The sequence below is a fragment of the Rhinoraja longicauda genome, chromosome 33, assembly GCF_053455715.1.
Source record: "Rhinoraja longicauda isolate Sanriku21f chromosome 33, sRhiLon1.1, whole genome shotgun sequence".
Classification (NCBI taxonomy): domain Eukaryota; kingdom Metazoa; phylum Chordata; class Chondrichthyes; order Rajiformes; family Arhynchobatidae; genus Rhinoraja; species Rhinoraja longicauda.
In genome coordinates, this window is record NC_135985.1 from 363340 (window position 1) to 429672 (window position 66333).

Here is a 66333-nt window from a genome sequence, read left to right on the forward strand (position 1 = left end):
TTTGATTTAAAAGTTCACAGATGAACAACTTTTATGAAGAGAAATAAAAGCTTCTTCTCAGTTCTCTTGATTTAGTGCAATTTGGAGACAGAGGGTTGGTTGATGGACTGGAAATAAGGAGCTGGGGTAATTGCTTCTGCTCAGACAGATAGGTGGTGTAGTACACCTGGTCAGTACAGGTGTGGTACCCCTGGTCAGTGCAAGTGTAGTACTCCTGGTCAGTACAGGTGTGGTACCCCTGGTCAGTACAGGTGTGGTACCCCTGGTCAGTGCAGGTGTGGTACACCTGGTCAGTACAGGTGTGGTACCCCTGGTCAGTACAGGTGTAGTACCCCTGGTCAGTGCAGGTGTGGTACCCCTGGTCAGTACAGGTGTGGTACCCCTGGTCAGTACAGGTGTGGTACCCCTGGTCAGTACAAGTGTAGTACACCTGGTCAGTACAGGTGTGGTACCCCTGGTCAGTACAGGTGTAGTACCCCTGGTCAGTCCAGGTGTAGTACCCCTGGTCAGTACAGGTGTAGTACACCTGGTCAGTACAGGTGTGGTACCCCTGGTCAGTACAAGTGTAGTGCCCCTGGTCAGTGCAGGGCAGCTTTGACCTTGGGCTTTGCTGCCTACCTGGGTGTGGAAACACAAAGTCAGGAACGTGCAGATGGTGCAAGTAATGGATGAGGGAGGGCAAACATGTAACAGAGAGATCAAGCTGCTGAAGACGTGAATTGTTGCATTTTTGGAGAAAAGAAAATCAAGAAGAGGTATTCATTAAATGAGGATGAACAGAAAGCCCATCTACAGATTTGCATTGTGAGTCCATGGATAACACCCACATTATTTCAGCAGCCGAGCTCTGCAAACAGTAATGGTGACACTAATAGTAATTACACCACTACTCTCATCCTTCAGTTGTTGTCTCCGCAGCCTGCACTGAGGAAGATTTTCCTTAAACCTGTTTCCTTGGCAATTACCCATGGGTTCTTAATCTCACAATGCCCACAGCTTTCCCAGTCACATTATCGCAAGGTGAACAGGTGGGAGAATAATTTGTGTAGAAGTTTTGAACACCACCTTTGATTGACTTTCTGGAACTCTAGTAAATACTAAACATTATTTTTTTTAAATGAATGAACATCTAACCTATCAATGGTCAATGATCACTTAAAATGTTCTGGTAGGTTCTTGCACTCTCCTTTAGTTATTGGAAAGCTCCAAACTGGCATTGCTGGTGTCGTTGTAAATCCATAATCTGCCCACTCTGTCTGCTTCCAATGGGTGTTCCTCTGGACAAACTAACACCTGCACTATTTTAGCACCTGGCACGACTCACACCACAAGAGTGAATGCCACGAGAGAACCAATCAGCACCTGTAGACCCCAAATGAATTCAGCAAATTGAGTCAAACTTTGCAACAGAGATGGTAAAAAACTGCAGATGCTGGTTTAAATCGAAGGTAGACACAAAATGCTGGATTAACTCAGTGGGTCAGGCAGCATCTCCTGACCCGCTGAGTTACTCCAGCATTTTGTGTCCACCTTCGATTTAAACCAGCATCTGCAGTTGTTTTTCCTACACATTTTGCAGCAGAGATGGTCTGTCCTCAGTTCTGTACCAGGCAGCTTTAGAAATTTCTTCTACAATAGTGTTTTTCTTCTACAACAGGGCGAGTTCTCTAATTGGTTATCGTTTAGGCACAAATTGTATTCAACTATTTATTAATTTACAAAAGCATAATCCAAACATTGGTTTATTAGATTGTGGAGGTCACTGAGGCTCGTGAGGGACAATACAAGATCAATACCGGCCACATCTAAATTCACTGCATCCTGATCTCTACCTCAATCTATCTACATGCTCTAAACATTTAATTCCCTCACACCAGGTTGATTTCTGTGATATTCTGGATGAAAGCCGTGTTACTTTCAATGTCCAAGACCAAACTATGTTACTTTTACATCATAAAATCCTCACCAATTCCTTTCAGATAAACATTTTAAGCTGCTATTTTAAAAACCTGTCAGATATTTGATGGTGGCACGGTGGCGCAGTGGTAGAGTTGCTGCCTCACAGCACCAGAGACCTGGGTTCGATCCTGACTACTGGTGCTGTCTGTGCAGAGTTTGCACGTTCTCCTGGGGACCGCATGGGTTTCCCTCCGTGTGCTCGTTTCCTCCCATGTCCCAAAGATGTGTAGAACTAGTGTGAATGGCTGACCGATGGTCAGTATCGACAGTCAGTATCAATGGTCAGTACCGATGGTCAGTATCGACGGTCAGTATCGATGGTCAGTACGGAGTCAGTATCGACGGTCAGTATCGATGGTCAGTACGGACAGTCAGTATCGACGGTCATTATCGATGGTCATTATCAATGGTCAGTATCGATGGTCAGTATCATTGGTCATTATCGACGGTCAGTATCGATGGTCAGTACGGACTCGGTGCAACGAAAGACCTGTTTCCATGCTGTATCTCGAAACCAAAATATAAAGTTATGCTTGAATAATATGGACCTGTTCTGGATTCAACCTTTCAGACTTTCACCTTGCACAAATTTATCATCAAAGTTCCTTTTCCTCTCTCATTACAAGTACACATGGCAAATGGTGAATCCAGAATTCTTTGCATTTTGCATCTTGTTTCACCAAGCTCTCACTCAGTTTGTAAAGGGATGTGTGTTTGTGAGCTGAGCAGACCCATTAAGCATTGTAAAATGGCCACTTATTTGAAAGATCCCAATCAGCAAGAGGGGGATTTATTCTAATAAGAGTGGGATCAGAAGTTTAACCTGAACCATTGCAACAACATTCCTTGCACTCGGTGGAATTAACCCTGTCAAACTGTAGAGAGCGCAATCAATAACGTAGGAAAATGGATATTCACCCTAAGCTCCAATCTTGCAAGCAGTGCACCTGGACAATATTAGTTTCTGAAGAATGCGATTTAATTAGAGTATGGATCATTTACCATAATTAAATTCAAGAATTTACAATGTATTAACTTCCTAAGTAGCTTCATTGATGAAACGTTCAGTAAATTTCCAGTCAATCTGAATTTTACTTCTAAAGGTTTTTAATTTACAGACAGCAGCCTGCACTAACACCATCCCTATTGTGCTGATAGATATCCGACAGTCATTACCAGTTTTCATAAGGTCCAATTAGGCCCATTAGCCAAACATCAGTGGAGATGATGCGGTGGCAGGGCAGAGGTTGGAGGGGAGGTAGTGTGGCAATAAGTGGACAAGACACAATCAGCAGGGACCTGCAAAGAGACCTCTCTCTGAGAAACCTCCTCCAGTTACATTTCCCACAATTTATTTAAACCTACGGAAATATTTTGATAAAGTTCCGCATGGAAAATCTCTCATTAATTGGAAAGTCCCCAGGAGCCAAGCTGGATGAGCTGCTGATTAGAAGGCAGAAGAATGTCCATGTGAGTGGTCTTGGAGAACGGTTATTCCTGCAGTGTCCCCCCCCCCACACACACTCCCCCCACCCCCCCCACACACACTCCCCCCACACACACTACCCCCACACTGCCTGGTAAAGGACAACCGTGTAAGCTGCTTAAACTTGCTGACCACACAAAAACAAGAGCAGATTTTCCAGCCACTGAGCGTGAATAGGGAGATTCAACGAGGAATTCCTTCAAGACGAGGGTCAGGGGTCCTCTCCCCGACAGCAGCCTCCTGTCTCACACTCCGCCCAGCTAGCAGCAGGTAGTTCCGCTGGCACAGGAGGGGCCTGATCTGCTGATGGGCTGAGGCTGATTTACAACCTCATGGAGATAGGGTGGTCAGTCATACGGCCACAGTTCCAAATTAAAATCAGGGTTTACTAGCCTGAAGTTAATAAAGATATTGCTGCAAATATACAGCAGATTCATCAGCAGCACCACAGTCCCGGAATAGTTCATGGTTTCTTGTGCAAAGCTTGCATCAGACTTGGCCTTTCAGACTGACGATGTACGTTAATTCTGCACCTATTGTCTATTGCTCTCCTGCTGGGAAGCTGATGGTCTTGGATTAGCTGCCCGTTTAACAACCTGACTTCGCAAAATCGCTGGCCTGTGGAGTCTGATAAAAATCAAACAAGCAACAAAATTAACCTGCTCTTCCTGGTTTTCTAAAGCCTGGGACAGATTGAAATGTCCCCTGGGGATGAAGGAACCAATTCAAGACTTTGTTGGCTGAATTGACTGCAGGAAGCTGGCAGCAAGCGGGGAGTGACCCATTTGTCCATGTGGACACCGACACAGGAGGGTGGGGCTCTAATCAGGGAATTATCAGCTTGGCTGCTGATTAAAAACCATAACTTCAAAATGATAACCTCTGCATTGCCACCTAAATCTTGTGCAAGTTGTCATGATGTCAATAGATCAGACACTTGAAATGTGTGCCTCAAAGGTTGAGGTGGGAGAAATTAGGTAAAGGTATCAGGAAAAAGGGAGAGCTGCCACTTGAATTAGCTGAGCCCAGTGCTCCTGTGAACTGGATAACTAGGGGTGTCTCTCTGGCATCTGTCCATCTGTGGGAGGTGATGGTGCAGCTTGGTGTTGTCCTGCTTGGAGAGGGGAATTGTTCATCTGTGGTTCCATTGGCTTGTGTGACTGACTAGGCCTACCTGTGACAGGCAGGTGTGTACTACTAGGGGTGTACATTGGCTTTACATTAAGTTGTGTGTCCAGGTAGGTTGGGCTGAGTTCTGCTGATGAATGTACTTAGGAAGTTAGAGAGAAAAGAAAACGCAATAATGGTGGGTTCAAAATGAGTAACGATAACCAAACTCAATCAGGATGTGACAGTGCAAACAAACTCCGAGTGCACCTCTGATTAGAGATAGGACAGGGAATACAACATTGAAGGCTCTGTGAATATATGCAGCATTTGCAACAAGCTAGGTGAATTAATGGCACAAACGGAAATAAATGGGCACATTCTAATGACAATTATAAACAAAATGGTGCAGAAGGTTGCGAGATCCAAAACATCACCCATCCTTTTTCTCCAGAGATGCAGCCTGACCCACTAAGTTCCCCAGCACTTCATGCCCCATCTGCACTGGTCCCACCTGCCCACACCGACCAACATGCCCCATCTACACTAGTCCCACCTGCCCACACTGACCAACATGCCCCATCTACACTAGTCCCACCTGCCCACACCGACCAACGTGCCCCATCTGCACTAGTCCCACCTGCCCACGTTTGGCCCATATCCCTCTAAACCTTTCCTATCCATGTACCTGTCCAAATGTCTTTTAATGTCCTTTAAAAGATACACTTTTATGCGGCAACTGGTGCCCTTGACTTTAAAGAATGGAATAAAGGCAACAGAGGAAGAATCCTGGTGCAAAAAAAATCAAAAGTAAAATCAGTTTGGGTGGAGCCATGTAATTATAACATTGGTAGGAGTTACATGCAGGCCCTCAAATATGTCAGGAAAGTTGAGATGCTTGCAACAAAAGTAATACAATAATCATGGGAAAGGGTGCACATAGACAATCATAATACCAGCGGCACATTTACTGAGTGTAAAATAGATGTCTTATGATATTGAGGGACCGATAAAGGAACTGGCTATTTTCAGGTAACTGAGGTGCCTTAAGGGAACAGTGATCATAAAGTGATGGAATTTTATATAAAGATTGAAAGCAATTTAGTGCAATCTGAAACCAAGTCTTGTCTGAATAAAGTAAGCCAGAAGGATGAGGTGGTTACTGGCTCAGGCAAGTTGGAAAACTACGTTAAAAGCTGTTTCAGGAAAGTGGCAATGACTAACATGTAACGTTTTACACATCTAACATCAAACTGGAGCACAGGTATAGGAATAATGTTTCAACTATTCTCATCAAAATAAGTTAAAAGCAATTTAAAATCAAAGGTAAAGGCTTAGAATGTTGTTAAGAAAAACAATGAGAATTGGGAAAGTTCAGAATTTAGCAAAAGGGAAGTAGAATATAAGATATTTGCAAAATACATAAAAGATTGTAAGAGTTTCTCCACATACGTAGAGGAGATGATCAACAGATGTGGACCCTAAGACTGAGACAAGAGAAGTTTTACTTGTGAATACAGTAAGGCAAAGAAATTAAACACAAATTGTGTCTGCCTTCAGGGGAGAGGAGGACAAACACCTCCTCAACACAGTGGAGGATGAGAGGAAAGGAGGATTTCAAAGAATAGCAAATATCTACTAATGGAAAAATTAATGGGATTGAAAGGCAGTAAATACCCAGCTTCCCCAGGCTTAAGGATGTTCCTATGGATACAAGGTTATCATCTTCCAAAATTCCATGGACTCTAGAATGGTTCCCACGGGTGGATGTTGCTGGTAATGCCAACATGTGTTGACAATTCTTAATTACCCATAGACAAATAGACAATAGGTCCAGGAGTAGGCCATTCGGCCCTTCAAGCCATTCAATGTGATCATGGCTGAACATCTACAATCAGTACCCCATTCCTGCCTTCTCCCCATATCCCTTGATTCCGCTAGCCCTAACTCCAACTCTTTTAAATGCATCCAGTGAATCGACCTCCACTGCCTTCTGAGCAGAGAATTCCACAAATTCATAACTCTGTGTGAAAAAGATTTTCCTCATCTCATTTCTAAATGGCCTACCTCTTATTTGTAAAGTGCGGCCCCTGGTTCTGGACTCCCCCAACATGGAGAACATGTTTCTTGCATCTAGCGTGTCCAATCCCTTAATAATTTTCTATGTTTCTATAAGATCCCCACTCATCCTTCTAAATTCCAATGAATACAAGTCCAGTCGTTCCATTCTTTCATCGTATGATAGTACCGCCATCCAGGGAATTAACCTCGTGAGCCTACACTGCACTCCCTCAATAGTAAGGATGTCCTTCCTCAAATTAGGAGACCAAAACTGCACACAATACTCCAGGCGTGGTCTCACCAGGGCCCTGTACAACTGCAGAAGGACCTCTTTGCTCCTGCACTCAACTCCTTGGACTTAGAAGATATCCACAGGAGAGTGAACATGGCCTGCAGGGAGGAATGTGGATCAGGAAATGGCACATGAAAAGGCCAAAGAAACATGCCAACTAATTCTTCTCATGCTATGAGAACCAGCACCATTTATGCCCTGGAATCCCAAAATAACAAACGGTACCTTACCTGGGCTTCATGTGGCAAATGCCAGCTGCCACACCTTGGTACAGGTACATCACAGGCATGGTGGCAACTCTCAACAGTCCTTTACCTTGATGACTTTTTCTCGACCATTGAGAACAGAGCTTGGAGAGTTGGTCAAAGCCAGCCTCCACATGCTTATCCAAGGGTCTCCAACTTCCTTTCCTCAGCCTAGCTGAGTGCAGTGCTTGTTCATCAGCTGATGCACTGAAACGTCTGCCATCCCATCTCCCTGGTCACCGTTCAAGCCTGTCAGAGGCGGAATGGTGGGGATGCCAGTTGCCCCCTTGGGTGGCGATACAGATGGAAGGCTTCTCTCTTCCTTCTAGCCGCAACTCATTCATTGAGGTCCGAGCCCAGTCGGGTCTCCAGTCCCATGACTGCTCCCCCACCTGAGGTGGTCTCCTTGCCCATAAACGGTGAACCACAGGTCCTGACCAGAAACATTACCTACCCATGTTCTCCAGATGCTGCCTTACCCTCTGAGTTGCTCCAGCACTCTGTGAAACATCACCTATCCATGTTCTCCACAGATGCTGCCTGACCCGCTGAGTTACTCCAGCACTCTGTGAAACGTCACCTATCCATGTTCTCCAGAGATGCTGCCTGACCCACTGAGTTACTCCAGCACATTGTACCTATCCATGTTCTCCACAGATGCTGCCTGACCCGCTGAGTTACTCCAGCACTCTGTGTTTTTTGGTGAATCACAGGCCCTGGTGCTCAAGCTACAGGATGGAGATAAACCCATTGTGATCCAGACCTGCTCGTGTCATGATCAAATGTTCTCACTCTCAACAATGTGTGGCAACCTTGCTCTGCCACATTGCTCACCAAGGGATGACCACAATGTGTGGCAACCTTGCTCTGCCACATTGCTCACCAAGGGATGACCACAATGTGTGGCAACCTTGCTCTGCCACATTGCTCACCAAGGGATGACCACAATGTGTGGCAACCTTGCTCTGCCACATTGCTCACCAAGGGATGACCACAATGTGTGGCAACCTTGCTCTGCCACATTGCTCACCAAGGGATGACCACAATGTGTGGCAACCTTGCTCTGCCACATTGCTCACCAAGGGATGACCACAATGTGTGGCAACCTTGCTCTGCCACATTGCTCACCAAGGGATGACCACAATGTGTGGCAACCTTGCTCTGCCACATTGCTCACCAAGGGATGACCACAATGTGTGGCAACCTTGCTCTGCCACATTGCTCACCAAGGGATGACCACAATGTGTGGCAACCTTGCTCTGCCACATTGCTCACCAAGGGATGACCACAATGTGTGGCAACCTTGCTCTGCCACATTGCTCACCAAGGGATGACCACAATGTGTGGCAACCTTGCTCTGCCACATTGCTCACCAAGGGATGACCACAATGTGTGGCAACCTTGCTCTGCCACATTGCTCACCAAGGGATGACCACAATGTGTGGCAACCTTGCTCTGCCACATTGCTCACCAAGGGATGACCACAATGTGTGGCAACCTTGCTCTGCCACATTGCTCACCAAGGGATGACCACAATGTGTGGCAACCTTGCTCTGCCACATTGCTCACCAAGGGATGACCACAATGTGTGGCAACCTTGCTCTGCCACATTGCTCACCAAGGGATGACCACAATGTGTGGCAACCTTGCTCTGCCACATTGCTCACCAAGGGATGACCACAATGTGTGGCAACCTTGCTCTGCCACATTGCTCACCAAGGGATGACCACAATGTGTGGCAACCTTGCTCTGCCACATTGCTCACCAAGGGATGACCACAATGCTGAATGTGTTGCAACAATGCAGATTTGGAAACATTAGAGGGTTTTGTTTTTTCTCTGGATTGTCAGAGGCTGAGGGAAGACCTGATAGAAATATGTAAAACTATGAGGCACAGATAGGACGAACATTCAGGACCTTTTCCCCAGGGGTGGAAATGTTAAAGACTAGAGACCACAGCTTGAAGATGAGAGGGTGAAGGTTTAAGCAGGTGTGTGGGGCACAGAGAAGGGTGGGTGCTTAGAATATGCAGCCAGGGGCGATGGTGGACACAGATACATCAGTGGTATTCAAGGGGCTTTTGAATAGGCACATGGATATGCAGAGATTAGTGTGATGGTGTATGTTTGGCATGGACATTGTGGACACCTGTTCCTGTGCTGAGCTGTTCTATCTTCCAATAAACTGTGAACATCACTACAACCCAAGCAATTCTGCTCACTATCTCAAAACTGAATTCAATCTCGATCACACCATTCTCTGGCTCAGACTCACGGGGCAAACAGAGGCTTGGGGCAACACAGATGCTAGCAGGTTACTGAGAGGCATCTTACTGAGCTCAGATAATAGAAGCACACATTGTAGCAGAGTCAAAGTTATTACATATATTAAGGATGAACCAGAGGAGGAGAAGCAGGACAAAAATGTGGATGAAATTTATTTTTTTCTTTACGGGGAGAAAGTGAAACTTACATTCCTGAGCTCACAGTGCCCCATGATCATGTTATAGTCAAAGTGCTTCCAAGAAGTGAAGGCACAGTTGAAATGGAGATCATTCAGCAGGAACAGGGGATCTAACAGGTGTTAGGGGCTGGACACTGCACGCCAATGAGAGGCATCTCAATGTCAATGAAATTAATTATGCCAATTATTAAAGGCAGGGTTATTCAACATGAATATTACAGAAGTATATTTTTCCATGTTGACTAATAACTTGAAGCACTTCCTTTTGGAAACTAAAATAACCTCAGGTCTCAGAGTAGGCAAGTTTCACTTTGGCTGCTGATAATCACTGGGCTAGAGGTAAAAGAGCCATTAGGAGGCAGTGATCACAACATGATAAGTTTTACTCTGCAAATGGAAAGGCAGAAGGGAAAATCGGAAGTGTCGGTATTACAGTACAGCAAAGGGGATTACAGAGGCATGAGGCAGGAGCTGGCCAAAATTGATTGGAAGGAGGCCCTAGCAGGGAAGACGGTAGAACAGCAATGGCAGGTATTCCTGGGAATAATGCAGAGGTTGCAGGATCAATTTATTCCAAAGAGGTGGAAAGACTCTAAGGGGAGTAAGAGACACCTGTGGCTGACAAGGGAAGTCAGGGACAGCATAAAAATTAAGGAGAGGAAGTATAACATAGCAAAGAAGAGTGGGAAGACAGAGGATTGGGACTCTTTTAAAGAGCAACAAAAGTTAACTAAAAAGGCAATACGGGGAGAAAAGATGAGGTACGAGGGTAAACTAGCCAATAATATAAAGGAGGATAGCAAAAGTTTTTTTAGGTACGTGAAGAGGAAAAAAAGTCAAGGCAAATGTGGGTCCCTTGAAGACAGAAGCAGGGGAATTTATTATGGGGAACAAAGAAATGGCAGACGAGTTAAACCGTTACTTTGGATCTGTCTTCACTGAGGAAGATACGCACAATCTCCCAAATGTTCTAGGGGCCGGAGAACCTAGGGTGATGGAGGAACTGAAGGAAATCCACATTAGGCAGGAAATGGTTTTGGGTAGACTGATGGGACTGAAGGCTGATAAATCCCCAGGGCCTGATGGTCTGCATCCCAGAGTACTTAAGGAGGTGGCTCTAGAAATAGTGGAAGCATTGGAGATCATTTTTCAATGTTCTATAGATTCAGAATCAGTTCCTGTGGATTGGAGGATAGCAAATGTTATCCCACTTTTTAAGAAAGGAGGGAGAGAGAAAACGGGTAATTATAGACCAGTTAGTCTGACATCAGTGGTGGGGAAGATGCTGGAGTCAATTATAAAAGACGAAATTGCTGAGCATTTGGATAGCAGTAACGGGATCATTCCGAGTCAGCATGGATTTACGAAGGGGAAATCATGCTTGACAAATCTACTGGAATTTTTTGAGGATGTAACTAGGAAAATTGACAAGGGAGAGTCAGTGGATGTGGTGTACCTCGACTTTCAGAAAGCCTTCGACAAGGTCCCACATAGGAGATTAGTGGGCAAAATTAGGGCACATGGTATTGGGGGTAGGGTACTGACATGGATAGAAAATTGGTTGACAGACAGAAAGCAAAGAGTGGGGATAAATGGGTCCCTTTCGGAATGGCAGTCAGTGACCAGTGGGGTACCGCAAGGTTCGGTGCTGGGACCCCAGCTATTTACGATATACATTAATGACTTAGACGAAGGGATTAAAAGTACCATTAGCAAATTTGCAGATGATACTAAGTTGGGGGGTAGTGTGAATTGTGAGGAAGATGCAATAAGGCTGCAGGGTGACTTGGACAGGTTGTGTGAGTGGGCGGATACATGGCAGATGCAGTTTAATGTAGATAAGTGTGAGGTTATTCACTTTGGAAGTAAGAATAGAAAGGCAGATTATTATCTGAATGGTGTCAAGTTAGGAGGAGGGGGAGTTCAACGAGATCTGGGTGTCCTAGTGCATCAGTCAATGAAAGGAAGCATGCAGGTACAGCAGGCAGTGAAGAAAGCCAATGGAATGTTGGCCTTCGTAACAAGAGGAGTTGAGTATAGGAGCAAAGAGGTCCTTCTACAGTTGTACCGGGCCCTGGTGAGACCGCACCTGGAGTACTGTGTGCAGTTTTGGTCTCCAAATTTGAGGAAGGATATTCTTGCTATGGAGGGCGTGCAGCGTAGGTTCACTAGGTTAATTCCCGGAATGGCGGGGCTGTCGTATGTTGAAAGGCTGGAGCGATTGGGCTTGTATACACTGGAATTTAGAAGGATGAGGGGGGATCTTATTGAAACATATAAGATAATTAGGGGATTGGACACATTAGAGGCAGATAACATGTTCCCAATGTTGGGGGAGTCCAGAACAAGGGGCCACAGTTTAAGAATAAGGGGTAGGCCATTTAGAACGGAGATGAGGAAGAACTTTTTCAGTCAGAGGGTGGTGAAGGTGTGGAATTCTCTGCCTCAGAAGGCAGTGGAGGCCAGTTCGTTGGATGCTTTCAAGAGAGAGCTGGATAGAGCTCTTAAGGATAGCGGAGTGAGGGGGTATGGGGAGAAGGCAGGAACGGGGTACTGATTGAGAGTGATCAGCCATGATCGCATTGAATGGCGGTGCTGGCTCGAAGGGCTGAATGGCCTCCTCCTGCACCTATTGTCTATTGTCTCCTGTGCTGTAAAAACAACCAACTGCAGATGCTGGTTTACACAAAAGGGCACAGAGTGCTGGAGTAACTCAGCGGGTCAGGTAGCATCTGTGGAGAACATGGATAGGTGACGTTTCAAGTCAATCTAAAAGAGGGTCCTGACCCGAAATGCTACCTATCAATGTTCTCCAGAGATGCTGCCTGAGCCGGAGTTACTCCCTGACCCACTGAGTTACTCTGAGCCGTTGAGTTATCCACACTCTGTTATGTAGAGATGCTGCCTGACCCACTGAGTTACTCCCTGACCCACTGAGTTACTCCAGCACGCTGCGTTATGTACAGATGCTGAGTTACCCCACACTCTGCATTATGTAGAGATGCTGCCTGACCCACTGAGTTACTCCACACCTGTGCTATACTGATCTAATCCTGTAGTTCACATCTAGCGGTGAACATCGCCATCTACTGGCTACTCCTGACAACACCGTACAGTTTCATACCATGAGTTCTGCATGGGTGCAGGAGGTAACGGAGGGAGAGTTCGGGCATTGGGCCAGTGTAAGCCTGGAACATAAATGATACAGCGGGACAGCAAATATCCTGGACAATATAAGAGATGGTAACAAAATGTATATGCTGCAGAGAATAATGAAAATATACTGCAGAGCACAGCAGAATTTGTGCAAGATTCATGACGATATGGTGAAGTGTTGCTTAAAACAATAATTGTAAGACTTTGCATCTTGCAGCAGCTGTCCTCCATTCATATACACATGAATGGATTTTACTGTCAGAACAATACAAGGTTATTGCATGGTTAGTAATTTGGAACCAACAGAAAGACTAATGGACATGCTGCATGCAAACTGCATCCATCAGAAATTGTTGAATATCCCAGCCATGCAGTGCTTTGTCAAACGTTGTTGGTGAGACTCAAGAAGAAATTATTTCTTCCAACCACAATCCTCGCTTGCAACCTGTAATACTTCTGAGTAGCTTTCTGGTTTTGTTATCAACATTTAAACTAAATTAAGATGTACAAATTTGGAGTATTGTGCTCAGTTCTTGGCACTGTGTTATAGGAAAGATGTTGTCAAGCTGGAAAGGGTAGAGAAGATTTACGAGGATGCTGCCAGGACTAGAGGGTCTGAGTTATAGGTATAGGTAGAATAGACTGGGACTCTATTCCTTGGAGCATTGGAGGATGAGTGGTGATCTTATAGAGGTATACAAGATCATGAGAGGAATAGATCGGGTAGATGCACAAAGTCTCTTGACAAGAGTAGGCGAATCAAGAACCAGAGGACATAGGTTTAAGGTGAAGGGGAAAAGATTTAATAGGAATCTGAGGGGTAACTTTTTCACACAAAGGGTGGTGGGTGAATGGAACAAGCTGCCAGAGGAGGTAGTTGAGGCTGGGACTATCCCAACATTTAAGAAGCAGTTAGAAAGGTGCATGGATAGGACAGGTTCGGAGGGATATGGACCAACGGTTGACAGCTGGGACTAGTGTAGCTGGGACATGTTGGCTGGTGCGAGCAAGTTGGGCCAAAGGGCCTGTTTCCACTGTATCACTCTGCGACTCTGTGTCTCCAAACTGTGTCACTCTATGACTCTATGAAGGGCCTGTCTCCACGCTGTACCACTCTGTGTCTCCACACTGTATCACTCCATGACTCTAAAAGGCAGCAACAAAGGACCCTTCTGTTTCCATTTTGTTAGATGACAATTTCTAACCAATGAGCTTGAGCGAGACTGATAAGATTTAGATATGCAGCGCAGAAACAGGCCCTTCGGCCCACCGGGTCCGCACCACCCAGCGATCCCCGCACATTAACACTATCCTACACCCACTAGGGACAATTTTTCTTTTACATTTGCCCAGCCAATTAACCTACATACCTGCACGTCTTTGGAGTGTGGGAGGAAACCGAAGATCGCGGAGAAAACCCATGCAGGTCACGGGGAGAATGTACAAACTCCGTACAGTACAGCACCCGTAGTCAGGATCGAACCCGAGTCTCCGGCGCTGCATGCGCTGTAAGGCAGCACCTCTACCACTGCGCCCCCGTGCCAATAAGAACATAGACTTTAAAATGTTGGGAAACTTGCAGATAGAAACCAATTAATAAAGCAAAATATGTTCTCAATCTACCTTGGTGATTAATTCAAGGGTTCAGGGTGACATGTAACCTGAACAGATATCGTATTCACATTCAAAGTAGCTGAACACATACAATATAACATGAGTAACACTTAAATATTTTATTGAATCGTGTCCTTTAAATACTCCAAAAATGTATTAATCTGTTTACATTTAGAACACAAAACAATTACAAAAATTAGTGGTCCATTTCTTCAAACATTAAATAGTTCCGTTGGTACATTACCAGTTATAAAACTGTACAAAAAAATTCATCCAATGAATTCTTGAAGATTCGTTTCTCTTTGGTATTTCAAGTTACGAAGAAAACATACAAAAAAACACATTTTAAAAAAAAACTCTGACCCGATGCATCATAGCATTTGTCCACAAAAAAAAATTGTTCATACATTTCTGTATTTACTGAAGGATTGGATCCCAACCCATCGTCTAGAAACGATGCAGAATAACATTTGGTCATCAAAGCTGTTTAACTCCCCCAATTAGTTCTTTTTTTATATTCCAAAGGCCTCTTACTGAATCTCCTTTTGATTGTTACAGTTAAAGCAAAATAGTTTTGAGTTTTCAAGACAGTAGTTCTCCAATATACCTTGACATCTCAATAAACTCTTACTCCATGCATCTCGGGATCACCTTAAACTCCCTGTACAGCCCACCATTATAACATTTAGGATCAGCAGTGAACAAACTGCTCACGGAAGAAGAAAAAAGTTTTAGTGCCAACTGAAACAGGGGTCAAGGCAAAATATAGATTAGCCACCACCAAAACTCATTGGAGGATTATATGCAGTTAAATGCTCCTGAGTCCTTGTATTCCTATCAAATAGTGTTACCTGAAAAAAAGCCAGAAACAGCTCAAGCTTCAATTATAAATTTATTTCTTTAAGAAGGTGAGAAAATTAAAAATGATGATTTGTAGAATGCTGAGGCTCCAAGACTCATTCTAGTTATTTCTTTAGTTTGATGTATCATTGCAGTGAGAGCACTCCAGTGTTAGACCAGTGTTAGATGTACTGTATAAGGCATTTCATATTTGCAAAGTAAACACCAGTGTTTCGTACAACATCAGTGCCAGTGTTCCAACATGTAGACAGTTAATTATACTTTTACTAGTTGCGTTTTGCAAAGGCATCATTCAGTATCATACTCAATGAATCAATCAGTCACTGACTTCTTGAGTGGAACACATTACATTACATTGCCACTGATGTGAAAGCAAGCATTGGGTCTTTGAAACTTATTTACATTAGTAAATAAGAATGTTACAGGTTGGGACGTGCAAACATGCAGACACTATCTCCAGTCCTGTTTCCACTACTGATGGTAGTAACTTTGAACACTCCTAGTTTAACATCCCCACCTGCTATAGACACAAACCACAAAACCTGCAAATAAAAACTAGAATGAATCTCCCATGTCTCGGTGGCTAAAGCATATTCTCACCTTTACTTTTGATTCCTAGCGATCTTACCGAGTGTGAAAACCGAGTGGATCCCATTGCTTCTTGTGTATTTACTTCACTCAGGCTGGGGGGTGCATTGAGGACAGATAAAGATAAAGGATGGAAGGAGTGGTGCATCAGTGACCTCTGTTCCCAAGACCTTTGCTGAGAAACAGTCCAGTTCTTTCACCAGATTGAACTCCTTACTTCACAAGTGAACAACGTTCCCATAGGTGGGACCAAGGCAACAAGTCAACAACAAACAGGGACATTTGCTCAGTGCCAGCTGTCGTACTAGCATCAATGTTTTCAATATTCTGGCAGAATCAATTAGGATTTTCCAAAATTCTGTTCACATGAAGCTTGACTTTAGTCTGGCAGGCAGGGAGAAAACCTTGGTCTTATTGTCTCTCTGCTTACAAGCCCCAATGTTCCTGCTCATTCGTGTGTGTAGAGGCAAGGGACAAATATGGCAAAGAATTGATCAGGGCCATCAATCCTCGCGTCAGCCTTGGACTCCCAACCATTTACCATTGAACTGCTGAACATTCGAGACACCCGTCTGAGCCATTCCCTGCTACCCAGGGACATCCCAAGATACTGTTCCTGGTTTTGATTCTGGTTTCCATGAAGAACACTATTCCTCTCTATAAAATCAACAAGATAAACTAGAAGCAGGGTGTACATTTAAAAGTGTTTCATCACAGGCAATCAAATATTAAATTATAATTCTTTACAAGAGTTTATAATTTAATTTAGTTAGAAATCCAAGATCCAGGCTGTGTTCAGAATTTTAAATGAGAAACACTCACTTGTCCTGCTTAGAATTTGACTCAAGTGAAAAATATGGTAACATTTAATTTTAGACTGAACAACATGTATTAAAGAGCTGTATGGTTTAAGGATTTATTTTTCTGAAACAACCCTTGTAGGTACAAATATGACTGAGCAGACACACAGGTGATACTATTCACTGACACCTGTCTTTAGTTCTGAAACAACTCCAGGTGGTCATATGCTTGGGAAACCAAAAGAATGAATTGGATGCTTACATCATATCAGAGTAAAATTAAATATGAAAAATGATGGTAAGGCGATCCTACAATGTAGGCCAAGTTAATGAGTACCTGTCATCAACATAAGTGGTGGAGCCATTCCAGTGCATCATGACATGGGCAAAGATACAGGTACACTAGGTAACAGCACAAACTGATGAGAGGGCACTAAGGACAGAACAACACTGAGTGAAGACATATTTATTATATGAGAATCCGATTATGATACACTCACTTGTCATCTCCTCCATCCCCCAATATTCTACCGTATTCCGGCACGTGACCACATATGCTAAAGCAGCCCAGACTTTATAACAGAGAAGTGAAGAACATAAGCAGTTTTGGGATCAGTATAAAAGAAAAAAGGAATGGAAAGTATTGCAATAAAACTTCAAATTGCAATGGCACCTTTAATTTTTTTGCTTATGTAAAAACAATAATCTGTTATAGTAACAGAAGAAGACATACCATGGCAATGTGCATCTGTGGAAAGCACACATTGCAACAATTTGAGCTCAATTTTTAAAGAACAGAAAACAAATTATTGGAATAAAACATGTCAATACCAAGGTAGGGTTGAGGATAGAAGGGAAGGGCAAAGAGAATAAAGTGGTTGGATGATGAAGCAGATTATCTTGGTCAAGTGATACCTTTCATAACTTTTTCTTTAGCTTCCCAACTGCCTCAGTTATTGATGCAGCTTCAAGTTTTATTTTGAATGAGAAATGATCTGATGCATCATTCAATGCACTATTTCCTCGTTTGTTGATTTCCTTCTCAATTTCCCCTTTTTCTCAACAAATGTCATGTACATTATTAATGCAGATGCTGAATGACCTTTATTCCACTCTGCTTTAGATTTCAAATTTGATTTAGATCAATCTTGATAGAAACTTGCAGGTGCATCAAACATTTTGCAATACTTTTTTTAAAAAAATTTCATGACCACTATCATTCAAATGTCATCTGTTCCAGTTGAGTAAATTCTATCATCTCAGCATTAAAATAATAAGCATTTGTTGAAAAGGTGAAATTGGGAGGGAGGAAATAATGAAACGTAGCCAGCTTAAACAGTTAAGTATGTTAGTTTAGAACTTTTGTTCAGAAGTGATCAGAGGTTCTCCTGGAGTGGATCTATTATGACAAATAAGTTCTTAAATTCAGAGAGTTACGGACACCCGCATTGACTTTAAATTTCATCAAATTGGGAATTGCATAGAATGTTCTTGGGGCAAGGCCACGCCTACTACAATCCCTCAAGACCAACTTTTAACATTCAGATGTCATCAAACTTGTGCTTCAAATAGTCTTTCATGACTTTTGCAAGAGGGAGTGCCTCCAGTCCTTTCAAATTCTGCAAGCCTAAACATTGTCGGATTTTAATTCGGCACAGATCCTGTAAATTTCTAGGCTGCCCTAAAGGAGGAAGAAAATATAAGAAGCATTAATGTTTCATGACTATAACATTATATTTATATCAAGTACTGCTAGGCATACAATAGACACAAGTCAAGCAAACTTCAGTTAATAAGGGCTTTCTGAAAAAAAAAATTAAGATAAATTATTTGCTCTCAAGAATTTTCTTTTTGCTGGTGTGATGCTGAGGAAAGCTTGAAGCTTGAAGGTTGAGTCACGTTGGTCAGGATTATACATTCACTCAGCAGATGTTTAATAATCTCAAACCATTACATTAACAGCCAAGTCCTAGATCAAAATAATTAGACACAAAGCCTTGGGATTAAATTAAATTTAATGCTTGATTTTGTCTGCAGATTTTAAAAGCTCCATTTTCCACTGCAAATTTAGTCATCAGAAGTCAACTTGATCTCTTGATTATTTTAACTCCATATTAGGAAGGGTGGCACAAGTTAATTAATTCTGCAAGAATAGATAGACCGTAATAAAATGTCTTCAAAACAGTGATGTTACCCCTGATTGACTCTGTAATATGTCTACCTTATTAATACTTCTGCTAATGAGTTGTATTTTATCAGGTTGATTACAACCATATTGAAACAAATTCCTCAGTAGAAAATTAGTGGATGTACGATGTGTTTGAAAGAAGACTATTTACAGTATTGCAGGGGGTGAAGCCAATTACAAATGTGCAAAGACCAACTGGTAGACAATCAGAACTGTAAGTGGTTCTAATATCCATGTAAAGAGTAGCAGTACACAATGCTACATTTTCAGGAAAATGCACATGCTCGTTTCAAAAAGTTTGTGGTAAAGTTTCTGGTATGCTAATAATCCTTTGCTTTTAAAAGAATGCAAGACCAATGAGCAGGTTTAGAAATCTTATAATATTGTAACCAAGACATGGACAGTGCATCAACCTGATGATGTCTAAAGTGAAAATAAAGACACATGTCTGCCACTAGAGTGACAATGAAACATTGTTATAAACTCCATTGTGCTCCACATACTTCTGCAAGTTCAGTGATGTCAAACACTTAGTCTATGGTGGATGATTCACAAAACAATATTAGCCAGGAATGAGACACCAACATTGTGGTCCAGATCCTTGGGAATCTCTAACAAAAGCATTTGGACATGTTCATTTCATTTAATTCAACGTGGCAGAATAATACTGAACATGGTTCAATATCTAACTTTGATGGATCACTTTAAACAACTTTTCTGAAAACTGCCCCACAATTTAGAAGTGCCTTTATCCACACAGCCCTTTATATCCTTAACCTTCTGAAAAGATTTACGTGTCATGTTCCAGTAAAATCCAGATCATATTTCCTTACCAACTAAAAAGTATTCTCTTTGCCTGATTATTTGGCCAGTTACATTAAATCTATCGTCTATGGATGCCAATTCTCCAGCCAATGGACCTCAACAATAATGCCATCAAAACTCCTCAAAATGCAGGTTTAACTTTTTAAAATCTGTCCTTTTGTTCAACTTCCAAAACCTCTCCTCAGAGGTTTTATCAAAATATTACTGTGCCCTCTGGAAAAGCTAAAAAGGCTACCAATTGTCTTTTATTTTCTGGAAGAAATAATTTCAATGTTGTACATTCCCCACTTTGATCTTGAAACCTTTAAAAAATTGCAACCCTGTCCTCTTCAATGGGACTGCTGTGGATATGGCTGACAGCTGCAAGTGTCAAGGCATCAGCAGCAACAACCTGACCCCTTCACACTCATGCGCCGATCAACATTCTTAGGCATCAGAGAAGATTCAGCATATCCACAAGGATTTCCCTGAACTTCTACACAACAGAAGGTATTCTGACAGGATGCATCTCAGCCTGGTTTGGCAAATCCTCTGGTATTGACCACTTTAACCTGCAGAGTGTGAAGACAGTCCAGTCCATCACAGGCTTGTCATACCCTTCAATCCATTCCAGCTTCACACACACTGCATCAGTATCATCAAGGATGCCTTCTACCCGAGCCATTCCCCTTTCTCCTGTGTAGGAAGGAACTGCAGATGCTGGTTTAAACCGAAGACACAGTCTGAAGGAGGGTCTCGACTCGAAATATCACCCATTCCTTCTCTCCAGAGATGCTGCTTGTCCCATTGAACTACTCCAGCATTTTGTGTCTATCCCCTTTCTCTTCTACCTTCTAAGAGAAGGTCAAGAAGCTTGAAAGCTCAGATGCCCAGACTAAAGAACAGCTTTTTCCCAACTCCTATCCGACTCCTGTACCAATTATTTGTTGTACAACCTATTCACAGAGGTGTTGTACAGCCCATTCACAGAGGTGTTGTACAGCCCATTCACAGAGGTGTTGTACAGCCCATTCACAGAGGTGTTGTACAGCCCATTCACAGAGGTGTTGTACAGCCCATTCACAGAGGTGTTGTACAGCCCATTCAGAGGTGTTGTACAGCCCATTCACAGAGGTGTTGTACAGCCCATTCACAGAGGTGTTGTACAGCCTATTCACAGAGGTGTTGTACAGCCCATTCACAGAGGTGTTGTACAGCCCATTCACAGAGGTGTTGCCATACTCTTAAATCAATCCAATGGTTATCCATTATTGTACTATGGTATTTGTTTGCACTACTATGTGAACAAGGAATTTTATTCTACCCTGGTGACTGACAATAAATTAGTCTGTAAACTGTAATCTAAACTGTATTTAGTTTAACACTGATGATTTTCTAGACTTGGTGACATATTCCATCATGACATCTCTAGTCCCAAGAGCTGATCTTTCATGTGATATTGATGACCCCACACCTACTCACCATGACACTGCCGTAACTCTAAAGTAAATTTATTCATTTCACTCATTTATTCCATGTTTTTTTATTTTATGCAGTGTGTGTTAATTTTAAGTAGACAATACATTTATAACTATAAAAAACACCTTCATTATTTAAATTCCTACAGGAAAGATAACTCGGCCGGCCGTTGTGAGTCTGAAACACTCTCGCCCCTAACCACCTTTTCCCCATTGACACAATTGGTTGAATAGCATGATTTTATGTAACATAAGGTTGAGGAATGCAGCTGTTGCATTGTTGTTGAACTACCTGTAATAAAGCAATGTGTGAAGACGATGGCTGACACATTATTGACTTACGAAAGTAAGTGCGGTTGAGGTGTGGACGGATAATTACCTAGAATGAAAAAAACCTGAATGCTGGAACTATGATATGCAAATCACACTTAAAACAAATCTTCCAAGATCTCCTCCATGTTGGATCCTGTACGTAGTTGGGTGGTGATACCCTGAATGGATCAGGATGCTCCCTTTAGCTTCCAACATGGCTCTTTAATTAAACAGTTGTGCTGCTGAACTCCAGCAACTAAGAGAGCCAATTTCTCCAACTTCCCCAGTGAAAATAAATCTGACATTCTGCTGATATGCACCTCCCACCTGCGAGAATTCCAGTCCAACACAAGGAAATCTACCATTACTATTAATCCAACTATTTTTCACTGCTTATAACTGAGAATTAGACAATAGAAAATAGGCACAGGAGTAGGCCATTCGGCCCTTCGAGCCAGCACCGCCATTCAATGTGATCATGGCTGATCATTCTCAATCAGTACCCCGTTCCTGCCTTCTCCCCATACCCCCTGACTCCGCTATCCTTAAGAGCTCTATCTAGCTCTCTCTTGAATGCATTCAGAGAATTGGCCTCCACTGCCTTCTGAGGCAGAGAATTCCACGGATTTACAACTCTCTGACTGAAAAGGTTTTTCCTCATCTCAGTTCTAAATGGCCTACCCCTTATTCTTCAACTGTGCAAATTGAATTGTCAGACTTATTCCAACTTACGTAAAGCACCAGATGCCAAGAGAGAATGAGCATGGTAGTGGGACAGAATGAGGGGAGTGGAGGGGAGTGAGTGAAAAGTGCAAGGGCTGAGGGGGAGGAGGGGTTCCAAGAAAGACAACGAGTGGTGGAAATGGCTCACGGAACCAGTAACAGTCACAGAACCTCCTGTCATACTCTTTCTGTAATGGGAAATATAACATATTGCCACTATTAAATGATGAATCAGTTTTCCAGTTTCAGAAACTGTGCCTGTGGATCAAAAAAAGAAGTTATTTAACTTGGAGTTATTTAACTCAGCACTGACAACTATAAATTTCCAATCAGCTCCAAGGAAATTATCTGGGACAGAAAGGGAGAACATTTGGATCACATCAACAAAATATAGTCTGTGTATACTCATGAAGAATAGAATGTATCTGAATGTTTTGAGACCTTTCGCTGATACATTGGATAGAAGTACATAATAACACAGAGCAAACAATGTCACACGAAGTGAAAGCACAGTGTATTAGACGTATGGTAAACTACCTGGCACATGGGACTTTGGTATTTCCAGACTGACGGATATGAATCTAATTAATACCCAACATACTATTTATCACTTTTTTGTTTAAGATGTTACATCGCAGTAAAATAGAGTGAGCTCGATGCCACATCATCTCTATTTCCAAATACAGTAAAAATCCAATTATCTGTCATTCTTGGGATTTGGGCGAGATTAACGGGATTAGCAGGGTTCACAGACTAATCGATGTTACTCCTATCAAAAGCAAACACATTTTTATTTCACTGCTTTTGCATTCAGTACAGTGTAATAATTGCCAACGAACTACATGAATTTTAAGGTAACAGGAAACACACCCACTGTGGATCACCAGCTCACACAACAGATTACTGGGTGAGACAGACAGGTGATAAACCATCAGGATTTCCTGGACAAATGGATGCTGGATTATCAGAGTTGGACTGCAAAAGGAGAGTGGATTATCGGTGTTCTACTGTGATGTGGGTGAACAGTTATTTATGAGGGGGTTGACGGATGACGAATGATGCACTTTGGCTGCAGGTGGAATTCAATGTGAAGAAATGAAAGATCACAATTCCAAAAAGAAACGTTAATTGAGGAACAGTCAAGGATTCACTAACAGGATTCACTTAACAAGGTTAAAGGATCTGAACCAGCAATCATAGATGCTAATTCATGTATGACTTATCTCAAGTGTAATGCACAGGTGAGGAATGTGTTGCAGCGTGTCAGATCATGGCCAAGTTCGGCAGACAGTTTTAAACAGCAGCATGGATGTAATGTAATTGTAGGACTCGGGCTGCATAAGCTTGGAATTCAGAGGTAAAGGAATTATTTAATTAAAGTGATTAAACACTATAAGGTATTGACCATATAGGTAGGGAAGTTTATTATGAGGGAGGCCAATGAAATTATAAAATACAAGATGAGTTGAGATAGAGGATGAGGTAATTGAGCAAAGTTGCCTAATGTGGGGGCCAAGGGACGAAAGAATTGAGAATATCATGGAGAACCTCTCCGACACGGGCAGCCCAAGGAGTTCAGGAGCAAACAATTAAAGAATTTACTGCAGGATTAGGGTTCAAACAGTGAGATCTGGCAACAGGAGCTATAACAATCACAGGCGTTTCAGCAGGCAAGTTGTGTAAAGTATAACCTCAAAGGGAAGTATCGAGCAAGTAGTGAAGTGGCGTAACCAGTGAGCCAGGTTTCGATCCACACAAGTATACACGCAAAGGTTGGAGTAGGAAAAATCCTCACTTCCAACTACGTGTACTTCCTGGAAGTCTGAAGAAGGTTCTCGACCAGAAACGTCACCCATTCCTTCTCTCCAGAGATGCTGCCTGTCCCGCTGAGTTACTCCAGCATTTTGTGTCTATCTTCCTGGAAGATGCTGACCTATGGGATCTTCTACACTCTGGGATGTGAAATATTCAGAAAAGGAAATTACTCTCCAGTCAGCTCATAATTATCCTTTACAATAAGATTAACTAATTATCCACTGCAAGTTGGCTGTGACTGCAACTCAAAAATAATTCATCAAGTTTGAAGAACTTTACAACGTATTGAGAATTAAAAAAAGCATTTTACATTTGCCAGATCTTTCTTTTCATTATACTTTATACCATTATTTGAAAAGATGCTTTGTTTAGACTTTTATAATGAACTTCCAATCAGGATTTTGAAAAGACAAATTGTTTTTCCTTGATGTACTCCCAAAATTGCTGAAAAGTGCACTTAAAGCAAATGCTGGAAGCCAGTTTCCTAAGATTTGATTTTCAAACCCAAAACATTTTAAATAAGAATGACTTACTTGTAACTTCCTGCAAGAAATCCAGGCAGGGTCTGCTAGTTCCAGATAGACTTACAGAGACAGCTAGAGGGGTCTGTCCCTCATAGTTCCTGGTATTACAATCTGCACCATAGTTATGTAACATCCTTGCACAAAGCACATCATCTTTCAGCGCAGATAAATGCAATGGGGTTTGTCCGTCCTCCATCCGCCCGAGATTTGTGTCGGCCCCTCTTTGAAGGAACATTCGACAGTAAGAGTGGTTGCTTTTGATCACCGCGTATCGCAAGAGGAAACCATTCTGAATATCAATGTTGGCATTGTGGTCCAAAAGGATCTTGACACAGCTAGACCGCTCTCTGATAATGGCCAGCTGAAGAGGGGTTGTGCCTTTGTCGCTGAGAGGGTCAACCTCAGCTTTAAATTCCAGCAACAGTTTGACGAAGGAGTCTCTGCCATAATGGGCGGCCACATGGAGAGGGGTCCACCCGTCATTGCTTTTAGCATTAATAATATCAGGCCTGTGTTCAGATTCCAACATCAAGCGTGCTATCCTTGCGCGACCATGCATGGCTGCATAATGCAGAGCAGTGAAGCCTCCAATTAGATCTTTAACAGTGGGGTCAGCTGAAAAAAGATTAAAAACAATTTAAAGGAGAGTACTTAATCAATTTTAATATACAAAGTCTTAATTAATTGTATTGTAAAACTATGATATCTAAACTTTCAGAGGCCTGAGGCGATTCCAACAGATGAAAGAAACATGCTCTGAATATCTTGGTCCAGTGGCCTTTGCCCTCTGCAGGCAATCTTTAGCTGATTTTACTTGCCCAGGGAATGGTTTGAACTTATTTCACTGCCTATGACTAACACATCTGTCCTCCATTTAATCTTGAAGCGTCGAGTTAACTTGATACTGTGACAAGTTCATGTGACACTGAATATGGTAGGATTGTTTCATCTGTTGAACCACAGAGGTAACAATCATATCTTTGTGTTAGAACGATGCCTGTTCAATTTCCACACCAGATTCAAGCTCAATCTCGAGGCTGACATCTCCTTGTAATACTGAGATGCAGCTGCCCTGTTGGAGGTGCCGTTTCTCAACTGAGAGGTTGAACTTACAAGAAAGATCCATGACTAATTGAAGTGAAACATCTGGATGTTTAAAGAACATTTCTCTCTCAACCAACACCTAAAACAGATGAAGATGAACTTTTTGAGCTTGCTTCGCCATTATGATCTTCAGCCACAGTGCAGGAAAATGGCACAATCTCCAGAACCCCTGATCGTTTCATATCCTGAAATCTGTTTTGTTGTAAATGATTCAACACCTGTGAAGAAATTTATTTTAATCTCAAAATGGGTAAATGGCAGACCCCTTAATGATTAGCCAATTATCACATTATGTACACAGCCACAGGATGGCTTTATCAGCTACACAGCAATTGTCACAGAGAGGTTATGAAAGACCAGACATAAATGTATGCCCTTCACTCTTGATTAACAGAACTTCAAAAGCAAAGCTACAGGATAGCAACTAGGCATACAGTCCGCATATACGGTATTGACCATGTAGAAGCAAGACAGCATCGTACTGCAACTAGGCATACAGTCCGCATATACGGTATTTACCATGTAGAAGCAAGACAGCATCGTACTGCTTATGGCATTTCCATCAGATGCAAGTGATTGCCATTTCAAAATAGAACCGGATCAAGGTTTTTGCTGATAAAAAAGCTAGAGGGTCATAGTCAGTCATCTGGCATGGAAACAGGCCCTTCGGTCCAACTTGTCTATACCGACTAGACACTCCATCCACACTAGTCTCCCCTGCTGCATTTGGCCCATACCCCTCAAAACATTTCCTATTCACATACCTGTCAAAATGTCTTTAAATGTTGTTATAGCACCTGCCTCAACTACCACCTCAGGCAGCTCGTTCCATATATCTACCACCCTCTGTGTAAAAAAAGTTGCCCCTCAGGATTCTATTAAATCTTTTCCCTTGCACCTTAAACCCATGTCCCTTGGTTCTTGATTCCCCTATTCTGGGTAAAAGACTCAGTGCATTTACCTAATTTATTCTCCTTATGATCTTATACACCTCTATAAGATTAACCCTCATCCTCCTGAACTCCAAGCAATAAAGTCCTAGCCTGCCCAACCTCTCCATCTAGCTCAGACCTTCAAAGTCCTAGCCTGCCCAACCTCTCCATCTAGCTCAGACCTTCAAAGTCCTAGCCTGCCCAACCTCTCCATCTAGCTCAGACCTTCAAAGTCCTAGCCTGCCCAACCTCTCCATCTAGCTCAGACCTTCAAATCCTGGCAATATACTTGTAAATCTTCTCTGCACTCATAAAAACTACTGAATGATTTTAGTGGTGCACAAAGACCAGCACAGACTGGTGAAGCATCAAAATTAGGTTTCTACAGTATAGGTCCTGGATAATCTTGTTAAATATAAATGTAAACTGTTAAAAATCAAAAGACATTGTACAAGAAATAGCCGTGTTCTTTGTGCAGTCCTAGCCACAATGCTCGTTTTATCCTGCAACTTACAAATCAGCTGATAAATTTCATAGTAAGTGATTGAACTTTGAGTGTAATTGATTTGCTATGGTAAACCGGAATATCTTGATGGTGTAAGAAAGTGTTACGTGAATGCATGTCGTATGATAGTGATCTGGTACCAGTAGGTACGACATTCTCAATTTCCCAATCTTCTCGTAACACTGGATGACATGCAGCAGGCTGTCAGAATCATCCTATAGCTGCACCCGATCAATTCCCGGATTACTCTCTATACCTGCGCATTTCCCCAAGGCCACTGGATTGTGATCCATAGAGACATCTTCAGGAGGCAATTTTCATTCTATCTAGCCTATTGATGCCGAGCCCAAGAGTGACCACAATTGTTTAGTTAACTGATTTCAGCTAACTCACCGTCAATTAGAAATCAAACCGGTTATTTCTATCCTGAACATTATTAGTTGTGACACTAGGAACTGCAGATGCTGGAATCTTGCAGTCTCGTATAACTCAGCGGGTCAGGTAGCATCTCTGGAGGACAGGGATCGGCGATGTTTCGGGTCAGGACCTTTCTTCAAACTGAAGGAATTCTGTGTTCAACTATACGAGATATCATTTATCCAAAGCCTTTAACACTAAAGATATTTGTTTCATGTGATTTACTGAAACGAGTGCAGCTCCAATCATACACCGGACTCACTGTGTTTGTTTTTAAAGTAATTGTCCACAAAGTTTCATTCATGTACAACATAAAAATACTATGAACTACCAATAATGACACTGGCCCTGCATCCAATGCTGAAAGTTTAAAATGCCACAATATTTAAGTGGTAACTATTGATTTTTGGACTTGCGTGAAATTTGTTGAACTCTCATCAACTCTTCTATTCTTGTAGAAATCCCAACTATCTCCAGGGGAATGTCTGCATTACCTGAGGTGCTCAGGGCATTCACTTGTCTCTCACTCCACCGAATACTCTCATGTAAGCAAAAAATGAACAATAATCACTGAATGTGTAACACACCAGGAAACATTAACAAAAATGATTCAGAGCAATTTTAAAAAATAGGAAATTCCTTCTTGCAAAGGAATAAAATTGCATAATACTTTATTTCTCAAATGTCCTGACGTGTTTCTCATAGAAATAAAATAACATTGATAAAGCAGCATCCAATAAATTGATGAACCGTTTGCATGGGCCAAAATATTCAGTTAGTGTTATAGTTTCTTTAGTGTTTTTCGGAGAATGCAGACAGGACATACCTTTACCATCTCTCCTGAAAATGCAAGACCTGACCATTGAGGCATCTGCCTCAAGCAGATATCCAATTTATAGAACAAGACTCCAATCCACAAGTGTCTGACTTGGAAACTTCCAATTAGATGAAACTAGTTTGTTACCAACACATAGTATGCAAGTTAAAACAATTTTTTTATAAAGTCCCGAAAGTCCGGTTTGGTCACAATTTATATAAATTTACAGTCGCTACATCCGAAAGCCAAGACAAAAGCAGTTTTCTTTTATACTTAATATTATTTACTTTATTATTACTTGAAAGTTGTTTACAAATACATTGCAGAGATGTTGCAGTTATCAGTGCAAAATGATCAGCTTTAAAATGCAAGGCGTTCATTTCAGACCATGTAAACCATGATTATACTATTACAAATATCAAGAATAGCACCATATAGGAATTACTCTTTTTTTTAAAAAGGAATCTCAAAGTGACCATCCTCTTCACTGGGTAACTTTGCCACCTGTTGAGTTGTTAAAACCATCAAAATAACAAGGAAACAAATCAGTTAGGAATACTACATAACACTTCATGGTAACGCAACATGTTAGAAGGCTGAGACAAATCATAAAATGTCACTAAGTAATGCAGCGTTAATGATCTGCAGCATGTGAAGGGGAAAAGCCATTAAGTTATTTTATATTTCAAAAAGTAAACTTTATTCAGAATAAAAAATATACAAAACAGAAACAGTGCAGAAATCCTTAATACGTTGGTAAAAAGTACAAGGTTTCTGACTCAACGCTCACTGAAATTTATCAATAAAAATACTTAGCTCTTTCAGTCCACCTTTAAGTCAAACGGGTTCATATCCGCAATGTATCCCAAAGTAATCTGTTCACAGACAGACAGAGTGTTGGAGTAACTCAGCGGGATAGGCAGCATCTCTGGGGAACATGGATAGGTGAAGTTTCACAGAGTGCTGGAGTAACTCAGCGGGTCAGGCAGCATCTCTGGAGAACATGGATAGATGATGATTTAGAGTGCTGGAGTAACTCAGAGATTCAGGCAGCATCTCTGGGGAACATGGATAGTTGATGATTCAGAGTGCTGGAGTAACTCAGAGATTCAGGCAGCATCTCTGGAGAGCATGGATAGGTGAAGTTTCACAGAGTGCTGGAGTAACTCAGTGGGACAGGCAACATCTCTGGAGAAAAGGAACAAGTGACGTTTTGGGTCGAGACCCTTCTTCACACTACCACTGTACATCTGAAAGTTTAAGTAAGAGGAGCTGCATTTCAATCATGTGCTATAATCATTGCATATGGATCTGAAAAACAGGGTGGGAAACATTTTTTATGCATGGACGGTATTTCCCATCTCACTGCTGAAGTATTGTGCACTTTGTAGAGATCGCATTGTCATGGATTACAGTGGTGATTATGATTTCTCAGCTCATGAGGATTTGCATCTTTCTGCTGGAATAAGGAGGGATATTTCTTCCCTCTAACTATCTCGCTCTTGGCATCTTCAGTCTTTGCTTTGCTTGCTCTGGCCCAGCTGCGGTCACACCATGTAGCACACAGCAGCCACACCTCCTTAATGTGCTCTGCAGGGTGCCCCACGCTGATGAAGGCAACAACATCTACTGTGAGAAGCCTAATCATGCTGATGTACAGTAAAAAGGCTTTTGTAGCATACTAACCAGTCAGCGGAAAGACTGTACAGGATTACAATCAAGCCGTCCACAGTGTACAGATACAGGATAAAGGAAATAGCGTTTAGTGCAAGATAAAGTCCAGTGAAGTCCGATTAAAGATAGTCTGGGGGTCTCCAAATGAGGTAGATGGTAGCTTAGGACCACTCTCTAGATGGTGATAGGATGTCACAATTTCTTAGTTGTAAACAATAAGGTTGAACTGCAAATTATCATTTAATACTGATCTTTGCTTTGAAATAGAGGAGTAAGCATCTTAACTGGCAAATAATAGTTCAGACGCAAATATCTATCTTTCCCTCTCAATCCTCATTCTCCAACCTTCTTCCAGTCAAAGGTCACAGGGAGAAGGCAGGAAAATGGGATTGAGAGGGAAAGATAGATCAGCCATGATGAAATGGTGGAGAAGACACGATGGCCTAATTCTGCTCCTATGACTTATGAACATACGCCTGGTTTGTTATATTACAATTTTTAAAATATTAAAATCATTTATAATTCTGTTCCACTTAGAAATATGTGCAAGAAAACAGGGAATCTGGTTCAAGGAAATATGTAAATGTTTATTGATGACACCCAATTAGAATCAAAATAGATAACTATTGAGCGACTTTGTACAAGCTACAAAATCAGACTCACGATGGCCTGGTATGTCCTAGACAATGCAGAGAAGCAAAATTGTGGGAGCCCAATGGACAAAATCTGCCATTCAGAAATAGATAACTGTCCCCTACAAGCAGCACATGGAGGGAATTCTAATGGGACATTGTCAAGGATCCTCAGCAACAATTTCATGGCAGGTCAATGAGTTTGTTACTGGCTGATATCTGCCATGGTGGGGGTGGAGGGGGGAAAGTTGAGAAAAGTGGTGGCAGGAAATGGGAGACTGGAGAGGGGGCACAGTTCCATTCTCCAACTGCTATATTATAATTCCTCTTGGCAGTTCCAATCACTTCTCACGTATTATACACCCCAGACAAAACAGCTACCCCCGCCCCCGCCCCCCCCCCCCCCCGTCCCCCCAATTTCCTCCCTGGTTCACAAAGAGAGCCACGAAAGATCACAACTGAGCTCCAGATTGCAGGCTAGTAATGAGCGACAATATAGTGGTTCATGCAAAGAATACAGGGCCACATGCTTATGATTAACAAGGAAAAAGTATTCAATTGATTTAGTTGGAGTTGACAAAAGCAAAAGTTGACTACTGAAGTCTGTGCTATCTTGATGACAGATAAGAGCAAAGAGTGGGGATAAATGGGTCCCTTTCAGAATGGCAGGCAGTAACTAGTGGGGTACCGCAAGGCTCGGTGCAGGGACCGCAGCTATTTACAATATACATTAATGACTTGGATGAAGGGATTAAAAGAACCATTAGCAAATTTGCAGATGATACAAAGTAGTGTGAACTGTGAGGAAGATGCTATGAGGTTGCAGGGTGACTTGGACAGGTTGTGTGAGTGGGCAGATGCATGGCAGATGCAGTTTAATGTGGATAAGTGTGAGGTTATCCACTTTGGTGGTAAGAATAGGAAGGCAGAGTATTATCTGAATGGTGTCAAGTTAGGAAAAGGGGACGTACAACGAGATCTGGGTGTCCTAGTGCATCAGTCACTGAAAGGAAGCATGCAGGTACAGCAGGCAGTGAAGAAAGCCAATTGAATGTTGGCCTTCATAACAAGAGGAGTTGAGTATAGGAGCAAAGAGGTCCTTCTGCAGTTGTACAGGGCCTAGTGAGACCGCACCTGGAGTTCTGTGTGCAGTTTTGGTCTCCAAATTTGAGGAAGGATATTCTTGCTATTGAGGGCGTGCAGCGTAGGTTTACTAGGTTAATTCCCGGAATGGCAGGACTGTCATATGTTGAAAGACTGGAGCGACTAGGCTTGTATACACTGGAATTTAGAAGGATGAGAGGAGATCTTATCGAAACGTATAAGATTATTAAGGGGTTGGACACGTTAAGAGGCAGGAAACCTGTTCCCAATGTTGGGGGAGTCCAGAACAAGGGGCCACAGTTTAAGAATAAGGGGTAGGCCATTTAGAACTGAGATGAGGAAAAACTTTTTCAGTCAGAGAGTTGTGAATCTGTGGAATTCTCTGCCTCAGAAGGCAGTGGAGGCCAATTCTCTGAATGCATTCACGAGAGCTAGATAGAGCTCTTAAGGATAGCAGAGACATGGGGTATGGGGAGAAGGTAGGAACGGGGTACTGATTGAGAATGATCAGCCATGATCACATTGAATGGCGGTGCTGGCTCGAAGGGCCGAATGGCCTCCTCCTGCACCTGTTGTCTATAATAATGTCAGGATTAAAATTTTTATTAAATTCTTGATTCTTATTATCTCCTCCCACATTCCTAAGTCGTGCAGGTTTGTAAGCTAATTGGCCTCTGTAAATTCCCTCTGGTGTGCAGGGAGTGGATATGAATGTGGGATAACATAAAACTGAAGTGAATGGCTGATTGATCAGCATGGATTTGGTAGATCAAAGAGCCTATTTCCATGCTGTATCTTTCAATCAAAAACGAAAGTTGTCATGAGAATTGTTTTTGAATACTTAACAAGTGAAGACTTGTAACACTGTCAGGTGATGAACTATATTTGATTTGTTATTTAAAAAGGGAACTCCACAAGTATTTGAAAGAGCACAGGGTCTCACAGAAGCAAGCCCTTCGGCCCACCATGTCAATGCAAGCCAACAAGATCTTATTATATTAATCCCATTTACTAATACTTGGTCCGTGGCCTTTTATATCATGACTCATCCAGGTTTAACCACTGCGAGGGTATCTACCTCGACCATCTTCATGGGCAATGTTCCACATTGCAACCATCTTCTGGCTAGGAAAAGATTCTTGCTCAGATTTCTATATGTCTCGTTCCTATTCTTAAACCTATGCCCTCAGGTCTTGGACACCTCTGTCATACCCTCATAATTTTGTATATGCAAAGTCTTCAGGTGCCAGAGTGTGGAGGGGATGATAGTGTTGAACACTGAGCTATAGTTGATGAACGTGTGTATTCCTGACATCCAGCTGGTCCAGAGCAGAGTGGAGAAAAGCCAGTGCGATAACATCAGCGGTTGTGGTGATAGGCAAGTTGAAGCGGTCCAGGTCATTTCTGAGGCAGGAGTTGCTTGGCAGCACGAACGACCTTTCAAGGTACTTCATTACGGTGGATGCAAGTGCCAGCAGTCATGGATCCAGTAACTGTGCTCTTCTTGGGCACTGGTATCAGAGATGCCCTTTTGAAGCAGATGGGAACCTCAGACCACAGAAGTAAAGGGATGCGGATTATCTTGAATACTCCATTGTATAACAATTAAATCTGCACACTCTGCACTAAGCACAAGGCTTCCCAAAACCAACCATCTACCATATTTGATGGATAATCAAGTAATTGAAATTTACTTCCCACTCTAAATATCAAGAAGTTTAGCTGGGAAGAAAATTAATTTCCATCTTTCTCGCCCAATTTGTCAGCTGCCTCTCAACATCTTATCCATTCATCGGATAAGTATCAATGGCAAAGGCAAAGTTCATTGTTGATCGATCTCCCTGAACTGAACAGCGCTCGGCTGACCCGAGTCTCATGCAGGACAGGATCGCACAAGGGCAGCACATTGCTGAACCAGTAACATGTTTCAACACTCTGGTAATGTCTTGCTTACTGATACTGAGATTAGCTTTTTTTTTTAAACAATCCCTATTTAGTTACTTGAATTTAAATTTCCCAGCTGCATTGAAACATTGAAAACACAACTGCAACTCAGATACTGGCCAAACAATTTAGCAACAATACTATTGTGCTATTCCACTCCATTCTAAGGCCTTGTATTGCATCATTCAAATATTGTCACGCCAAAGCAAGTATTTTGCTACCATATCGTCCACAGAACTAAAATAAATCCAGACATGACAAAAGATGTTTGCATTGGCACCAAATCAAATGGACAGCTTGAGAAGGTGTACACTAAATACCAGTTAGACTAATGATACAATTATAATTTGGTATAAAATCACCCATATTACCTACAAATACCCCTCGATTAACGAAAGGGATACATTCCTGGGAGATTGATTTATTAGCAACATTTTTCAAAATTAAAAAGGCTGGATGAAATACAGGCCGAGATGTTTGATAAAGTGTATTCTTGAGTGGAGAGTGATGCACTGTTAGAGCAAGAAAATAGATGCATGAATTAAATGGCACTACGCAAGAATTCATTAATAGTACCTTCATAAATTGAGGAAGTTAGCTATATTTTTAATAAGACTTCAAATCCCCATACTTCCGTAACCCTCAATGCAATCCCTAATGTAAATGATAGGGTTGCTTAAAAAAAATTGCCAATATAACATGATAATAATTTCAAATAATCCAAAACAAAAACGTAATTCTTTGGTATCAACTTTTTGTAATAGAGTACATTTTTTAGAATACTCTTTGGTATAAACCAGCAACTACAGTTCATTGTTATAACAGACTTAATGTGCTTCATTCACTTACCTCCGTGCTCTAAGAAGACTCGAACACATCTTTCCTTGCCTCTGGCTGCAGAGAAGTGCAGTAGTGTCCATCCGTTAGCATCTCGACCATTGGGAGAATAGCCTTGCTCCAGCATCTTGCGCACTGTCTGAACATCGCCAGCTGCCACTGCATTTTGTATTTGCAGTTCTTGCTGCAGTTCTGGATTTCTTCTACAGTGGTGATGGAACATGCTAGTGAGTCACGCCAGCACTATAGATGCATGAGGTCAATGTCGTAACCTTCATCAAGCTTCAACAAGGATGCACAAATTAGTTCATTGTAATGACAAGCTTCATATCAACTTGAAAAATTAAATCCACTAACATCATTTACATTAAAATAGTGGAAAATCCATCGATCAAAACACAACAGTGCAAATGTTCCCAAACCTGTTTCAGGACTGCGGTTTTAACTCAATTCAGGCACTTGAAAAGATGTTGAAAAAGTGCCTTCAAGTGACATCAAATCTTAAAGTGCCAATAACATCTTAAAATGACATAAAATGCCAATGTCTCCATCTAAAGACTAATTTCAAACAGTCTCAATCTTCATGTTTGAAGAATTTTCCAGGATTTTACAACCCATACACCCTTCTTAAAAGTTACCAATTGAAGGCAGTCCATCAATAAATACCTCACTTCAAAACCAGCTGCATTTATAACTGGTTTCACACTTCACTCCTTTTCTCACAGCCTTTTGTCTTTGCATATCTGTTGACATGACACACTTGTATTTTTATCCACCCTTTTGCCAATCAAACCCTCTCCCCTCCACCTGCATTCACCTATCACTTTCCAGGCTTTGTAGTGCCCCATCTCTTTGCCAGCTTTCTCCAGCCTACTACAATTAGTTTAAGAAAGGTCCCGACCAGATATATCACCTATCCATGTCTTCCAGAGATGCTGCCTAACCCTCAATGTTTTCCCCGAGATAAATACCAGGCTTAAATACACAACAAACCTCTCAAACGCCCTTGTTATTATGACCCATTACCTGGAACCTACAGGCTATAATTATTGGGGTTTTTTGTGGAGAGGAGAAAAAGAATGCCTCTACAGTCGACTCAAAATTGTAACTTTTAGAATTGCAGTATATTTGCTAAACGATTTAACATCTATAATAATGGTGTAAACTTTTAAATCATACATTTAAAAATGGAATGTATTGATTGTTTTCTGATTCTGGTTCAGTACCTACACTAAAGTTTAGATTCCATAAAACTGCACTTGGAACAGACAGTCACTCACTCCTCTGAGGAAGTTAGCTAAAGGCATTCTCCACCTTGAGCAAGGCCTGGAGAATACACCCAGAACTTAGTGAATGAGATCCCAGAATGGATCATTGGAAAACCATAAACATTACAAAAGACTGAAAGTTGAATTACAGCCCTATAAATGTCTTCATTTTGAAAAAGAGATTGGCACTATATGACAAATATATTATTATAAAACTCAAGGCATAGTTAATTACAAATAGGTGTCACTGTTCTGAGATATTTATTCACAAAATGCTGGAGTAACTCAGCAGGTCAGGCAGCATCTCGGGAGAGAAGGAATGGGTGACGTTTCGGGTCAAGACCCTTCTTCAGACCCGAAACGTCACCCATTCCTTCTCTCCCGAGATGCTGCCTGACCTGCTGAGTTACTCCAGCATTTTGTGAATAAATACCTTCGATTTGTACTAGCATCTGCAGTTATTTTCTTATACTCACTGTTCTGAGACATACGTCACATTTAACAAATTTGTTAGATTTGAGGATTGCATAGCTAGTAAAATAGACTTTAGCAAATGATTTCGATTTTTTTTTAAAACTAACTGCTGGAGGAACTCTAGATCAAGCAGCATCTGAGGAGGGAAAGAAAAGGTTGAAATTTCAGCTCAAGACCCTGCATCACCATCCTTTCATCACAGATGCTGTTTGACCTGCTCCTTCAGTAGGTTGCTTTTTGGATCAATGTACTACTCAATTGTATCTTCTGCAAGTTTAAAAATTACAGCTATCAAAATTATTATTTTTTGTTGAATTGGCTATAACACTGATCCCTGGAAATGTCACTATTCATCTTGCTCCAAACCAGAAAGACAACAATTTTGTTGAGTGTTACTTAGTCAACTTCACATCCGTGTTATCAATATCCCTTTTATGCCACATGCTGCAATGTTGTGAAGGAGCCTGAAGGTAGAATGCTGGAGTAATTCAGCGGGACAGGCAGCATCTCTGGAGAGAAGGAATGGGTGACGTTTCGGGTCGAGACCCTTCTTCAGACTTTGTGAAGGAGCCTATTGTGTAGCATCTTATCAAAAGCCTTCTGGAAATCTACGAACACCACATCAACTGTATTATCCTCATCAGCGCTGTTACCTCATCAAATAACATTATCAAATTGGGTAAAATCAATTTGCCTTTTATAAATCCAAATGGCATGCCTTAACTAGTACATTTTCTTCCTTATTCGAAAATCTTGGTGAAGAGAAAACTTCAAATGGAAAAAATCATGAGGTTTTGGGTAAAGAACTGGCAAGTGGAATAAAGATTTTTTTCAAAGAGTTATCATACACATCCTATGATTCAATTTCTTCCTACTGCTCTGCTACACTTAATATTCGAACTATGTCAACAATTACATGAACTATTTTTGGTCAAAAACCTTTGCATAAAAAGCACACACAAGGCGTAACAAAATCAAAAATGCATCTGAAAATATAGTTCATACCCTGAAGTGAATGCAATGCTAGTGAACACTGGGACCACGGTTTAAAATACGAGGAATGGCTGTATATATTTGGTTTGTATTCTTTTAAAAATAGAACATTAAGGCATGACTGAGTTTAAGACTTTAAAAGAACCTGAAACGACAAATAAATTAGATGCACAGGTGGATTGTCCAGAATGAAGGGATATCATCAATTTAAAACTAAGCTAATTAACAGGTAAATCAGAAATTATATTTTCATATGATAAAGGAAATCTGAAATTTATTTCCTCTCAATAGAGTGCAGGAATCTGGACATTTGCAGCATTTAAACCTCAAAGCCAATATATATTTGTTAAGCAAGGATATTTAAAATTATTTTGTTTTATTTATTTTTCACTATTTATGCGCATCAATAGCTTTGCTGGCATTTACTGTCTATCTTAAACTACCCTCGAACTGGAAAGGCAGTTACGTCAACAACACAAACCAAACTCGAGTCATATAGAGATAAGAAACTGCAGGAGCTGGAATCTTGTGCAAAACACAATGGTGGAGGAACGCAGCTGGTCAGACAGTAGCTGGGGAAGAAATGGACATGCGGTGTTGTGGGTCGAGACCCTTTTTCAGACTGATGGGGACTGACCAGTCTGTAGAATGGTCCCGACCCGCAATGTTGCCTGTTCATTCTCTCCCAAGATGGTATCTGACCTGCTGAGTTCCTCTAGCACTGTGTTTTGCTGGAGTCATATATAGGCCCACCAGAGCCCTGCAGGGCAGAAGCCCCATATCCACCATATCAACGCAGACCACCCAGCAGCTGCTTACAATCATCCCATGCTCCAGCATTTGGTCCATAGCCTTCCATGCCTTATCAAATCAAGAACTTATCTAGATACTTAAATGTTTCTGCCTCCACACACAACCAGGCAGTATGTTCCAGATTTCAACCACCTTCTAGGTGAAATAAAACCTCTTCAGATCCTCTCTAAATCTCCTGCCTTCCCCTTACACCTGTGCCCTGAGGTTTGAGACACCATTGCAATGGGGAAAGGTTTCTTACTACGTATCCGATTTATGCCCCTCATGGTTTTCTTTACATCCGGACCCCACTCAGGTTCCTGTTCCAAAGAAAACCAACCCAACCACTCTATCCTCGCTAATTAAACACTCTATACCTGGTGACACTGTGGTCAACTTCATGCACATTCTCCTGGCTACTTACATCTTTCCTGCATGGTGACCAGAACCGCACACAACACTTCAGCAGTGGTTAACTAATGTTTTGTAAAGTTGTATATTTTCGATAGCCCAGCTAATGTGGGCAAGTATTCCATATGCCGTCTTCATTACCTTATCCACCTGCACTGCCACCTTCAGAGATGTCTGGATACACACACTGAGATTCCTCTACTTCTCTAGATTCCGAGGCTGAAGACAGTCGTGGACCAACAATGCTGATGCGTCAGCCAAAGCAGCATCCTGGAAGATCGAGGAAATTCAACATGTCTCTGACAAACTTCTGCAGATGTACCAGAAAGCATACTGTTGGGTTACATCACTGCTTGGTTTAGGAACAGCTCTGCGCAAGACCACAAAAATTGCAGTGTGGTACATGTAGCCCATTATCACTGACCAGACCTCCTGCTGTTAACTTCATCCACAATTCACACTACCTCAGAAAAGCAGCCAACATAATCAAAGACTCATCCCACCCCAGTCATGCCTTCTCCTTGCTCCCATCTGGCAGAAGGTACAGAAGCTTGAAAGCACCAGACTCAGGTACAGCTTCTTCCCCTGTATCAGGCTTCTGAACAGTCCTTCCACAAGCTAGGGTACAGTCTGATTCACCTCTACCCCATTGCAGACATTGGACGGAAAAGCGGAAGTGGCGGCGCCTAACGGCTGCGGCTCGCTAGCAGTCTGTTCGTCTTTTTTTCGTTTTTTTTTTGTGTGTCGGTGTTGGGATGGGTTTTTTTTTTTTGGTTGTGTATGTGTGGGGGGTGGTGGTGTGGGTGTGGGGTGGGGTGTGGGGTGGGGTGTGGGGTGTGGGGTGGGGTGTGGGGTGGGGGAAACCTTTCTCTTTTAGGTCTCTTCCTCATGGCGCGGGGTGCCGCTCGGCCGCGGGGCTTTTCATCGCTGGTGCGGCTCGGCCGCGGGACTTAGCTGCGCACGGCTCGGCCGCGGGACTTTACATCACCCGGTGCGGCTCGGCCGCGGGACTTTGCGTCGCCCGGTGCGGCTCGGCCGCGGGACTTTACATCGCTGGTGCGGCTTGGCCGCTGGACTTAACATCGCCCGGTGCGGCTTGGCCGCGGGGCCTTCCATCGCCCGGTGCGGCTCGGCCGCGGGACTTAGCTGCGCAAGGCTCGGTCGCGGGGCCTTCCATCGCCCGGTCGGCCACGAGACGTTTCAGCGCCCGGTGCGGCTCGGCCGCGGGGACTTCCATCCCCTTGCGGGGACTGTGCGGGTCGGTCGGGGACGAGCTGTCTGTCCGTGGGCGTGGGGAAGAGAGTGGAAGTTCTGTTGCCTCCATCACAGTGAGGGGGTGTTTGGAGTCACTGTGATGGACGTTTGTGTTGGGGTTATGTGTCTTGTGTTCTTTTTTGTGTATGACTGCTATGTAGTTTCGTTCGGTACCTCGGTACCGAATGACAAATAAAGCTCTGTTGAACTGATGCGTTACAATGTTGAGAACCATATTCTGTATTCTGTATCTTTCCATTTGCTCTATCTTTGTACTTGTGTTTGATTTGATTGTAATATGTACAGTATTATCTGATTCCATAGCATTCAAAACAAAACTTTTCACTGTACTTCAGTACATGACTATAATAAACATTAATCTAAACATAAAACCCTACCATTCATGGTGTAATCTTAACATATTTCCCACAATACATTATTTATCAGAATTAAATTCCATTTGTCATTGCTCTGCCCATCTTACTAACTGATCAACACAATACTGCAGCCCAAACTTCCCTCCTATCATCACTCTTATCTGCAAGTTTACTAATCATACTGCCTACATTCATAACCAAAGCTTTAATATATATAGCAGTAAAAGGTCCCAGATTGATTCTCATGCACTCCACTGGCCATGAATACCAGTACCAGCCTTATTTTTGTTTGAAAGTGCAGCTTTACCTGATTATTCAAAATTAGTTATTTTATCACTGGGAGTTATTTTATCACTGATTCTGAAGATAACCTTGCACTCAAAGAGGAACATGGGGCTGATTTAAAAAAAGACAAGTGAAACAAGTGAGTGAAGGGAGCATTGTCTGAGTATGACAGCAATGGTTAGAGAAGGGGTGAGGGTGAAGGACAGAGGGGGGGGGGGGTGAGGGTGAAGGACAGAGGGGGGGGGGTGAGGGTGAAGGACAGAGGGGGGGGGGTGAGGGTGAAGGACAGAGGGGGGGGGGGTGAGGGTGAAGGACAGAGGGGGGGGGGGGTGAGGGTGAAGGACAGAGGGGGGGGGGGTGAGGGTGAAGGACAGAGGGGGGGGGGTGAGGGTGAAGGACAGAGGGGGGGGGGTGAGGGTGAAGGACAGAGGGGGGGGGGGGGTGAGGGTGAAGGACAGAGGGGGGGGGGTGAGGGTGAAGGACAGAGGGGGGGGGGTGAGGGTGAAGGACAGAGGGGGGGGGGGTGAGGGTGAAGGACAGAGGGGGGGGGGGTAAGGCAGGGGGGCAGGGACTGACTGGGACATGGGCCAGGCCACCCAGGTGCGGCTGCCCTCCCTCTCCACGCTGCGGCGGATGAGCGGGACCCCCCGCCACCCACACACCAAGACCCCCACACTTACATTCCTGCAGTAGGCCGGCCTCTCCGCCGCGCCGCGCCGCACCATGTCCACAGTCCGCACCGGTGGCGCCGCTCCTCGCCCCCCCTGGCCGTGGCCCAGCGCGGCGCGGCGCGGCTGGCAGCGGGAGGCGAGGCGTGGCGGAGGGTGCGGTGCGCTGGCGGGGCCTGGGCTGGGCCCTAGCGGGCGGGCGGGCAGCAGGCGGCGGCGGCGGGCGAGCGGTACGCAATATCCTGGGGAACCTGTTGCTGCGGAGCCATGACAGGCCCGCCGCGCATGCGCCATCCGCCCGGCCCGCGCATGCGCCACCCGCCCGGCCCGCGCATGCGCCACCCGCCCGGCCCGCGCATGCGCCACCCGCCCGGCCCGCGCACGCGCAGTTCCCGGAGAGCGGCGGCGGGAAGGTGAGAGCCCGCGCCCGCGAGGGGGGGATGATGGGGGGGGGATGATGGGGGGTGATGGCGGGGGGATGATGAGGGGGGGTTAAGATGAGGGCGGGATGATGAAGGAGGGGGTGATGAGGGGGGGGATGGTGAGGGGGGGGATGATGAGGGGGGGGATGATGAGGGAGGGGGTGATGAGGGGGGGGATGGTGATGAGGGGGGGGATGATGAGGGGGGGGCGGATATGAGGGGGGGGATGATGAGGGGGGGGATGATGAGGGGGGGGATGATGAGGGGGGGGCGGATATGAGGGGGGGGATGATGAGGGGGGGGATGATGAGGGGGGTTAAGATGAGGGCGGGATGATGAAGGAGGGGGTGATGAGGGGGGGGCGGATATGAGGGGGTGAGGGATGGAAGGGAGTGGGGAGAGGAGACACAAGCAGGTGCAGATGCTGTGATCTGGAGGCAATCACAAAGTGCTGCAGGTACACGCACAGCACAGGTTTAGGGGAATGTGGACGAGTGGAGATGGGGCATATCAGTCAGTGGAGATAGTTATTAATGATTATGATATAGTTGGGATTACGGAGACATGGCTCCAGGGTGACCAAGGCTGGGAGCTCAACATCCAGGGATATTCTATATTCAGGCGGGATAGACAGAAAGGAAAAGGAGGTGGGGTAGCGTTACTGGTTAGAGAGGAGATTAAAGCAGTGGAAAGGAAGGACATTAGCTTGGAGGAAGTAGAATCGATATGGGTAGAGCTACGAAACACTAAGGGGCAGAAAACGCTGGTGGGAGTTGTGTACAGGCCACCTAACAGCAGTAAGGAGGTTGGGGATGGCATCAAGCAGGAAATTAGAAATGCATGCACTAAAGGCGCAGCAGTTATAATGGGTGACTTCAATCTACATATAGATTGGGTGAACCAAACTGGCAGGGGTGCTGAGGAAGAGGATTTCTTGGAATGTTTGAGAGATGGTTATCTAAACCAACATGTCGAGGAACCAACGAGAGAACAGGCCATTCTAGACTGGGTATTGAGTAATGAGGAAGGGTTAGTTAGCAGTCTTGTTGTGCGAGGCCCCTTGGGCAAGAGTGATCATAATATGGTAGAGTTCTTCATTAGGATGGAGAGTGACAAAGTCGATACAGAAACAAGTGTTCTGTACTTAAAGAAAGGTAACTTTGAGGGAATGAGGCGTGAATTGTCCAAGATAGACTGGCGATTGATGCTGAAAGGGTTGACGGTGGACATGCAATGGAAGGCATTTAAAGGTCGCATGGATGAACTACAACAAGTGTTCATCCCAGTTTGGCAAAAGAACAAACCAGGAAAGGTAGTGCATCCGTGGCTAACAAGGGAAATCAAGGATAGTATTAAAACAAAAGATGAAGCATACAGATTAGCCAGAAAAAGTAGCATACCAGAGGACTGGGAGAAATTCAGAGTCCAGTAGAGGAGGACAAAGGGCTTAATTAGGAAAGGGAAAATAGATTATGAGGGAAAACTGGCAAGGAACATAAAAACAGACTGCAAAAGCTTTTATAAATATGTCAAGAGAAAAAGATTAGTTAAGGCAAATGTAGGTCCCTTGCAGTCGGAAACAGGTGAATTGATCATAGGGAACAAGGAGATGGCAGACCAATTGAACAAATACTTTGGTTCTGTCTTCACTAAGGAAGACATAAACCGTCTGCCGGAAATAGCGGGGGACCGGGGGTCTAAAGAGATGGAGGAACTGAGGGAAATCCAGGTTAGTCGGGAAGTGGTGTTAGGTAAATTAAATGGATTAAAGGCAGATAAATCCCCAGGGCCAGATAGGCTGCATCCCAGAGTGCTTAAGGAAGTAGCCTCAGAAATAGTGGATGCATTAGTGATAATTTTTCAAAACTCTTTAGATTCTGGAGTAGTTCCTGAGGACTGGAGGGTAGCTAATGTAATCCCACTTTTTAAAAAGGGAGGGAGAGAGAAAACGGGGAATTATAGACCAGTTAGCCTAACATCGGTAGTGGGGAAAATGCTAGAGTCAGTTATTAAAGATGTGATAGCGTTACATTTGGAAAGTGGAGAAATCATCGGACAAAGTCAGCATGGATTTACCAAAGGCAAATCATGTCTTACGAATCTTATAGAATTTTTCGAGGATGTAACTAGTAGAGTGGATAAGGGAGAACCAGTCGATGTGTTATATCTGGACTTTCAGAAGGCCTTCGACAAGGTCCCACATAGGAGATTGGTGTACAAACTTAAAGCACACGGTATTGAGGGTTCAGTGTTGAGGTGGATAGAAAATTGGTTGGCGGACAGGAAGCAAAGAGTAGGAATAAACGGGTCCTTTTCGGAATGGCAGGCAGTGACTAGTGGGGTACCGCAAGGCTCAGTGCTGGGACCCCAGTTATTTACAGTGTATATTAATGATTTGGACGAGGGAATTGAATGCAACATCTCTAAGTTTGCGGATGACACGAAGCTGGGTGGCAGTGTTAGCTGCGAGGAGGATGCTAGGAGGCTGCAGAGTGACTTGGATAGATTAGGCGAGTGGGCAAATGCATGGCAGATGCAATATAATGTGGATAAATGTGAGGTTATCCACTTTGGCGGCAAGAACAGGAAAGCAGAGTATTACCTGAATGGTGACCGATTGGGAGAAGGGGAGATGCAACGTGACCTGGGTGTCATGGTGCACCAGTCATTGAAAGCAAGGATGCAGGTGCAGCAGGCAGTGAAGAAAGCGAATGGTATGTTGGCATTCATAGCAAGAGGATTTGAGTTTAGGAGCAGGGAGGTTCTGCTGCAGTTGTACAGGGCCTTGGTGAGACCGCACCTGGAGTATTGTGTGCAGTTTTGGTCTCCTAACCTGAGGAAAGACGTTCTTGCCTTAGAGGGAGTACAGAGAAGGTTCACCAGATTGATCCCTGGGATGGCGGGACTTACATATGAGGAAAGACTAGATAGACTGGGCTTGTACTCGCTGGAATTTAGAAGACTGAGGGGGGATCTTATAGAAACATATAAAATTCTTAAGGGGTTGGAGAGGCTAGATGCGGGAAAATTGTTCCCGATGTTGGGGGAGTCCAGAACCAGGGGTCACAGCTTTTAGGACCGAGATGAGAAAACATTTCTTCACACAGAGAGTGGTGAGTCTGTGGAATTCTCTGTCACAGAAGGTAGTTGAGGCCAGTTCATTGGCTATATTTAAGAGGGAGTTAGATGTGGCCCTTTTTGCTAAAGGGATCAGGGGGTATGGAGAGAAGGCAGGTACAGGCTACTGAGCTGAATGATCAGCCATGATCATATTGAATGGCGGTGCAGGCTCGAAGGGCCGAATGGCCTACTCCTGCACCTATTTTCTATGTTTCTATGTTTCTATGTTAGCATGGACTATATTTGTTTTACCTCTATCTTTGTATTGTCAAATGATGTAACAAACATACATATTATTTCAATCTCTGGGTTATCAAAAGTAAATCAGAAATAACAAGTCTAAGCAATGAACTCACATCATCAACACTTGTTTGTTTTGGTGTTACACTTCCTGAATTTTTTCTGTTCCTAGTTCCAGCTTGAATCCTATTTTGCGATGGTCCTCCAATGATAAAGAATGATGGAGAAATGCCTCATATACCTCCGTCAATTCTACAGTGAGATATTGGCTGGAGTGAAGCCTGGTAAAAGCAGTCATGAACAAGCAGCGTTCCTTTCTCCTGATGTGTCTGAGAAAGATTGCACCTTTTCCATAGAAATGAAGAAAAGTAACCCGGTATATCATTTCCATGGAGACTCAGTGTCGGTAGACAGTCTTGGCACGCTATTAGATCACCATTCATCAAAAACTGATGGTCAGAATGAAATGTTGTTGCTTCAAATGAACATGATTCACCTGCTGAGTTCCAAGCTGTATTCTGAGATACCAAGAGAAGATGTCAGAGAAACGTATTTGAAGACCATAACAATACTATTAGAAGAAATGGAAATTATACCTAAATTGGTGAGTGTTGATGGATACTTAATATTGATCTCTTTCTCTTTGTAGCACAGAAACAAGGCTTTTGGTCGAATTAATTAAAATAATGCTCCTTTATCCTGTGACTGTTTAGTTTCTCCTTAAATGCTATTTCAATCTTCATCACATCTTGTTTGATTTTCTAACCATCCTGAATAAAAGGCCTCATTTCTCCTGAACTCATAGGTTACTTTCTTATATTCACTGCCCCTAATTTTGGATTTGCCAACATCTCTAAAGCTATCTTATGAAACGCCTTGATCTTAACGATTTCCAGTGCATTATACTTGATACCTTTTCTTAAGGGTGACAGGCTGTTCAGTCTTTGAAGATAGCTACACCATCTCAGTTCTGCTTTTCAACCTTCCTGCACTTTCTCCTTGTAGTAGAGAGGCCAGAACACAGTACTTTTAAATATTATGTATTATGTTGTCATTACTTGAATAATTTATAATCTGAAATGCTGACTTTAGACAGTAGACAATAGACAATAGGTGCAGGAGTAGGCCATTCAGCCCTTCGAGCCAGCACCGCCATTCAATGCGATCATGGCTGATCACTCTCAATCAGTACCCCGTTCATGCCTTCTCCCCATACCCCCTCACTCCGCTATCCTTAAGAGCTCTATCCAGCTCTCTCTTGAAAGCATCCAACGAACTGGCCTCCACTGCCTTCTGAGGCAGAGAATTCCACACCTTCACCACTCTCTGACTGAAAAAGTTCTTCCTCATCTCCGTTCTAAATGGCCTACCCCTTATTCTTAAACTGTGGCCCCTTGTTCTGGACTCCCCCAACATTGGGAACATGTTTCCTGCCTCTATGTATAGTTTCCGAGTGTTTTGTTGGTCTAATCGCTGCGGTTTGGGGTATTCTTTAAACCTTGAACTTTGAATTGTATGTACCATACATTTAGCATAATATATAGCATATGCCCTTTTTTGGCCATGAATGCATTAATCTTCCAAGCTGCACTGCTTGTTGAGTGTGTATATGTGGAACTCTGACCATGATAACAATGCTCATTTGCTCAACCATGCTCCCTCCCTTTCCACCACCACTACTGCACAACTTAACAAAGATGCTCATTTTTAACCAAGATCACTCTTCCACCTCTATGATCTCATCATTCACAAATACCGAAATATGCAATCTAGTTATTGCATGGTAGTATAAGAAAATATCTGCAGATGCTGGTACAAATCGAAGGTATTTATTCACAAAATGCTGGAGTAACTCAGCAGGTCAGGCAGCATCTCGGGAGAGAAGGAATGGGTGACGTTTCGGGTCGAGACCCTTCTTCCACATATGCATGGTGTTATACCACAGCTTCTCTTGTATCTCTAACTTCACCATGTGTAGGAAGGAACTGCTGATGCTGGTTTAAACTGAAGATAGGCTCAAAAAGCTGGAGTAACTCAGCGGGACAGGCAACATCCCTGGAAAGAAGGAATGGGTGACATTTCGACCTGAAGAAGGGTCTTGACTCGAAAAGTCACCCATTCCTTCTCTGCAGAGATGTTGCCTGTCCCGCAGAGTTACTCCAGCTTTTTGTGCCTCTCTCTTCACCATCATATGCCTGAAGTTTGATCTTTATTAAAAAGCTGCTCCCTTTATTTACAATCATCAATCTAAATCCTTGCAAGAAGATTGGGCCCAGTTAAGGATCATAGACGCAAGAGAGATTTTAAATGAAAACCTTATTCCATTGAAAATTAATTAAGCATTGAATTAAGCATTAATCAAAAATGAAAACAGAACAAAATGTCAAAATAATGTAGAAAGAGTGAATTATTCTATAAATTTGCACAATTTTTATTATTGCATTCTTTGAATAATCTAAATGATACCTGATGTATTCTTTCCCTAGGCTCTCTTGTTTGGCTACCAAGATAAGTTGTTGTCTCATATGGCAATGAAATGTGTTGCATCTTTGATTCTGGTTCAGATTTTATTTACGGTGAGTACGAACAGAGTTTATAATGACAGGAGCATTTTCCTATAAGACATGGTTGATGTGGTGTTGCTCTGCGTGAATTGCATATCACCTTGATATACATGTAGGAAAATATCTGCAGATGCTGGTACAAATCGAAGGTATGAAGAAGGGTCTCGACCCGAAACGTCACCCATTCCTTCTCTCCTGAGATGCTGCCTGACCTGCTGAGTTACTCCAGCATTTTGTGAATAAATACCTTCGAAGGTATCACAAATATACATAGTTTCTATACATAGTTTCTTCTCCACAAGTAGAGGCTTTTAAATTTAATCTTCACATTGTTGTTGCAAAGATATCAAAAAATGAATCCTGTTAGGCTACCAGAATGAAAATGTTATTTTCAACAATATTTAGAATTAAAAAATCGTAGAAATTGATGGTACAGAAAGAAGCTAGTTAGTCCATCATGCCAACATTGGCTACAGATACAACTCACCTCCTGGATCATAGCTCTGTAGTGACAGTATTTCAAGTGTTCACTGTATATTTTACAAATGTAGTCAGGATTTCTGCTTCACCGTTCTTTCTGGCAATTAATGCTGGACTCTTAGAGTCATAGTCATACAGCATGGAAACGCCCCAATGACCACCATGCAACCTCGCGTGCCTCTCCTCCAGCCCCTCTGCTCAGCCCATGACTTGATCACGGAGTAGATGATTCTCACTGCTATCCTCAAGTCCCAGACCCCTTGGCGGGCTCTTAGGACCTCCTTGAGTATTTTCCGGAAGACTGGGTTATCGTGGATTGCATGGAGCAACAGGCAATCTGCTGGAGGATCACAGCAAGCCCAGGTGAGGAGACATTAATTGGCAAATGGAGTCAGATGGGAAGGGTGGAGATCTTTGCATATCTTTCATTCATTGGTCTTTATCTCCCCACATCACAGTCTATATCTCTTGTTTCTCTTATCCCTAACCAGTCTGAAGAAGGGTCTCGACCCAAAACGTCACCCATTCCTTCTCTCCAGTGATGCCTCCTGTCCCGCTGAGTTGCTCCAGATTTTTGTGTGTCTCCTCAGTATTTCCTTTGTTAGCTGTGCACTGACTATGGTCCTCTGCTCCCTACCATAGTCCCTTTATCTGTCATTTCTGTAATGTTCTCAGCTAGGGATCTTATACTAAGCCCTGGAGAACTGCATTACAAATAGCCCCTTAGTCATTATAGTTCCTGTTGACAACCATTGTTAGTCCAATGTGGCACTTTTCCTTGGAATTCGAAGTTTTACATTTTTAAATAGGTAGTTTTAGTTTTTTTTAAAAATCTTGTTGGACACAATAAAATCCACATATATCACATCAAATGTTCTAGCTTCATCAGCATACTTTATCTCCTCAAAAAAATCCAACATTCCATAAAATATCCACGCCAACTGGCTGATTAAATTGCCCGTCTAAGAGCTGATTAATGCCATCTCTCAGATGAATAAATCAGATTTACACAAGGTAGCTTCATGCTCAAGCAATAGTCATTTAATTGGCAAAGCTAGGGTAGGAGGGGGGTGGTTTGTCTAATGTCCAATAAACCAAATTCTTTACAAGTTAAAAGTTATAACTGTAAATAGTTTAATCATATTATTTGATTAGAATATTTCTCTAATGGTTACAAAAGCAAAGGTGACCTTTCAGAACCTTATTTTTCTGAAGAGCTGCAAGATAGTGCTTGATGCAATCAGTGAATGTTCAATGAGTCTTTGAGTGATCTGTTGAATGGCTTTGAAGAAACAATCATAGAGGACCTGGCAGGAATCCCAGGTGCTGCCGACAACTGCCTTGCTTATTGAACCTGGAGAGAAGGACCATGATTATCATCTAGAACTTGCCCACAGGACCTCAAGCAATTGCATACCAATTCCCTGAGGTGAATCTGAACCTAGCTAGACTGATTTTTAACAAAAATGTTTCCACATACCCAGAGTGTTTTTTGGATGAAGAACAAAAATTAGATAAAATTTTAAAGCCTCTAGTTTCAGAGTGAGGAAAAGATTTGAAGATCTCCTTGAACCAAACCTGTGTGATAATGAATCTGAAGAGTATAAGTGGTTAATTGTATTACTTTAAGTTTTTAATGCTGGTAAATATTAACAATAGGATTCATTTTTAATACTTATAGAAGCTGCCCATTGATAATTGGATGAACAGCTGCCTGGACATTCTGTCAAAAGAGCCTGGAAGTCAGCAATCAGCTCATTGGGCCCAAGCCATTACAGTCATCGTCAAAGACATTTTGAAGGGAAAATCTCAGGACAAGACGGGTTAGTAAATCCTTGTGGCAATACCCAAGATCAACTTCCAGTAAATTATATATGTTATGTTTACCAAACAAAACAAGCTGGTGTAGGAATTTATCAGGTCAGGCAGCATCTGTGAAGGGAATATTCAGATGACATTTCACCTTGGGGTCCTCCTTCAGATAGATTATTCTGACAGATACTGCCTGACCTGCTGAGATCCTCTGGTAGTTTGATTTTTTGCTCATGATTCTAGCATCTGCAGTCTCTTGTGCCACAGTATAATGAAGATTTAACATTAATTGTTTATTGTGAGTGATTTTATTCCAGACGTTCTGTTGCCCAGCAGAAAGTTTGTGTAGCAGTCAGCATGTAACAGGCAGCTCACAGTCTTGGTAAAAGAAAATCAGTGAGGCCTAAATGCTGATGGGATAATTTTCAATGCCAAACCTATTTCCTGGCAGATTACACAATAGTCTTGCTGCAGCTTCAGTGTAGGGTTGAAAAGGGTGTCACTGCATGAAAAGGGTGCCTGCATGGATGTCACAGCATGAAAAGGGTGCCTGCATGGATGTCAAAACCTATTACTTCAACACAGTGACGCAGCGGTAGAGTTGCTGCTTTACAGCGCTTGAAGTGCCGGAGACCCAGGTTCGATCCCGACTACGGGTGCTGTCTGTACGGAGTTTGTACGTTCTCCCTGTGACTGCATGGGTTTTCTCCGAGATCTTCGGTTTCCTCCAACACTCCAAAGACGTACAGGTTTGTTGGTTAATTGGCTTTGTATAAATGTAAATTGTCCCTAGTGCGTGAAGGATAGTGTTAATGTGCAGGGATCGCTAGTCGGTGCGGACTCGGTGGGCCGAAGGGCCTGTTCCAACGCTGCATCTCTAAACTAAATTAGTGTATGGGGATCGCTGGTCGGTGCGGACTCGGTGGGGAAGGGCCTGTTCTTCCAGTGCTGCATCTCTAAACTAAACTAAACTCTGAAAAGAAGCTGAGTTGCCAGTATTTTTCATCATCTTTAACAAGTAGCAGGATCTTGCATGTGTACTCCCCTTTAATCAGGCAAATAGATTTCAAACCAAAGAATAGCTTCACCAGGTAGCTTGTAGATTTGATGCATAGATATAACAAATCACTGTTCCCTTCCCAACATTGTTATTTTAATTTAGTTGCACCTGTACGGACCAAATGACAAAGCATCTTACTGACTGAAGCTTCAATGTTACCAACATTAACTGAATCAAACATAACAAATAAAAAATGGAATCTATAAATATATTATTGTTTGTTTATGAAAATGCTGATTGGATCACAATATACTGTACATGACAAAGTGCATGTCAGCTTCTGTGTCAGGTTGTGTCAAGTGTTTTACTTGCGGGCGTATCTTCAATATTTTGTCGTAATACGAGGTGACATTGTGATTGGCTTAATGATGATAACGATTGCCTCACATGTAATTTTAGCTCTCAGTAACTCTTTCATCTTGCTAATGTTCAGGGCTAGGTTGTTGTCCTGACACCATGACACAAGGTTCTTGATCTCGTTCCTGTATATTGTCCCATCGTTGTTGGTCTGGTTGATTCCAGTGGTGCCATGGGCAAACTTAAAGGTCAAGTTGGCGCTACGCTTGACCACTGTCATGGGTGTGCAGGGAGTCAAACACGCAACCCTCAGAATAAAAGGACGTACCTTTAAAATGGAGATGAGGAGGATTTGTTTAGCCAGAGGGTGGTGAATCAGCGAATTCATTGCCATGGATAGTGATAGATGCCAAGTCATTGGGACTTCTAAAACAAAGATTGATAGGTTCTTGATTAGTAAGGGTGTCAACACATATGGGGAGAAGGCAGGAGAATGGGGTTGAAAGGAAAAAATAGATTAGCCAAGATCAAATGGTGAAACATACTCGATGGGCTGAATGGCCTAATTCTGCTGCTATCCCATATGGTCTTAAGCATCAGTGTTGTCACAATGATACAAGGCTTTGGGAGTCCAGTTTTGGTGTCCTTATCTAAGAAAGAACATACTTGCCATGGAAGAAGTACAGATGGTTCTGGGGATGGTGGAACTGACCTATGAGGAGAGATGCTGCCTGACCCGCTGAGTTACTCCAGCATTTTGTGTCTACCTATGAGGAGAGATTGGATTGACTAGGTCTGAATTTATCAGACTTAAGAAAACTGAGAGGAGATGTGATTGGACTGTACAAACCCCTGACACAGCTCAGCAGGCTGTTTACAGGGAGAATATTTCTCCCGACTGGGAGATTGAAAACCACGACCATGGGCTCGGGCTCAGGCTCAGGATGAGACATTTAGAACTGACACTCAGAGGGTGGTGGCGCTGGGAGTCTTTGCCACAAAGGTTTGTGGAAACAAAGCCACTAAAAGTATTTAAGAAAGCAATTAGAAGTTTTCTGGACGCATGGTATCAAGGGGTAAGGAGAGAGCATGAGAATGCTACTGATATGGATGAACAGGTGTGAGTGCGTTGAATGATATAGCACAGGCTCAAGGACTCAATAGTCTACTCCTGCTCCAGTTTTAATGGTTTGTTTCAATGAATTGAAAAATGATGGCTTATGATTCTAAAACAGAAAATGGATGAATGAAAGGCTACTGTTAAAGTATATTGTAGATTAGTATAGGGATTGTGGAAACATTAAAATCAGATCAGAACAACTAGTTTCTAAATTTAATTTATTGCAGCAATTCCATTGTTTTTGTAATTTAGAGTCAATATTGTGTGTAAAAAGATCCTTATCACGTTGAAGTAATAATAATAATAATAATGCATTACATTTATATAGCGCTTTTCATATACTCAAAGACGCTTTACAGAGATTTAGAGAACATAGGGAAATGAATAAATAGATAAATAAGTAAATAAGTAAACGAACAGAGAAAGGAGACAGAAGGTGAGGTGACCTTCAGTGGTTGAAGGCAGTACTGAACAGGTGAGACTTCAGCGATGTTTTGAATGTGGTGAGTGTGGAGGAGTCTCTAACGGTTTGGGACCCTGAATATCTGAGCAGCTGGTCAGCCACCCAAATCCTATTTAATCATTACCCTATATCTCCCTTTGTATTTTCCATTCCCTGCTCCATGGATTGTTCAACTCCATGTGTGTATTTGTATCTCAATGTTGGTGTGTCTCCCCACTCCCAACATTTGCTGTGTGCATGCTGACTATACACAGTGACAATGCATGGTCTTCACTATAGTCTCTGAAATGTTTTCATTATCCTAGGTACTTTACAGAAGCTTCTCATCCCGATGGACTCAGTGCTCCATAACCTGTATCTCTTCACCTTTTCCTCGTGTTCTGGCAGCAGCCAAACAAGTGGAGATTTTACAGAACCTGATGATGGGAGTGTTGCCACAATCAGCCAGCTTGCTGTTGTACATCTGCTTGAAGTTATGGTTGGGATTCGAAACCATCTGGAGCTCAATCTGTCTTGCCTAAAGACATTATATCTGCACACCCCACTAGTACTTGATTTTGTCACTTCCTCTGCTCAATACTTCATTAAGAAGAAGCTGATTTTGCTGCTTAAAATGTGTATTCTTGGCCAGGCAAGTGATGATGCCTGCAATCCGTGCCATGCAGGTTCTCAGCAAGATAGCCACCTACACGAAGACTTACTGGGAGTATCTTGCACGTTGCTGCAGGCTGTGAGGTTGGGATGGTTAAGCCGGATTCCTGTGAATCCCAGGCCATGTCTTTTTGGAGGCAGTGAGATACTCGATGCAGAAAATACTACTCCTGGTCCAGACATGGTAATGTTGAGGACTGTAAGCCTTATTTTAATCAAAGCCATGGAAATTAATCTGAAGAATACAATGGACACAGTGAAAGCTAAAGGTAATAAATTACTTCTTATTCTTTAAATTACTTGGAAACTTTAAGTATATCATTTGCTGAGTTCGGATGTCTGACATTATTACAGAATAAATGAAAAAAAGGTCATTGTAATTTAGAGATAATATGAAGGCTTCAGGAAACTTGAGAGAATTGCAATTGGGGAAATTATTTTTAATCACTGAGTTGGATTTCACACTGCCACAGCAAACAATCAGTAGTCACTCAAGGTGTTAGTGCAGTAAATCAAATTTAATAGCTTAAAATAACACAAGATAAAATCACTGGTAGTCAACATGTTTACCTCTATTATAAAATCCTCATTGTTTACCAATCCCTCTCTGGCCACATCCCCATGTCTCTGGAACAACCTCCAGCATTACCATCCTTCCTCCATGACTTCCATGCTTTCCCAACTCTCGTCTTTTACCCATCCCTGGCTTTAATCACTTCACTTATACTTTTAGCTTTTAGTTGCCTGTGTTCTAGTTTGAATATTTCCCTTCTAAACCTCTCGGCTGAATGCACCCCCCAGGTTACAACATTGTTCAAGTTTCCATGAGCAGTGGTGATGCACTAGTACCTTTCAGCCAAGCTCATGGACATCCTATACAACATCCTGTGCAACATCCTATACAACATCCTATACAACATTGTTCAAGTTTCCATGAGCAGTGGTGATGCACTAGTACCTTGCAGATGATACAAAGCTGGGTGGCAGTGTGAACTGTGAGGAAGATGCTATGAGGTTGCAGGGTGACTTGGACAGGTTGTGTGAGTGGGCGGATGCATGGCAGATGCAGTTTAATGTGGATAAGTGTGAGGTTATCCACTTTGGTGGTAAGAATAGGAAGGCAGAGTATTATCTGAATGCAGCCAAGGAACAGGGGACGTACAACGAGATCTGGGTGTCCTAGTGCATCAGTCACTGAAAGGAAGCATGCAGGTACAGCAGGCAGTGAAGAATGCCAATGGAATGTTGGCCTTCATAACAAGAGGAGTTGAGTATAGGAGCAAAGAGGTCCTTCTGCAGTTGTACAGAGCCCTAGTGAGACCGCACCTGGAGTACTGTGTGCAGTTTTGGTCTCCAAATATGAGGAAGGATATTCTTGCTATTAAGGGTGTGCAGCGTAGGTTTACTAGCTTAATTCCCGGAATGGCGGGGCTATCATATGTTGAAAGATTGGAGCGACTAGGCTTGTATACACTGGAATTTAGGATGAGAGGAAATCTTATCGAAACGTATAAGATTTTTAAGGGGTTGGACATGTTAGAGGCAGGAAATGTGTTCCCAATGTTGGGGGAGTCCAGAACAAGGGGCCACAGTTTAAGAATAAGGGGTAGGCCATTTAGAACGGAGATGAGGAAAACCTTTTTCAGTCAGAGAGTTGTGAATCTGTGGAATTCTCTGCCTCAGAAGGCAGTGGAGGCCAATTCTCTGAATGCATTCAAGAGAGAGCTGGATAGAGCTCTTAAGGATAGCGGAGTCAGGGGGTATGGGGAGAAGGCAGGAACGGGGTATTGATTGAGAATGATCAGCCATGATCACATTGAATGGCAGTGCTGGCTCGAAGGGGCGAATGGCCTCCTGCACCTATTGTCTATTGTCAGCCAAGCTCATGGACATCCTATAGCAGCTCTCTGGGATTTTGGTTAGGCTGCAGTTGGAGTCTTGTGTGCAGTTATGGCTGCCTCATTACAAGAAGGATGTGGAGGCTTTGGAGAGTGCAGAGGAGGGTGACCAGAATGATGCCCGGATTAGAGGGTTGAGCAGGAAATTGATTTGACTTTAAACAAAGGGTTTCATTGTGATCTGATTAATGAGTTTGGAAATAGTGCACTCAAGGGCAGATCAACTATCCTCTTTAGTTTATCTGTGGTAAGCTTTGGGAATAGAATACCGGTTTGCTGTTAACAAACAATGAACAACACTGGTGAGGCAGTTGTTGGAACTGTGCAGAGCTCTGTGACGTATCCTCAGAATAGTAAATGGCAAATTAGTGTAAGCACGCTTGTGGGAAATTATTTTGGAAGGAAGGATGAGGAACTGCATACCATGGAAAGTTGCAGAATAAACGGGGAACGAATGATTAACTGTAGAGCTGAGATCTCTAAGAATATGAGAAGCAGGAGTTGGCTACATGTCCCTTGTAACTTGCTGCACCACTCAACACCTGTCCTGATCTACACTTTGATATCGTAGCCATCATAACCCTTGATTTCCCACAAGGTCTAAAAATGTGTCTGTATGATCATGGCAATACTCATTAACCCGTCTTTGTACAACTCTACAGTACAGAAGTCCAAAGGATCACAATTCTCTGTCATCTCATTTATAAATGACGACCCAATATTCTGTAACTAACTCTTCATATCTGCCACCATTGCCCATCAGAATCTTTAATGTTCCAATCAAATCATCACCCATTCTCCTAAACTTCATTGGATATAATTCCAGCCAATTCAACCTTTCCTCATATAATAACACCTTTATCCTCAGTATCAACCCGTGAAGTAGGGGCGGCACAGTGGCACAGCGGCAGAGTTGCTGCCAGAGACCCAGGGTTGTACCTTCTCCCCGTGACCTGCGTGGGTTTTCTCCGGGTGCTCCGGTTTCCTCCCACACTCCAAAGAAGTTCAGGTTTGCAGGGTAATTGGCTTCGGTAAAATTGTAAATTGTCCCTAGTGTGTGTAGGATAGTGTTAGTGTGCGGGGATCGCTGGTTGGCATAGACTCGGTGGGTCAGTTTCCGTGCTGCATCTGTCTAAACTCTAAGCTGCAAAAGTTTGCCTGACATACCTGCAACTGCAGTGTATTATATTACTGTACAAAGGTTGAAACCAGATACCCAAATCCTCACAACTATGGATCATCGAACCTTTTTCATTCTTTAATTTAGTATAGTCGCCCAAGAAGCACTACATTTATTTTACAGGTCTCTGTAATGTACATGGCAGGCTTTGAAGTCGTACTAAGTGTACCTCGATGTTTCCAGGCTGCCTGAAGAATGAACTCCAGTCCTGTCTGTCTCAGCTGATGCTGTTTCTGAGGATGCATCTCCAGGGCTGTGCCCAGTTCCAGCAACTGCCTCATCCATGTGCCTGGGTTTCCTTCATCTTCGTGGAGCAGGATGATGATCTAGTAGACGTTGCCAGTGCACTACTAACCATCTATACACACTGCCCAGGGTTGGTATCTCCTCTAGTGTTAACTGCACTGCAAACTCAAAAGTTATCAGTTTATTATTGCCCTCATTGGCAAATTCTTCATGCTGAAAGTTGTGTTGTGCTGAAGTGTATTGAGCTGGATGTCCTTCTGCTGTGGAATGCCAGGCACACACTACCTGCTGCTTGGATGTTGTGGTCACTGTAACTAACTGTAGAATGGCTCCTTCCCATGAGGGAGTGTCAGGCTGCACATTTGACTTTGACATTAAATACCAATCTTGTCAGAGACGACAATATTATGAAAACATGCCTGTTTGTAAATGTTTACCATCATCAGTCATTATTCCCTTATTGCAGTTGCCCAATTACTTTAGCCAAGTCCACGTGCTTCTCTACTAATGATTTCAAAACCTAAGAAAAAGGAGCCCCAGTAATCCCGACATGTTCCCCCCAGCTCAACCCAACCTCAAACCCAAATCATTGTTTGGACCTTAACGCCCTAGTTTTGGACAATTAACCCATGCAAATATTCAATGTGAAATTCTCTCACAGAAACATAGAAAAATAGGTGCAGGAGTAGGCCGTTCGGCTCATCGAGCCAGCACCGCCATTCAATATGGTCATGGCTGATCATCTAAAATCAGTACCCTGTTCCTGCTTTTCCCTCATATCCCACAATTTCTTTAGCCCTAAGAGCTAAATCTAACTCTCTCTTGAAAACATCCAGTGAATTGGCCTCCACTGCCTTCTGTGGCAGAGAATTCCACAGATTCACAGCTCTCTGGGTGAAGAAGTTTTTCCTCATCTCAGTCCTAAATGGCCTACCTCTTATTCCTAAACTGTGACCCCTGGTTCAGAATTCCCCCAACATCAAGAACATTTATCCTGCATCTAGCCTGTCCAATCCTTTAAGAATTTTATATGTTTCTATAAGATTCCCTCTCATCCTTCTAAATTCCAGTGAATACAAGCCCAGTCGATCCATTCTTTCATCATATGTCAGTCCCGCCATCCCGGGAATTAACCTGGTGAACCTACACTGCATTCCCTCAATAGCAATAATGTCCTTCCTCAAATTAGGAGACCAAAATTGCACACAATACTCCAGGTGCGGTCTCACCAGGGCCCCGTACAACTGCAGTAGGACCTCCTTGCTCCTAAATGCAAATCCTCTCGCAATGAAAGCCAACCTGCCATTTGCTTTCTTCACTGCCTGCTGTACCTGCATGCTTACTTTCAGTGACTGATGTACAAGCACACCCAGGTCTCGTCTCATGAGGGTTACTGTTCCCAGAGGTTTGAATCTGCTCACCATGTCTTCATTAGTTTGGACTATTTATAACTGCAGCAGTTGAATCGCCAAGGCTTCAAACCTGGTGTAAGCAGATCCAGTTGTAATGGAAAGGCTCTTTCCCCCCACCAAAATGCCGCTGTATGAAATAATGTTTGCTGCTTTGCACCTTGTTCTGTGCTGTCACGGTGCCAGTCACGGATATTTGTATGGTGCTGCAGTCTTGCATGTAATCTCCACCACCATTCTGCTGGCAGCCTCATTATTGCTGTTGAGTTCCAGCCTTGTACTCTCCCTTTTCACCCTGCCACTTATAATTTGCACAGCACAGTGTGGATATACTGTCTTGCAGCACCAGAGACCTGGGTTCGATCCTGACCTCCCGTGCAGTCTGTGTGGTGCTGAACGTTCTCCCTGTGATCACATGGGTTTCCTCCGGGTGCACCGGTTTCCTCACCCATCCCAAAGACATGCGGGTTTCTGGGTTAATTGGCCTTTGTAACTTGCCACTAGTGGGGGGGGGGGGGGGGGGGGAGTGGATGAGAAGGTGGGATAGCATCACATTAGTGGTAACGGGTGATCGGCGATCAGCATGGACTCTGTGGGCAGAATGGCCTATTTCCATGCTGTGTCTCTAAACAGCTGATAATTCCCATGTGAATCCACAGTAAGTGTAAGTGACTGTCTAATTGCAAGAGACATCACAAACGAACATGGACAATTTATTTTCATAGAAAGGGCCGCAATTCCTTTGCAACTCTGCTGTAGGAAGCTCTGAGTTTGTGAAAGTGGTTTATTCTTCCTTTCAAGGAAAACATTAGCCACAAACATCCATTACAACCTACAAACTTGCACAGCTATCTTAATTATACTTCCTCCCAACCTTACTCCTGCAAGGATCCATCCCATTCTCCCATTTCCTTTGTCTCCGTCACATTGGACCAGTGATGAGACTTTCCACACAGGTCTTCCTGAACCTTGGCTTCCCCTCCACCAGAGTTGCCAAACCCCTTGCTTGCACCTCTGCACTCTCCCCTTCTCTGAGACAGGATGGAGTTCCCCTGGTCCATGCTTTCCAACCCCTTAGCCACAGGTAACAGATTGACCGGTGCAGTTTCCATCAGCCTATCCTGACCTGCTGGGCATTTGCAATTTTTATTTCTGAGTTTAATAATGCGTTATCATCTCGTCATCTATTCAGAAAATCAGAACTAAACCCTTCTGATCTACAGTTGTTCTACCATTCAGACCAGGATTCCAATCACTGATGTTGATCATATCATGAGCTTCCAACTGAAATATGATTGGAAAGTTTGAAATATGCAGTAATTTATTTGAAGGATTTTATATCCTTTTTCTCTCTCCAGATTTGTGGAAACCCATGCTCAGGAAAATGCAGCAACTTCTCAAGAAGCCCATGGACAATGGTTCAATCCACATTGTATCTTCCTGCTGTTGTTGAAGAGTTTAGCATTTGATCATCAGGTCTTGCTGGATTTTCTGATTTCCTCTGAAACTTGTTTCCTGGAGTACTTGGTGAAATATTTGCATCTACTCCGGAGGGACTGGCAGTCCTTCTGTTGCATTTGTGCTCAGTTTGATACTTCCTCAGAACCACTTTGTCCACCACCTGATAACCAAGGTTGCAAGAACCATGATTTCGTTGCTGAGATTGAGCGAGACAGTGAAACTCTTCGCAAAGGCTCAAGAAACACATTTGTGAGCCCTCAAATACCACAACCTATTTCACCCAAGGAAGAGCCTGGCTCCAGCTGTGATCCTGACCTCGAGATAAACAGTAAAATGACCCAGTTACTGAGGCTGGTGGATTACAACAACTCGGACAATTCTGATAGTGATGATGAGGAGACCACCTGCTTGAATATTGGCAGTAAGGGTGATATTGAAATGAGTAACACAGGAACAGCCGATGAGACAGTGCAGCAGAAGGCAGAAACAATGGGGAACATCAAAGATGTAAATACATATAGTTGTGAGAATAATCCAGAAACGGAATTATCCTCGGAAGGAATGTTGAAGAAATTCATGGGCTGTTTGAGTGAGTTGAGGAAAACCATTGGGCGATTGCAGGGAAGGGCTCTGTTTCCATACAATGCAACGCCGCTGCTAAAACTGCTGTTGGATATTGAGACATGCAACCAAACCAATGCAAGCTCAGCATAACCATCAATGAAGGAACTATCACAGATGGTTCAGCAACAGTCTTTAAGCACTGCAAAAACTTGGCTTTTATATCATGAAACTGCACATTTGTCAAAAGGTTCTGTGGCGGCGCCTAACGGCAGCAGCTGACTAGCAGTCTGTCCGTCTTTTTTTTGTTGTGTGTCGGTGTTGGGATGGTTTTTATATATATTTTTTTGGTTGTGTATGTGTGGGAGGGGGTGGTGGTGTGGGTGGGTGGGGGTGGGTGTGGGGGGGGGGGGGACTTTTCTCTTCCTCACGGCGCGGGGTGCGGCTCGGCTGCGGGGCCTAACATCGCCCGCTGCGGCTCGGCCGCTGGACTTTACATCCCGGTGCGGCTTGGCCGCTGGACTTTACATCACCCGGTGCGGCTTGGCCGCTGGACTTTACATCCCGGTGCGGCTTGGCCGCTGGACTTAACAGTGCCCGGTGCAGCTCGGCTGCGGGGCTTAACATCGCCCGGTGCAGCTCGGCTGCGGGGCTTAACATCGCCCGGTGCAGCTCGGCTGCGGGGCTTTTCATCGCTGGTGCGGCTCGACTGCGGACTTGACATCGCCCGGTGCGGCTCGACCACGGGACTTAGCTGCGCAAGGCTTGGTCGCGGGACGTTTCAGCGCCCGGTGTGGGGACTGTGCGGGTCGGTCGGGGATGAGCTGTCTGTCCGTGGGCGTGGGGAAGAGAGTGGAAGATTTGTTGCCTCCATCACAGTGAGGGGGTGTTTGGAGTCACTGTGATGGACGTTTGTGTTGGGGTCATGTGTCTTGTGTTCTTTTTTTTTTCTATGACTGCTATGTAGTTTCGTTCGGTACTTCGGTACCGAACGACAAATAAAGCTCTGTTATACCTGTTATGTTATACCTGTTATACCTGTTATAATATCTGTACCATATTGCATTGTGTTTGTGTTTCAGCTATTTTTGGTGGTGAATAAATGAATTCACCCTTTAGTAAATTGTTTATGGTCTCAAAAAATAAATAATGTGTCATGGTGGCACAGCTGGTCAAATATCTCAAATCAATTCATGAGACATGAAGGCTCATACACATGCATGCTGACTATCCAAGACAGTGAAGAGTGTTTTATTGTCATGTCCCAGATAGAACAATGACATTCTTGCTGCAGCACAACACAATATGTAAACATAGTGCACTGTAAACAATATAATAAACAAGAGAGAAAAAACAGTTCAGTGTGAATGTAACACATACATGCACACATACTTACACACAAAAAACAAACAGTAGTGCATCATAATAATAATAATATGAGGTTGAGTGTTTAATAGCCTGATGGCTGTAGGGAAGAAGCTGTTCCTGAACCTGGATGATCAGTCCCTGCCTTCACTAATGCAGAAATATCCTGTCTCACAGAATCTCCAGTGACCACCCTTATAGAGGGTTATGGAGAGAAGGCAGGAGAATGGGGTTCTGTGGGAGAAAAAGATCAGCCATGGTCGAATGGCAGAGTAGATTTGATGGGCCAAATGGCCTAATTCTACTCCATCAATTATGACCTTATGAAAATGCCTTTTGAGAGCCCCTGTATACATTTCACTCGATTCCCTTTATGGTGATAACAAATACAAAATATTTAATTACTTTTTAACAATGTCCTTATACCCCTTGAAACCTCTTCCTCTCTCAGCTTCAAAGGCACTGATATCTTTGCTAATCTATTTTTATTATATCTGTAGAGGCTTTTACAGTATGCATCTGTATGTTTTGCTAAGTTACCTTTTCTATTTTCTTCAATGTTTTCATTGTCCTGATCTTATGCAGATTATAAATTCCTCTTAATCTAATGCCCTCTTTAAGTCTAATTAACTACAAATGGATTATTTCTACAACACTTTTTCAGTTTAGAATTGGAGATTAAAAGGGTTGGGAGAAGAGGCACAGAGAGTTTGAAAAGAGCAGGAAGAGACGATTAGAGAGTTGAAGAGGAACAGGAGACGCAGGTCCAGAAAGTGAAGAATGAGAGAAGGAAGAGGCCCTGCCACTTGTTCCTGTCTTCTGTGCCAAAGTGTGGTGTCACAGGGCAGCAGAAAGGTGAGTGCTAGTTATTTCTCCCTACTCCTCTGTTTGCCCTAGAAGTACAACTAAGAAGTGCATGTTCAAAATAATTAAATCTCGGCCAATTAATTAAATAGAATGAGGTGGCAGGGCAGGTGATGTGTGTAACGGTCTTCAAGTAGGAGCTGATGGAGCCTATGTGATTCACAGTGACCATACCTACAGCAGGCATTGGCCGCACAAGGAACTTCAACCCATAGTTACTGAGCTCAGACACTGTCCATGTCAGTGATGGGTGTTACATGCGTGCTGTATTCTGAGAGGCAACCTCTTCCCTTACATTCATTACCTTAAATTTGATCAGCAATCAGGAACAAATGGATATAACTACAAACGAGGCTGGTGTAAGTATCCAGATAGTACTTCAGGGAGGACCTGCAAACTGAACAATACGATTCCAGTGAGAGGAGATTAGAAATGTAGTAATCATAAGGAGGGTAATAAAATAACGGCAGATGTTGGTACAAATCGAAGCTATCATAAAATGCTGGAGTAACTCAGAGGGTCAGGCAGCCTAAGGAGGGGGCATATTTGGGTGAACAGCCATTTCTCTACAACAACGACAGGGTTATGAAGTCTGCATTGAAAGGGGTAAGAACGAGTATTCTATGATAGGACACAAAATGCTGGAGTAAGTCAACGGGTCAGGCAGCATCTCAAGAAAAGGACGAGGTGACCTTTCAGGTTGAGACCCTTCATCAGATTTCTAGGGTAGGAGATGATTCTGTTTCCATGGTCCATATTATAGCCACTAACATTCTAGGGAGGACAAGGAAGGAGGATAGACTGGCAAGGAATACTCCATAGGGAAATAAAAAGGAAGGGGGTTGCTAAGTGTGAAACCAGAAAATGAATAATGGCGAACAAGGAAATAGATAGTCATCTTCATGATGCAGGGCACCACAAGCATTCTGAATAAAGCCCATGTCCTGGTTTCAAGTTTGAGGGAAGAACCTGTGTCAAATCTTGCTTCCTGTAATGTGATGACTAGGATTGTGCACATAGCTCCAACTGAGAGTGAACCAGTGTTTTATAAAGTTGTAACATAAACTCCCAGCTCTGATATTCTGTAACCCACAAGCCTGTTCCATTACCATATGCAGCTGTGCTGCCACCTTCAGGGATTCTTGAACTTGTACACTAGAGACCCTCCCTCACTGTTTATTAGACAGCCAAGTGTGTCCTCTCTTATTAGACAGCCAAGGTGTGTCACCCAGCATGTCTCTGAATTCACACGGCCCAAGAGTATAGGTCAACCCCATTTCCATTCTTCCCAATGAACAATATCCCCCTGTGCCTTGAGGCGATCCCCACTCTCAACAAAACCAGCAACTTCTGGGTCAACTGCAAACTTACCATCATACCTCCTACATTTATATCCAAACTTTTAATGCCTATAACAACAGTAAAGGAACAAACAAAATGTGTAGGAAGTAACCTGCAAACTGCTGGTTAAATTAACATAAAAACATGCTGGAGTAACTCAGCAAGACAGGCAATATCTCTGCAGAAAGGTAAGGTGACCCATCGTCAGACCCATTTACAGGAACCTCCATTGCAGGCACACCCTTCCAAGGTCACACGAACCAACCCTCCATCATCACCCCTCTGCCTCCTACTTCCAAGACTGTTTTGGATCCAACTTGCCCGACTGTCCCGCATCCCCCCCCCCAATGAACAAAGATGGAATGGACATTTCATCTAATCCACATGGAGACAGAGTTAGAATGGAACTCATCATGCAATCTCATAGTTGGAAGATCTGTGGAACATCATGGTCTGTTCTCTGAGAGTTTACCCGGACGGTGGTGTATACTGGAAGTAGGTGCCAGAAGGGGTTGTTGAGGCTGGTATATGACATTTAAGACACTTGGACAGACACGCGTGGATAAGAAAGGTTTAGAGGGATACGAGCCAACTGTGGGCAGGAGGGACTAGTGTATGGAGCATCTTGTTCGGCATGCAGGCAGTTGGGCTAAAGAGCCTGTTTCCATCATTCTATGAATACAACTAGTAATGGGTGATTTTAAATATCTCACAACACAGTTTAGAACAAACATGTAAAGCCATCAAGAATATATGTTTTTGAATGTATCTGGAACGGCTTCAGAAATGAATCTCTCTTTAATCAAAATGAACATGGCATTGCTTCATTTAGTTGTCATACTGATTCATTGTTGTGTAAGTAGAATAGTTGGGAAATTGCAACACCAGTCACGCAGTAGGTCACATAAGACAGAAAGAAGTCAAACAATAAGCAAAGTGGATACTGTAAATCAAAAATTAAAGATCTAAATCAGGAAGTGAAAGTGCTGGGAAAGCTGCACCAGTATTTCTGCTTTGTCATGAGACAGAGTGGGCTGGGTCCGAGCTTTCACTCTCAGGATTCTCTGGGCTCCTATTCCACACCAATTCCAATTCCATATATGTTCCTAAACTCCATCCAGGAATTTAGTTTGGCCCCACCAACACCAGTGCCCACCTTGGCAATGTCAGTCCCAGGAACCCATGCTGCCCAGAACTCATGCCCAATATCAACAGGAATCCAATCTCAGCCCCAGAAATGGCTGCGTCACTTAACTCAGCCTGTGGAATATCTCTGGCCTTGGGAATGTCCGTGTTCCCAGCCCCTGGGAATGTCTACCTTCCCATTGTTAGTTTCAGGAATACCTACAATAGCTTCCCAGTCGCAATGCATGAAGTCCTGTATTGCCAGGTCCAGCCTGTCTTTCCAGTCACAGGTTTAGGAATGTCCTCATCACCATCTCTGCCCCTGCCCACTCCATGACTAAACTCTCCTTAAACATATATTAAGCTCTCCTTGCTGCTTTGCTATCTAAGGGAACCAACTGTACCTAATAAGCCTATCAGCCACAGGCACTGTAGTTTGTACACTCTGTGGCGATGCCTCTGCTGAATAAGGCACATGGGGGAGGTGGAGCTATCTGCAAACTATCTGATGGAAGGCAACCAACTAACCACTGGCTGATAAAGCAGTGATGGAAATCAAACCGCATTGTATTCTAAGATCTCACCAAAAACCACAGGTTCCACCAAAGTCACTCATTATTGTGCCTCCCATTTGGAGTGGCTGTTTCGTTCATGCTCGATTGTATTCATGTCTTTCTGCCGACTGGTCGGCACGCAACAAAAGCTTTTCACTGTACCTCAGTACACGTGACAATAAACTGAACTAAATTAAACTAAACTGCCTTGTCTGTTGGTTGGAACCACTTGGCTGAGGTGGACAATGGGTGGTGTGACGGTTTACTTGGACAGAACCCAAATGCGTTCAGTTTAGTTTATTGTCATGTGTACTGAGGTACAGTGAAAAGCTTCGTGTCACAGTCTCACAGCACGGAATCAGGCCCTTCAGCCCCCCGTGTCCATGCCAACTGTCAACCACCCATTTACACTAATGCCACACTGGATCCCCTTTCTCTTCCACAGATGGGGCAGATCTCTGATATTAGTGAGGTGATGGAAAATGGAATGACACAGTTCCCCCGACTTTCAGCAGTTTTATATGTCAGTCCCTTCCATTTCAGAAAAAAAAATAATTTATTGGCCAAGGATGTATACATATAAGGAAATTGCAATGATTCTGACTAACCTGTATTTCTAGTGGGTAGACTTTCATTAAACAGGTGATTCATTAAATATCCCATGCCAAAGTGACCTATTTTCTTAAAAGCTCTCTTTACAAACTAACAAGGGCTGGGACGGGCACATTCCAGGCTGCAGAGGTACATGTGTAGGAGGGACTGAAGAAGGATCTCGACCCGAAACATCACCCATTCCTTCTCTCCAGACATGCTGCCTGTCCCGCCTTGTTATTCCAGCTTGTTGTGTCTATCTGCAGAGGTCCATGCTGGGGAAGGTACAGGCACTAGGAACTGGAGCTGGGAACAGGAGCTAGGTACTGGAGCTTTGTACAGCCAATGCCAAGGCTTGGTGGGGAAGGACCACGACCCAAGGTCTTGTAGCCACAGAACACTGAGAGGCTGTCCAGCAGAATATTGTTCAAGTATTGGTCACAGTGGCAGAGTGGGGGACATTGGTGTTTTGTACGTGACAATACCATCACTGCATAGCAAAAACCAGGCTGCAGAGAAACCTCAGTGGGTCAGGCAGCATCTGG

General features: G+C 43.2%; 2 protein-coding genes across 4 annotated transcripts; one reads left to right on the forward strand and one right to left on the reverse strand.

The window, feature by feature from the left end:
* Positions 1 to 14524: 14524 nt before the first annotated feature.
* On the reverse strand, positions 14525 to 41240 carry asb7 (ankyrin repeat and SOCS box containing 7). Of its 2 annotated transcripts, XM_078427303.1 has the most exons (5): positions 40977 to 41240; positions 38522 to 38650; positions 34455 to 34724; positions 24486 to 25091; positions 14525 to 18313 (listed from the first exon to the last, which is right to left on the reverse strand). In XM_078427303.1, exons 3-5 carry the CDS (start codon positions 34663 to 34665, stop codon positions 18174 to 18176), a joined length of 957 nt encoding a protein of 318 aa, XP_078283429.1. In that variant the 5' UTR covers positions 34666 to 34724; positions 38522 to 38650; positions 40977 to 41240; the 3' UTR covers positions 14525 to 18173. The 2 variants fall into 2 exon arrangements, with proteins under 2 accessions (XP_078283429.1, XP_078283431.1); XM_078427305.1 differs by lacking the exon at positions 38522 to 38650.
* Positions 41241 to 41343: 103 nt separating this feature from the next.
* Positions 41344 to 60307, forward strand: lins1 (lines homolog 1). Of its 2 annotated transcripts, XM_078427152.1 has the most exons (7): positions 41344 to 41377; positions 44919 to 45350; positions 47233 to 47322; positions 49472 to 49613; positions 52848 to 53462; positions 56455 to 56647; positions 59285 to 60307. In XM_078427152.1, the coding sequence occupies exons 2-7, from the start codon at positions 44964 to 44966 to the stop codon at positions 60099 to 60101; spliced, it is 2244 nt and encodes a 747-aa protein (XP_078283278.1). In that variant the 5' UTR covers positions 41344 to 41377; positions 44919 to 44963; the 3' UTR covers positions 60102 to 60307. The 2 variants fall into 2 exon arrangements, with proteins under 2 accessions (XP_078283278.1, XP_078283279.1); XM_078427153.1 differs by lacking the exon at positions 47233 to 47322.
* Positions 60308 to 66333: the final 6026 nt, after the last annotated feature.

Coding starts and splice junctions, on each gene's coding strand:
- asb7 (XM_078427305.1), bottom strand. CDS start 34,665: ATGTTCCATCACCACTGTAGAAGAAATCCAGAACTGCAGCAAGAACTG. Junction 25,092..34,454: donor AGTCTTCTTAGAGCACGGAG/GTAAGTGAATGA, acceptor ATCTTTTTTCAG/CTGACCCCACTGTTAAAGAT. Junction 18,314..24,485: donor TTTCTTGCAGGAAGTTACAA/GTAAGTCATTCT, acceptor TTCCTCCTTTAG/GGCAGCCTAGAAATTTACAG.
- lins1 (XM_078427152.1), top strand. CDS start 44,964: ATGATGGAGAAATGCCTCATATACCTCCGTCAATTCTACAGTGAGATA. Junction 45,351..47,232: donor TGGAAATTATACCTAAATTG/GTGAGTGTTGAT, acceptor TTCTTTCCCTAG/GCTCTCTTGTTTGGCTACCA. Junction 47,323..49,471: donor TGGTTCAGATTTTATTTACG/GTGAGTACGAAC, acceptor TAATACTTATAG/AAGCTGCCCATTGATAATTG.